The sequence below is a fragment of the Chiloscyllium plagiosum genome, chromosome 32 (genome assembly GCF_004010195.1).
Source record: "Chiloscyllium plagiosum isolate BGI_BamShark_2017 chromosome 32, ASM401019v2, whole genome shotgun sequence".
NCBI classification, from domain to species: Eukaryota; Metazoa; Chordata; class Chondrichthyes; order Orectolobiformes; family Hemiscylliidae; genus Chiloscyllium; species Chiloscyllium plagiosum.
The window spans coordinates 27,009,222-27,064,734 of NC_057741.1; the positions used below are offsets into that span (position 1 = coordinate 27,009,222).

The 55,513-nt window shown below is 40.0% G+C and overlaps 2 protein-coding genes across 2 annotated transcripts in view; one reads left to right on the top strand and one right to left on the bottom strand.

Moving 5' to 3' along the window:
- The window catches only part of hgsnat (heparan-alpha-glucosaminide N-acetyltransferase), a 42,589-nt gene extending 32,452 nt beyond the window's left edge, over positions 1-10,137 (top strand). The window contains exons 15-19 of the mRNA XM_043673955.1: positions 879-965; positions 1,547-1,624; positions 1,714-1,784; positions 3,286-3,398; positions 6,404-10,137. Coding sequence (XP_043529890.1) covers positions 879-965; positions 1,547-1,624; positions 1,714-1,784; positions 3,286-3,398; positions 6,404-6,585 — 531 coding nt within the window. The 3' untranslated portion in view covers positions 6,586-10,137. The remainder of the gene's footprint in view (positions 1-878; positions 966-1,546; positions 1,625-1,713; positions 1,785-3,285; positions 3,399-6,403) is intronic.
- A 12,384-nt stretch (positions 10,138-22,521) lies between these two features.
- On the bottom strand, positions 22,522-54,985 carry LOC122539452 (SWI/SNF-related matrix-associated actin-dependent regulator of chromatin subfamily A member 5). The gene is made up of 24 exons (XM_043674301.1): positions 54,798-54,985; positions 51,073-51,156; positions 49,266-49,432; positions 45,703-45,803; positions 44,451-44,551; positions 44,012-44,191; positions 42,675-42,830; positions 41,605-41,736; positions 40,027-40,095; positions 37,148-37,257; positions 35,428-35,654; positions 33,380-33,501; positions 32,938-33,090; positions 32,047-32,179; positions 31,382-31,530; positions 30,348-30,467; positions 30,148-30,258; positions 28,889-29,002; positions 27,991-28,113; positions 26,045-26,177; positions 25,760-25,878; positions 25,395-25,607; positions 25,133-25,243; positions 22,522-22,843 (listed from the first exon to the last, which is right to left on the bottom strand). Exons 1-24 carry the CDS (start codon positions 54,927-54,929, stop codon positions 22,778-22,780), a joined length of 3,126 nt encoding a protein of 1,041 aa, XP_043530236.1. The 5' UTR covers positions 54,930-54,985; the 3' UTR covers positions 22,522-22,777.
- Positions 54,986-55,513: the final 528 nt, after the last annotated feature.

Genomic DNA, 55,513 nt, shown 5'->3' on the forward strand with positions numbered 1-55,513 from the left:
CATAGTAGACGAGGTGGGAGGATATGCAGGAAAATCTCTGCTGGATGTGAAAAGATCCTATGGGGCCTTGGACGGAGATGAGTGGGAGGTCTGGGCACCCAAGTAGATTTGTAGCAGCAAATACCTTGAGATTATTCAAAGTACACAGTAGAAAAAATGTTATGAAAGAAGAATCATTCAAGGGGTTAAGAGACCTCTGCTCATGTTTAGTTGTCTCATACAGTCTATCTGAAGCTAATATGTGGAGTCATACAAAGCTGATTTTTGATCTTTATGCGTACAAACGTAACACGCAAATCTCCTTGCAAATGTGGAGGTGCCTGTCTTGGACTGGGGTGGACAAAGTTAAAAAAAATCTCTCAAAGCCAGGTTATAGTTCAACAGGTTTATTTGGAAGTACAAGTTTTTGGAGGGCTGCGTCTTTGTCAGACGCTACCTGATGAAGAAGCAGCGCTCTGAAAGGTTGTACTTGCAAATAAACCTTTTGGACTATAACCTGGTGTTGTGAGATTTTTAACTTTCTCATTGAAAATGGCCACAAAGAATTGAGTTCTCAGAAGAACATCAGAATGTGATAAAATAACAATCTATTTCAACACTGAGTTTTAAAAACAAATTTCACATAAAGAAATGCTTGTTCTCATTTTTTGGGTCGATTCTCTTTGAGTTGGAGTTTCTTGAAACCTAGGAGAAAGTGAGGACTTCCTGAAGAAGGGCTAATGCCCGAAACGTCGATTCTCCTGCTCCTCGGATGCTGCCTGGCCTGCTGTGTTTTTCCAGCATCACATTTTTCAACTCTTTCTTGAAACCTGTTCCATCTGCTTTAAAATATTTTTGATTGAGCTGCAATAAATTGTATTTTATTTTTATTTCTTAAGATACTTTATCACACGACGGTGCCATTTGATCCAGAGAACCTGCTGGGATTAATCAATTCAATTGTGATGGCATTTCTGGGATTACAGGTAAAAGTTGCTGAGTAACCGTGAGGGTCTTTTGAAAGTCCATAACCATAATACAAGTTGTCTTGAAATGTGAATACACTGCACCCACTTATCCAACTTCTTCGTGATGTGTTTCTATGCTGTCTGTACTGTCTGAGCAAATTAGAGGAACATTTGGAATGTGTTGTATTCTTTCAGGTTGAAGGTTGAGGAAAAAAGCTCTTCCCAGTTCATGCAATCTCGATACATGGATTGATTTTTGTGACCGAGTGTTACTCGGTAACTAGCAGAGTTGACTTTACTAACAAGTCACATACTGATCAAATGGATTTTTTTCCTTTCTTTCTTGTGATACTGATTTGCTCAGACTTGGCATGCACCTTAAATGCTGATTTATGTTGATGTAAAGTACCTTTTCATTTTGGGCATCCAAAACTTGTCAAATGATACTGAAATATGCTTGGAAGTAAATAGCCAGAAGGCTGAGTACAGAAGCCAGGAGATGCATCCACCTGATTGCCTATTTCAATGTGTTCTGAACCTCAATTACAACTTTGTATGAAACAAGAAATAGCACCATGTGTTCTTTCTCCCCCCTACAGGCTGGGAAGATTTTCATTATTTATAAAGGTCAAAATAAACAGATTATGCTACGATTTTTCACTTGGAGCACACTGCTGGTGAGTGAGGTTTTACTGGATTATGTAAAGATCATCCTGGTGAAATGTTCCTTGTTTGTCTAATCCATTGATTTGCTTGTTGACTCTAGGGTATTATTTCAGCCATCCTGACAAAATGTTCGAAAGACCATGGCTTCATTCCAGTCAACAAGAATTTATGGTGCGTATGCCCTCCACGAAATGAGGTGGTGATTTAGTACAGCACCACAGTCAACCAGAAATATTGCAGATATTCCACTAGCCCCATGAAACCTGGCCTGCATGAAAGTGTGTTTTGCAGAACTAATGCAGCGTTCTCTCAGATAAATGGCTCTTATGTACCAATTATAACTGTGAGTTATCTCCTTCTGGAATGAGAAATTCATTCCCAGCATCATGAGGAGTTCAGGGGTCTGAGCGGTGGGCTACGTCTGTAGAGGTTTTTTCTTGTAAAACGGTCGTAGAGTAAGTTATTACAAGTTGTGACACAGTGCTATCCAGTGTTCCTTTCGCTGCCATTATTGTTAACATGTGAACACCTGAGTTAATAAGCAGAAGCTGTATAATAGCTCAGTTAAACAATTGTTTCAAACTAAACTATAGGTCAGCTATTGTGGTGGGAGATGTGTAAGAAGAGTGGAATAGGAATTGAGTTTCCAACTCTGGCAGCAATGCTGGCCGTGAAGGTTCTTTCTACTGCAATAGTATGGTAGATTATGTTATAGAACACCATGAGTAAAGCAGGAAGTGATACAAAGCTGCAGACATAGTAAGGCAAGGGATTTTTACGAGGATCAGAATTATAAAATTCAGTCACGGAGTGGCCGGAGAGGAAGACGGTTGAGATTTTCGGAAGGAGAAGTTGCGAGCAAGGGTTCTGAATAAACTGGAAACTTGTGCTATGGAACTCTGGCAATCAGCAAAAGGTTCAGGTGGACAATGGTACAGATGCAGTTGAGTATTTCATTGTCAATGAGGGTGAGCTTAGGATGGAGTTGGAGAATAATGTTGAAGTAAGTGGGTGGTTGGACTTGGAGAGGGATAAAGTCACTGAGGCTTTGGTTTTGAAATTGAGGGACAGAGAGTGGTTTTCGTTAGTTCAGAGTCTAAGCAGGCATAGAAACTAAGCCTGAGATGTCCAAGAAAGGGGTAAACTTGATAAAGTGTGGGACAGAGTTTCAGGTGAAAAATGAGGCTAGTAAATTGTGCTGTTAATCTCCTACCTCTTGCATAATTTACTATTGATACCATAGCAAATGTGTGGAGTCCAAGATGCTAATAGGATAAAGCTTATGGATGATGTTGCAGAGTTAAATGTGCAAATTGTGGGCACCCAGCCAAATGTTTCTAAACTTAATGTTTTGCATTTTGAATTTGCTTGACTATCAATGTTACACAAGGCTGGAGGGGGACCAGTTGAGTTACAGCAATTCTCTCCCCAATGGTAACCTTTTTTGAGGTCATGATGAAACAGTTTTTCAGCATAGACTTGTCATATATCTTTTTTTGAGCCAAGTTGTGTTTTCACCTGATCATCAAATCCATTGCCTTTTAGTTCTGGTTTTAGGAAGATAGAACTAAGGAAATTGTTCCGATTAGCTTAAGATTTTCAGGAAGTAAGCTGTGTTTACTCCAATGCTTTCTGCCACTTCTAACCTTCCCTGTTTATCTTCCATGGGCAGGTCCATCTCTTATGTTACAACACTCAGTTGTTTTGCTTATATTCTTCTCTTGCTGATCTATTTTCTGGTGGATATAAAGAAACATTGGACGGGAGCTCCCTTTTTTTATCCAGGTATGGAAAATTCCAGTATCCCTTTATCAGTTTTTCCTTCTCACTGTGTTATTGACTTGCTCTCTTCCACTCTGGAAAATTACCTTCAATTAGGGAATAATGTGTTGTTCACATATATCAGCTCAATAGAGATGAGAAGAGGTTGCTGTAGAGATGGCACCTGCAGTGTGTAATAGCAACAATGTCATCTTATACCATGCACCAGCACTCAGATGAGATTTTCTCTCTCTCTCCTGTGAGTGTTCATACTTTTTGTTTGCCATAGATACTGTTTTCATGCAAATCCATGTTTTTCCATATTTGAGAGAGATTGTAGAGTTTGATGTTGCATTGACCAATTGGTATGTTTTGCCTTCCAACTTCATGTGGTTCTCTTCTCGAGGGGTAGCTGAAAACTGATGAGAAACGATATTAAGAGTAGTACTTGTGCCAAGAATTCTCGCGCTGGTTTTACCTCTCTACCTTCTATTTGAGATGAAGACACAAATGATATTTGTGCCTGAACCCCGGCTTGAATGACCATCTGGGCAAGCAAGTCATGTGTAGTTTCTCGAGTCACGTTGCCTGGTGCATTTGTTTCCATAATGGAAATGCATGGTTATAGAGTCATACAGTCATAGAGATTACAACATGGAAACAGACCCTTCGGTCCAACCCGTCCATGCCAACCAGATATCCCAACCAAATCTAGTCCCACCTGCCAGCACCTGGCCCATATCCCTCCAAACCCTTCCTATTCGTATACCCATCCAAATGTCTTTTAAATGTTGCAATTGTACCAGCCTCCACCACTTCCTCTGGCAGCTCATTCCATACATGTACCACCCTTTCTGTGAAAAGGTTGCCCCTTAGGTCTCTTATATCTTTCCCCTGCCACCCTAAACCTATGCCCTCTAGTTCTGGACTCCCCTGACCCCAGGGAAAAGACTTTGTCTATTTATCCTATCCATGCCCCTCATAATTTTGTAAACCTCTTTGAGGTCACCTCTCAGCCTCCGATGCTCCAGGGAAAACAGCCCGAGCCTGTTCAGCCTCTCCCTATAAATCCTCCAACCCTGGCAACGTCCTTGTAAATCTTTTCTGAACCCTTTCAGGTTTCACAACATCTTTCCGATAGGTAGGAGACCAGAATTGCACGCAATATTCCAGTGGCCTAACCAATGTCCTGTACAGCCGCAACATAACCTCCCAATTCCTGTACTCAATACTCTGACCAATAAAGGAAAGCATACCAAATGCCTTCTTCACTATCCTATCTACCTGCGACTCCACTTTCAAGGAGCTATGAACCTGCACTCCCAGACCTCTTTGTTCAGCAACACTCTCTAGGACCTTACCATTAAAGTGTGTAAGTACTGCTAAGATTTGCTTTCCCAAAATGCAGCACCTCGCTTTTATCTGAGTTAAACTTTATCTGCCACTTCTCAGCCCATTGGCCCATCTGGTCCAGATCCTGTTGTTATTGAGGTAACCTTCTTTGCTGTCCACTGCACCTCCAATTTTGGTTTCATCTGCAAACTTACTAACTGTACCTCTTATGCTCGCACCCAAATCATTTATGTAAATGAAAAAAAGTAGAGAACCCAGCACCGATACTTGTGGCACTCCACTGGTCACATAGGCCTCCAGGCTGAAAAACAACCCTCCACCACCACTCTCTGTCTTCTACCTTTGAGCCAGTTCTGTATCCAAATGACTAGTTCTCCCTTTATTCCGTGAGACCTAACCTCGGTAACCAGTCTCCAATGGGGAGCCTTGTTGAACACCTTACGGAAGTCCATATAGATCACATCTACCGCTCTGCCCTCATCAATCCTCTTTGTTACTTCTTCAAAAAACTCAATCAAGTTTGTGAGACATGATTTCCTACGCACAAAGCCATGTTGACTATCCCTAGTCATCCTTGCCTTTCCAAATACATGTACACCCTGTCCCTCAGGATTCCCTCCAACAACTTGCCCACTACCGATGTCAGGCTCACTGGTCTATAGTTCCCTGGCTTGTACTTACTGCCTTCTTAGAGTGGCACCACATTAGCCAACCTCCAGTCTTCTGGCACCTCACCTGTGAATTTCGATGATACAAATATCTCAGCAATCACTTCTCTAGCTTCCCACTGAGTTCTCGGATACACCTGATCAGGTCCTGGAGATTTATCCACCTTTATGCGTTTCAAGACATCCAGCACTTCCTCCTCTGTAATCTGGACATTTTGCAAGGTGTCAACATCTATTTCCCTACAGTCTATATCTTCCATATCCTTTTCCACAGTAAATGCTGATGCAAAATACTCATTTAGTATCTTTCCCATTTTCTGCACCTCCACGCAAAGGCCGCCTTGCTGATCTTTGAAGGACCCTACTCTCTCCCTGGTTATCCTTTTGTCCTTAATGTATTTGTAAAAACCCTTTAGATGCTCCTTAATTCTATTTGCCAAAGCTATCTCATGTCCACTTTTTGCACTCCTGATTTCCCTCTTAAGTATACTCCTACTGCCTTTATACTCTTCTAAGGATTCACTCGATCTATCCTGTCTATACCTTACATATGCTTCCTTCTTTTTCTTAACCAAACCCTCAATTTCTTTAGTCGTCCAGCATTCCCTGTACCCACCAGCCTTTCCTTTCACCCTGACAGGAATATACTTTCTCTGGATTCTCATTATCTCAGGTTGATTCAGAAAATAGGGGAAAATGTCTCTTCCAAAATATTACAGTTTTGGAAGATGATGGGCAGGGGTAGGAGTTAACAACAGATATTGGGTTGTTTCATAGCCTCCTAATTCGCTAGGTTAATATGAATCCCCATTTGAATTGTTATTGCTTCTCAGCTCAACACGCAATGCGTGGTATTACTTGTCTGATCAGGATTCTTTGTAGGTGGATTGGCCAGACTTGGTGGCAGCAGTTTGATCCAGCCATAATTAAATATTCTTATGATGTGGACAGTTTGGGTAGAATTCAAGTGACCACTGACATACTGTTTTGTTTTCTCTAACTCTTCAGGGATGAACTCTATTCTGCTGTACGTTGGACATGAGGTGTTTGAACAATATTTTCCCTTCAAATGGAAAATGCTCAATGACCATTCACATGGCGAACACTTGGCCCAGAATCTCCTTGCGACCACCACTTGGGTTTTTATTTCTTATGTTCTTTACAAAAAGAAGATATTTTGGAAAATTTAATCAGGGATCAATCATTTTTTGGCAAATTCATGAAGTGGAGGAGTATATTTTTCTATATATGTATGAATAAATGGACAAGATGTGTTTGCATTTTGTACTGACAGTGGAAACACATGTCTGTCAGCTTTTAAGTTGTATAATGGCCAGTAAACTGATGATTGTATGACCAATTTCTGTTAATCCTTGACCAGGCCTACATATTGTAAATTTTCACACAACCGATATGTGCCATTGCTGCCAACTGGAATATTTTTGGACTTGCATAAGTGATGCTCTGATCAAAGCATTAACACACAAGCACTCTGCTCCTATATCCCTGTGCTATGCCAATATCCTCGATCTTTATATATACTCAATATTCTACCCTGTTCAACACTTCATCACTTATCTTTTAGTTTTGTTTGCTCATCAATTGCATAATCCAGGTTTGAAACTTCACCAAAGCAAGCTGGTCAAACTGAGTTTCTATTGGTAACATGAACACAACACATTGATTGGGTTTCTCTTGTTTACTTCTGTGTAGCTGACCTACTGATGAAGTTATAACAGTAGAATTCTAATCATTTGAACTACTCTGGAAGCAAGAAAGAGTTGACTAACTTCAAGCTAACAAATTGGGATGTGTGCTTCTATCGAGACAAAGCTTACAAACTTCATTTCTTTTGCTTAATAGTGCTATGTTCTTGAAGAGCCCAGTGTGAAATGTTGTATGATCAGTCAAGAATGGGAAAGTGTACTATTTGAAAATCTCACTAAAGTGTAATCATTAATGTCTTGCATTATTTTAGGTTAGGCAATGCAAAACTTTTGATCTGATATTTGAAAAAACAGGGCATTGAAAAACAAATAATTAAATAACTTTATATTTAGCTTCCAATATGTGTTAACTGGGAAATGAAATTCAAATGTGTTTGACTTGTTTTAAAAATCACCTACCAATTCTACATAATCATGCTAAACAAAATTCTCATTTGTGCTGTATTGCAGTTTGACCAATCAGTTTTCATTGTCTTCACTTTAAAAAAAGTATTGCTGAAAAGTAAGGCACTTTGTCAAAGCTATTTATTTTGCAAGTATCAGAACAATGTGCATGAAGTACCAATGTAAAGGGAGTATATGTGAAGTGTTTATCCTGCATGAGACTGCAGATGAGTTGGGAGAGGCATTGTCAAGGAAAATGTACACTGTTAATCATTAACTGTAATCTGTCAGAGCTTTGTTTAACTATTAAATCAGGCAGATTGACTGGGCAGGCATTGCACTGTGGCATGAACAAGAGAATGTCTGTCATCTATGTTATTGCATTGAAACAGGAAAGCTGTGTATGAAATCTTTGAGCAGAAAAAGGCACTATATGTTAATATTTGCAGTTCGCCCATACATGCAAGCGCACCACCCTGCTTGCCCAACTGACCATCTCAGATTGGTTGTCTGTGCAATTCTTTGCACACACAGGATTGTTTAGCAAATGCTATTAAATTGAGGAATCACATCCAGTGTTGGACATTGTTGTGAGCTTTGAAAGTGTGGGCCAGTATTAGATGGAATTCAATGATTGAACACCATTTGTTAAATAATACTGAGTGTGGTTAGACTCTGTGTGGTGCACTAACATGTACTACAAGCTACATATATACTACAACACAGCCTTATTCTTTGCAGACAGAACATGTCCGCACTGCACCTGTTTAAATGCAACAAAATAGGTGGCAGCCTTTTTCTGGTTTGGTTAAAGCACTGCCCTAAGAAATAAGTCAATCTGCCTGGTTTAAAATGTAACTAAACTTGGCTGTTAAGTACTGGTTGTCATTAACTGATGCATTATTGATGGCAATGCCTCTACCAATCGGAGTCCATTTGTCAAACTCTCGGCACACTCCCCTCATGCAGCATAAATGTCAGTTTTCCATTTCAATTGGGATTGTTGCAAGTTGCCCTCATGAATGAAAGTGTAAAGATTTGACAAATTGCCTCTTTTTAACGATATTCAAGTTCTGTACTACTAATCTGCCAATATCAAGCTTTATTTTAACAGCACTGGATTTCTTCACTTGACAATTGTTCTACCTAGTTTATACTAGTTTCTCTCAGCCTTTCCTTGCATTCAATTGTTGACTTACTGTTTCAAAATTTGTCAACAAACTAATTTGTTGAAGTGACCAGAATATCTATTTGCACCATCTTGTGATGCAGGTCAGTAAAACACTAGACAAAGTAGCATAGCATTGTGCCATATTCACTTGAGATTTTGATTTTGAAAAGGATATATTTCCTACAGATCCATGTAAAGAGTAGGTGATTGAGCATAAAGAGCATGGATGGGAAAGCTCTTCCTTTCCTCCCAATTCATTACCTGATGTAATTGATGGTCCACTCACAAGTTATGAAAATAGCAAGAGAAATTGAAGTGTATCTTTGCAGAAGGTAACAAGTTTGAGAATGTTACAATCAAGAGTTTCACTGTCCAGTGCTGTACTTGACCTGCAGCTTGATATTTATACCAGGTGTCTGAAATGTGCAAGTGCTCCCTGCAATCCCCAATCTCTAGCCATTGGCATAAAATTTATCAAATGAAAGTAGACGATTACTGAATGCAGTCAAAGATTTCCAATTCCAACCATTTTCAGGACTGGCTTTACAGTGTACACAAGCCTGGGTGTAATATCAGTTTTTAGCCGGAACTTTCAAATTTGAAATTGGGTTGAGATTTCTGAAATCTGGTTCACCCTTTAATGTTGGAGAATGTTCACTGCTAACTTGAAATGATTTGTTTGTATTTCTGTACTTAAATGCTTTTAACTTGTACTGACTATTAGTTTGGTAGTCATCTAAAGCACGTGTCACTTTTCAGATAACTCATTGGGAACTGTTAATGTCAGTATATTTCAAGCTTATGGAAGTTATGAACAAACTTATTAGCTGCTCAGTGGTTTGATAAAAATTGTATGCTGAAGATTTGCCACGAACTGTGATATTTCTAAAATGTCCCAAACCTGCTGCTTTAGTTGGTCGACCTCTGGATGAAGCATGGTGCATTTTACTTTGGTAGACCTGTGCTACCAGCTTCAGTCCTGGAAAGCTGCCTACAGCACCTGAAGACCATGCCCACCAGACACTTGCATTGCTCACCGTTGGCCAGCTCTTCATGTCAGCAAAGTATTGATGGACTGTTATGTTCTCTGGAGTTTATTTACCTTCCTGATTACACATTATTGGATCTGAATTATTTGCTCCGACAAAAGGAACATGTAATGTTTTTAAAATATTTGTTTAACAATCAAATGTAAAGTTTTTGTACTCAACGATCTTTTTTTATACCCCCGTTTGATTGCTATCACTCGCTTTAGTTTAAATGGGATTTTATTTGAATAAAGGGATTTTAGATTTCTCTCCAAGATGTAAATCATTGGGTTTCAGTCACTGTAATGGAGGTTTATGCTGTTATAGCTCTATTTAATTATTATCTGTATGTTAGTGCAATGCTGTATGATTCACAGTCATGTATTGATATATCCCATTATTACTAAGAATAAAACTATATGGTTATCTCAATGAATGTCTTTACTTCAATCCTTGCAAATGCAGCTTCAGTTATTCCCTTTCTAGCACTAGTTTTCCTGCTGATTTTATCCACTGTCATTTAGTTATACCTTGTCTTTAACGTGGAGACACAAAATTCATACAATATACTCTATATCTAACACAAAGTAACTTCATTATTCTTCTGGGGAAGATTCAGTTGTATTCAGTTTTGAGTGTTTAACTTTTAAAATTAAAATATGTGGAAGAAAAGTGAACCTGGTTAGGGTTTTGAAAGTGAATGCTTTTGGGTGGTTGGAATGATGCAGTGAAGTAACCACATAGGATCTTGAGCTCAACTTTGAAGAAGAGTTTTGAAAGGGCTTGAAATTTTAAATCTCTTTTTCTGCACAAATGCTGAATTATTAAGCATTTTCTGTTCTTTGAGTGGGTTTATCTAACATGGGAGTAGAAATATGCAATGCTAAGGGCAAAGAGGTATACAGAGGCTAAGATGAAAGGAAGATTGAAGAACAGTGGATTTTTTTTTTATTCTCTGCGGACTTTCATGGCTGAACTGCCTTTTTTGAATTGCTGCAGTAATGTGTATTATGTATTGTTACAACCTGGACATCAAATCTCTCTGTTAATTAAAACCAAACACCCAGAAAAGCACACCTTGCCTCGTAATCTGTTAAAAGTTGAGTGACCGAGAACTCTTAATTTCCACTAATTAAAGAAAAAGTAACAATTTATTTTCCTAACTCTAGTAGTGAACATTAAACAAAAACTATTCACAAAATCCAAGCCCCCCTTTCTTAACTACTTACTATCTGACCCCAATTCTACAAAAAATTCTGTTCTAATACCACCATTATTAAACATTACATTAACTTAATCTCAAGCTGACGACAGTCTTTGTCTTCTCTGCAGTCTTCAATCTTCCATCTGATCTCCCCGAGTCGACGTCTTTCTTTTTGCGACAAGAATGTTTTATATGAAAAGATACTTTTGATAGAGAGTGCTTTCTTATTTCTCTGAGAGCAAGATGTTAAGTGGACAGTTAGCCCAACAGCAGTTACTCTGCTGTTCAATGGCAGTTGCTGTCACTTTAATTTTCAAATGCCAGGTTTATATACCCCCCCATGACACATTAAATTCTAATAATTTGATTAGTTTCCAGGTGTCAAAACAAAATTCAAATTCCATTGGCTTCTGGTATCCTGGGATAATTTTAAACTAATTGGTTAAATTTGAATTGTTGGGGATTCAAGATGGCGGCAATCTAGGAAGATCACATTGCAGAACTGTGCATCACAATGCAAGCGGGTCCTACCCAGACCACCGTGATATCCTGGGACTCTGGAAAGGTCATGGAGTCCCAGGAAATTGTTAAAATTCAACTTACCTTGGTTTTTGCCGTCCAGGGATGCTGAAGAAGGGAGGAGGAGCATGCAGGAACATTGGACTCTATTTCTTACCAGGCCCTGGTGAAGGAGCTCATGAAATCTCGTGAGATGTTGGGTAAGCAGATAGAGATCGGGGCCAGCTTCTCCTCTATCATGCTGCAGAAGCATGAACAGCAGCTCGGAGACCTGGAAAAGAGGACAGATGAGGTTGAACACAGGGTCACAGTGGTGGAAGCTGATACCAGTTCCTCCAACGATAGGATCCAAACCCTGGAGATGCAGATCTGTAATTTGCTTGATCAAGTTGATGACCTCGAGAACAGGGACAGGAGAAAAAGTATTCAGATCGTCTGTCTGCCAGAGAGTAAGGAAGGTGAGCAGCCGGTGGAATTTATTGAGGACTGGTTGCCAAAATTCCTTAATTTGGAGGCTGGAATGAGAGGCTATAAGATTGAGGGGGCTCACTGGGTCACTGCATGGAGGTCGGGTCTGGATCAACATCCTTGTTCTATCTTGGTGCGCTTTCATCTTTATAGAGATAAAGAGAGAACCATGGAAGCTTCCAGAATCCAAGGGAAGGGTCCGAAGACCGTAGTTTACGAGGGCTCTAAGATCATGTTCTTCCAGGACTTCTCAGTGGCAGTGATCCAGAAAATACAATGATGGCGTCAGGAGAAGACTCGAGGAGCTCAGGATCCAGTACTCTGAGGTATCCGGCAGTGCTTTGGATTCACATTAGATGGATCCGTGCATCTCTTTGACACATCGGAGAAGGCAAGAGACTTTGTGGACAAATTAACCTAATCTGAACAATTTAGTATGTACAACTAGTAGTGTTGTTTGGGTATGTATCTGTTTTTTCTTTTTTAAAAAAAGAGAGGAAGTCCAGTCAGGATTTTCTTTTCCTTTTTTATTGGTAATAATCTGGTCTAAACTATGTTTGGCGGTGGTTGAAATGTGCACTTTCAATTTCGAAATTATACCAAAGCATGGGTGGGCTACTTACCCTTTTTTTTTCAACATTTCTTTATTTACATTTTAAGAAACAACAAACACATACCCAAACAACACTACTAGTTGTACATCCTAAATTGTTCAGATTAGGTTAATTTGTCCACAAAGTCTCTTGCCTTGTCCGACATGTCAAAGAGATGTTAGATCCATCTAAGGTGATCCGAAGCACCGCCGGATACCTCAGAGAGTACTGGATCCCAAGCTCTTTCAGTCTTTTCCTGAAGCCATCATAATATTTTCTGGATCACCGCTGCTGAGAAGTCCTGGAAGATGATCTTAGAGCCCTTGTAAACTAGGGCCATTGGATCCTTCCCCTGGACTCTGGAAGCTTCCACGATTACCTCCTTATCTCTATAGTGATGAAACCGCACCAAGATAGGACAAGGAGTTGATCCAAACCTGATCTCCGCCGGTGTGCTCTCTCAATCTTCAAGCCTCTCATGGCAGCCTCCAGGTTAAGGAATTTTGGCAGCCAATCCTCAATAAATTCCACAGGCCGCTCACCTTCGTTACCCTCAGGCAGACCGATGATCCAAATATTTTTCTCCTGCCCCTGTTCTCAAGATCATCCACTTGGTTGCACAAACTATGGACCTGCATCTTCAGGGCTTGGATCCTACCCTTGGAGGAACTGGCATCAGCTTCCACCACTGTGACTCTGTGTTCAACCTCATCCATCCCCTATTCCAGGTCTCCCAGCTGTTGTTCATGCTTCTGCTGCATGATAAAGATTGGGGCCAGCTTCTCCTCTATCTGCTTACCCAGCATCTCGCGAGATTTCGTGAACTCGTTCATCAGGGCTTGGTAGGAAATAGAGTCTGAGGATCCTGCAGGCTGGGCCGTGGGCCCGCCTTGGACACTCCTCCTCCCTTCTTCAGCATCTTTGGACGGCAAGAAATGCAGGTGAGTTAACTTCTGACAGTTTCCTGGGACTCCATGACCTTTCTACAGTCCCAGGATATCGCGATGGTCTGGGATGGGCGGGTTAAAGGTTCATCCCATTTGTGGTACGGAGCTCTGCAACATGATCCTCCTACATCGCCGCCCCAGCCTGATCTTAGACAGGGGAACACTAAACCTCTGTTCATCTATTCCGCAAATCATCACCCGCTCAGGTAACACATCAGAAAAAGTGCAAATACTTGCATTGCTTGCTATTAAGAGACTGACCATATCTGTTAAAATTATAACTTCTTTCCCTTCTCCCCTGTTTTTCGAGTAAACTTTACCCACAGAGGTGAAGTCTTTATAGAGATTGGGCACTAACTCAATACCCAGCCCCTGTCAAGGCTGTGCACTCTCCTGCAGCTCCTTGACTTTTCTTGGTGCTTCGTTTACGACTTTCACTAATCCCACTGGTTTAGCCTCCCTTACCACATAGTGCCTTTTTTCAATGACCAGCACTGTGACTTTACACATCGCTCCTTATGGCAGTGAAGACACCTTTTCCCAGTGCCTTTCTTAAACCACCGACACTGTAGTTTTGTTTACCACTCCAGTACAGTGAAAATACTCGAGTCCTTTCGCTTCCTTTCCACCCTCTTGGGTTTCTTTTTTCACCTGTGGTAAACTATTCCCAGTGTGCTTTACTCTTTGTTTTATAATGAAAGATGTCACCTTCTCCCAAATTTTATCCCTCAGGGGATGAAATCCCTGTCGGAAGCTAAATTTCACCTTCTGCACCATTGCATATTCATCTGCCATCTCTCCTGCTTTTCTCACTTCTTGAACTTTCTGTTCATCCACATAAGTTATCATCATCTCTGGAAATGAGTTTTTAAACTCCTCCAGCAGTATAATTTCTCTTAGAGCCCCAAGTCTGTCAATTTTTAAGGCCTGCACCCATCTATCAAAATTGCCATGTTTAATTCTTTCGAATCAATCTAAGTCTGACCTGGTTTCTTCTTTGTTTCTGAACCACTATCTATACGCTTCTGGTGCCAATTCATAATCACTCAAAATAGCCTGTTAGACATTTGCATAATCTCTTGATTACCCCACTAGCTCTGCCTACCAGCCTACCTGAACACGCATTACCCAGAAGTTCTCTGGTCACTCCATCTGCCTTGCCAAATTTTTCAAATGAAATCAAGGAGGCTTCAACATTTTTCTCATTGAAATGAGGTAATGTTTTAACATTTTGTAGACACCCCTACTTTCTCCCTTCATCTCCATCCTGCTAGCTTGACTTTCCTGACCGGTAGTCAAAAACATTTGACTATTATTCAAGTATAGGGGCAGCACACTGGTTCAGTGATTAGCACTGCTGCCTCACAGCACCAGGGTCCCTGGTTCAATTCCAACCACAGTTGTCTGTGCGGAGTTTGCACATTCGCCCAGTGTCTGCGTGGGGATTCCTCCGGGTGCTCCGGTTTCCTCTCTCAGTCCAAAGATGTGCAGGTCAAGTGAATTGGCCATGTTAAATTGCCCATAGTGTTAGGTGCATTAGTCAGAGGGAAATGGGTCTGGGTGGGTTACTCTTCGGAGGGTCGGTGTGGACTGGTTGGGCTGAAGGGCCTGTTGCCACACTGTAGGGAATCTAGTCTAATTCACAACTTCTGAAGTTCAAATTCTCTCTCCCTTTCTCTTTCTTAATTTTCTTTTTGCTCAGTTAAGAACCTACTCACAAAATTCAAGCCCCCCCTTTTCTTAACTACTTACCTTCTGATCCCAACTCTACAAAAAATGCTGTTCCAATACCACCATTATTAAACATTACATTAACTTAATCTCAAGCTGACAGTCTTTGTCTTCTCTGCGGTCTTCAACCTTCTGTCTGATCTCCCTGGGTCATCATCTTTCATTTTACTGCAAGTATGTTTTACATGAAAAGATACCTTTGATAAAGTGTTTTTCTTTGAGAGCAAGATGTTAGATGGGCAGTTGCTCTCACTGTAATTTTCAAAATGCTAGGTGTATATACCCATGACACATTAAGTTCTTATGATTTGAATGGTTTCCAGGTATCAAAACAATAAAATTCAAATTCCATTGGTTTCTGGTATTCTGAGCATAATTTAAACGAATTGGTTAAATTTGAATTGTCAACTCAGCGACGGAAACTCAGGTATCTATTGACAGCCAATTGTTACATGTATCTATTTTGGAACAGCCTGTCTCCCTGCCTTTCCATTCAGGCAGCTGAGCCTGCACTTTAAGTTTACTTGAAAAGTCAGACCACACTAGCACGTTGGCTCAGTGGTTAGCACTGCTACCTCAGGTTCAATTCCAGCCTCGGGCGACTACCTGTGAGGAGTTTGCACATTCTCCCTGCGTCTGTGTGGGTTTCCTCCAGGTGCTCTGGTTTCCTCCCACAGTCAGGCGAATTGGCCATGTTAAATTGCCCATAGTGTTAGGTGCATTAGGCAGAGGGAAATGGGTCTAGGTGGGTTACTCTTCGGAGGGTCGGTGTGGAGTAGTTGGGCTGCAGGGCCTGTTTCCATGCTGTATTTCAACTTCCTATCAGTATGCCATGATGCAGTTGGAGGTTCTAGAAATTTAACCCAGCAAGTTTTTTCAAAAAGCAATATTTGTCCATGTCAGGATGGTGATTGGCTTGGGAAGACCTGCAAGTATTTCAGATTGTGCTTCAAGAAAGTAATGTTCATGAGGTCAAAAGGTGCAATCTGGTGAATTTCTGCAATGGATCTTGTAGATGGTAGACTGCTGTTATTGAGCACTGGTTGAGGAGATACTGAACATTTGTGTTGTGTTATACCTGCACACATTCAAGTAGTGGGGTATTACAGATTTAGGGGCATTAGTTGAGTTACTCACTGCAATATTTCTAGCTCCTGACTCCACTCTGAGTACCAGAAGTGCTTACGGCTAGTCCAGTTTAGTTTCTGGTCAATGGTAACCCCGAGGATATTGGTAGCGGGGAGTTTGGTTTCAGTGTGGTAAATAAGTTGTCAAGAATGGTTAGATTCCCTCTTGTTCAAAATGGTCATGGGTCTGATATTTATAACATAAATGTTACTTCAGTTGTCATCCCAAAATATATTATCTAGATCTTGTTGCATTTGGACATGAACTGCTTTAGAATGTGAATCATGATGAAGGAAGGCTACTGATGAACTCTCTGGTGTCAAGATGACAGACCTCCACCAACCACAACTGCCTTTGGTGCAAAGTACGCCTCTAACCAGCATCGATTTCTCAGAGGAAGTCGTGGACGCTTTACAATTGCAACTTTTGAAAGACATCTGGATGGGTATATGAATTAGGAAGGGTCGGGTGCTGGCAGGTGGGACTAGATTGGGGTGGGATATCTGGTCAACATGGATGGGTTGGACTGAAGGGTCTGTTTCCATGCTGTACGTCTCTATGACTCTAATTATCATGGACTCAAGTATTTAAAAAGGTGAGAAGTGATATTTCTCTGGGATTCAGTCTCTGTAATAGGAGTTTTTGCCCTATTTCTCAACTTTGTTTTGGTGTCATGTTAAGATTAGTGAACGGGGGATCAAAAGTGTCGGTGATCTGAGAAGATCGCACTGCAGAGCCTCGCATTGCAGCAGGAACAGGACGGTCCTTTAACCCGCCCAACCCAGGTCATCGGGATTTCTTGGGGCATTGGAAAGATTGTGGAGTTCCAAGAAACATCTAAAAATTGACTTACCTGTATTTTCAGCTGTCCAGAAATGCTTAAAAAGGGAGGAGGAGCATCTGAGGCCAGGTCTGCAGCTCAGCCTGCAGCAGCCTTGGAGCCGATTGCTCTCCAGGACCTGGTGAACCAGCTTGGGAAGACTCGCGAGATGTTAGGGAAACAGATTGAAGAAAAGCTGGTTCCAGTCTCTCTCATGCTGCAGAAGCATGAGCAGCAGCTGGGGACCTGGAGAAGAGGACGAATGAGGTGGAGCACAGGGTCACAGTGCCTGATGCCAGTTCATTCAAGGATGAGATCCAAGCCCTGAAGATGCAGGTTCATAATTTGCGTGACCAAGTGGATGATCTTGAAAACAGGGGCATCAGTCTGCCTGAGGGTAAGGAAAGTGATCGGCCTGTGGAATTTGTTGAAGATTGGCTTCCGAAATTCCTTGATTTGGAGGCTGACATGAGAGGATTGAAGATAGAGAGGGCTCACTGGGTCGCAGCGCGGAGGTCGGGTCTGGGTCGACACCCTCGTCCTCTCCTGGTGCGGTTCCATCATTACTGGGATAAGGAGAGAGTCATGGAGGCTTCCAGACTCCAGGGGAAGGATCAAAAGGCCCTAATTTACGAGGGGTTTAAGATCATGTTTTTTCAGGACTTCTAAGTGGCGGTGATCCAGAAATGAAAATCGTATCATGGTGTCAAGAGAAGACTGAGGGAGCTTGGGATTCAGTACTCTGAGATATCCGGCAGTACTTCGGATCACCTTAGATGGATCTACGCATCTCTTTGACACATCGGAGAAGGCAAGAGACTTTGTGGACAAACTAACCTAATTTAAACAATTGTAGTATGTATAAATATTGTTGCTTGGGTATGCGTTTATCATTCTGTAAAAGAAATGGAGGAAATCCGGTTAGAGCTTTGTTTTTTTCCTCTATTGATAGTAATTTGGTACAAACTATGTCTGGCAGTGGTTAAGATGTACATTTTAAATTTCTAAGTTAGGACATAGGATGGGTGGGGTATTTATTTCTCCCTTTTTTTATTCATATTGATATTCTATGAGGTGTTTATTCTTTTTAGCTTGTGCTTGCGATGGTGGCTCTAGCTGGGAAAAGTGAAGGTAGTTGAGATGGTTCAATGCCTATTTATGGGCCGTTCGGGATGGGTAGTTGCCCCCTCCGGGCAGGGGTGAGTCCCCCTACTCAGCGCTGTTGGTGCTTTAAATGTTGGTTTGTTTTCTGGTTTTTGTTGGTTTTTATTTTTAATAATTTCGTATGTTTGTTAAATGTAGTGGTTTTAGTTTATGTAGTTTTTGTATTTGGTGGACCATGCGACACTAAGGCTCAGCAATTTGTGGTTCAGGTTCCTCCTCTCTGGAATTTAAATGTAATTGCAGAAGATTATGGCTAATGATTTGATTAAATTGGTGTACCTGGAATATCAAGGGAAGTCACTCACCAATTAAAAGGAAGAAGGTACTCTTGAGTCTTAGAAAGGAGGTGGATATTGCTTTGTTACAGGAGACACATTTGGATGACAAGGAGCATCTGAAATTACAGCAGAATGGCTTTGACCAAGTTTATTTTTCATCATTTAATACCATAAGTAGGGAAGTGGCTATATTAGTTAGGAAAAATCTCCCATTTAAATTGTTGGAATGTGTTAAAGACACATACGGGAGGTTTGTAATTTTTAAAGCCTTGATAAATGGGGAAGAATATGGCGTTTTAAATGTTTATTGTCCTCCAGCTCATCCTCTTAAATTCTTGGTAGATGCTTTTTATAAACTGATAAGTCTCAAGTCTTGGCATATCATTATAGGGGGAGATTTTAACTGTCTCATGGACCCCACAGTAGACAGGTTGCCTGAAGGTTCCTCAATACCCTCTGCACAAACTAAACAGTTATTGGGTCTGTGTGGGGAATTAGGGTTGGTGGACGTCTGGAGGCGTCTCCTCCCTATAGGTAGGGATTTCACATTTTTCTCCAATCCGTACAGATGTTGCACAAGGATTGATTTTTTTCTGACCCCTGTGTTAACTCTGGATCTGGTGGCATCTTGTATGATTGGTCATGTTGCCATCTCTGATCATGTGCAAGTGTACCTTATGGTTAAGATTAAGGATGTTACAGTGGATTCAAGGTACTGGCGAATGGACCCCTTTATTCTCAGTAGGTTTGTGGAGTACTTCTCTAGGGAATTTCGGGCATTCCGAGACATCAACATAGGTTCGGTTGATAGCTCATCTGTTCTCTGGGAAACTGCCAAAGCTTATGCCAGAAGGTTAGTTATATTCCACCAGTAGGAAGTGGCAGAAGGGTGAGCAACAACGTCTCCTTGAAGCATAGTTGAAGGCAGCCGAGAAGGCCTATTTTGACAGACCCTCGTTGGTCAAACTACAGAGGATTACGGCACTGCAATCTGCACTAAATTCCGTGCTCACGCAGACGGCAAAGAAGGAGCTGGCTTTTGCAAAGCAAAAGTTATACGAGCATGGTGACAAGCCAGGCAAATACTTAGCATAGCTTGCCAGAAAGAGGAGTGCCCCACAAACCATTACAGCGATTAGGGAGGGGTCTGGGAACCTAACATGTGATTCTAATGTGGCGTTCCAGAGATTCTGCTCTAAGTTATATCAATCTGAGAATTGTAAGGAGGGGCAGGCCAATATGGAATCCTTTTTTAGAGACCTGAAGCTCCCGGGTGTGACTCCGAACAACAGTCCTTTCTCAATGCCCCATTATCAGAGCAAGAAGTGCAGGAAGCTGTGAGGCAGCTTCAGAGTGGAAAGGCACCCGATCCTGATGGATTTCCCAGTGAATTCTATAAGGAATTTATATGTATACTGTCAGGCCCGATGCTGAATATGTATAATGATTCATACAATCATGATTATCGCCCATGTCTGAGAGAGGCTAATATTTCACATCCTTAAAAAAAGGAAGGATCTGGAAGACTATGCTTCATACAGGCCCATCTCGCTCTTAAATGTGGACTTTAAGATCCTCTCTAAGGCTCTCGCGTTAAGGCTGGAGACTGTATTACCCACTATTATTAAAGAGGATCAGATGGTCTTCATAAAGGGTCGCAGATCCTCCAATAATGTTAGGAGGCTGCTTAACATAATTCAAGCAGTCAATACAGGGATTGGTGATTTCTTTAGATGCAGAGAAGGCATTTGACCGAGTTGAGTGGCCATACCTTTTCTATACTCTAGATTGGTTTGGTCTGGGTGAAGTTTTCATAAGATGGGTCAAGGTTCTCTACAGTGTACCTCTCGCTGCGGTCATTACCAACGGGGTACAATCAAGCAATTTTAATATTTCTAGGGGCAGCCGGCAGGGCTGTCCCCTTTCACCATTACTTTTTATGTTGGTGATTGAACCGTTGGCAGGGGCCATTCGTGGGGATCCCAATATATCAGCTCCAGAAATGGGGTCAAAATTACATAAAATCTCGTTGTATGCAGACGCCGTTCTAATTTTCTTGACAAATCCAGCAGTTTCAGTGCCTCGCCTGATACAATGCATTCACGCGTTTGGCACTTTTTCAGGGTATAAGATTAATTTTGCTAGATCAGAGGCTATGCCTATGGGTGGTCTTACGAAAGAGTTGGCTCTTGAGAGTGACTATAGATTCCCATTTAGGTGGTCACAGGGGGGTTTTGTGTATTTGGGCATATTCATTACTCCAGTTCTGGATTGGCTGTTCAAAGCCAATTTTACTCAATCATGTGGAAAAATTAACAAGATCTTCAAAGATGGGAAGCACTTCCAGTCTCGTGGTTGGGTCGGATAGCGCTTATTAAGATGAATATTCTCCATCGTTTGCTATACCCTATATGGATGCTCCCCCTGATTCTCAATAGACAGTCGAGATTGAACGGCTGGTTCAGCTCCTTTATCTGGCACCGTAAACGGCCCCTCATTAAATTAGCCAAATTGCAGTTGCCTCACAGATTGGGGGGGTGGGAGTAGTAGACCTTCTGGCCATTAAAAATTACCAATTAAGCTCACTTTTGATTGGGTGAAAGAGGTGGGGACCCTCTTTCAATATGGCTAGATATCAAAGCCTCCCAGGCAAGGTGCCTTCTTATAAGTTTGCTGCTTTTGGACAAAGTGAGGACAGTTAGGGAATATTGCCATAACCCAATAGTCATCAATACTGTTAAAGCATGGAGGGCAATTCAGCAGAGGGAAGTTAATATTGGCAAAACATCTTTGTTTACACCTTTGTGCCACCTCAGAGGAGTCTGATCGACTCTGCAAGATGTGGGAAAGAGAGCTGGGTGTTGAAGTTTCTTCAGAGGCATGGGAGGATATTTGGGAGAATGCAAGGAAGATATCAATTTGCAATAGGACCCATGCTTTACAGTTGACAATTCTCCACAGGGTCCACTTGGCCCCAGACTATTTGTCAAAATTTAAACCAAGGGTATCTTCAGCATGTCCCAAGTGCAAGGTCTGCATGAGCACTCTTACCCATTGTCTTTGGTCTTGCGATAGGCTTCAAATATATTGGAGTGCTGTGGCAGGTGCAATGGAGAGGATTTTGGGTGTAGGGGTGGAGAAGGAGCCTATTTCTCTCCTTTTAGGCCCACCCATTGTATTTCCCGCAGACGCGCATAAGAAAAAAAACTTTTCAATATTCTTACGTTCTGTGCGAGGAAGAATATCTTGCTAGGTTGGATATCCGAAAACTCCCCAGGCCTGTCGGGTTGGCGGAAGATTGTTATAGAACATATTCCCCTGGATTTTCTCACAAATATGGTACACCACAAAATTGAGAATATTTACAAGACATGGCAACCCTTGTTGAAATACCACACAGATTTATCTGCCACACTAACAAGGGCTTTTATATAGCCGTAACGATTGTGTTTCATGAGTCGAATATCCAGGGAGGAGGAACTGTGAACGTATGAGTGTTTTGTTTGGCTGCGCTGAGTTATTACTATTTATTTGTTTGTTGTTATTTATTTAGTTAAATAGCTAGTTTAGGTTTTTTTAAATTTTATATTTCTCTATATATGTTTATACATTTGTACAGGAGGGTGGGTTGGGGAATTTTTTTATTATTTGGGTTTATTTTTGTACTATTCTTGTACTGTTTTGAATTGCATTGTTTTGTATTTGTAATATTTAAAAATCTATTTTTCTTAATAAAAATATATTTTAAAAAAAGATTAGTGCACAAAAAATTTCAAAAAACAAGTTTGTTTTTTTTGAAGAATATCTACAGCCTTGAAGTTAAGTGACCAGCACCCAGCTTAACCATCTGAAAGAACTAAATCTGTCAAGCAAGTTTTTATTCTGAGATTACCATCAGTTTGGAGCAGTTGAACCATGTTTTCCCCTAGTTTAAAGGAGAAAAAACAAATTCCAGAAACAGAACAAAGTTGTATTTGGCTCATTTATAAAACAAGTGTAGAAATAATCCATGGATTTTAATGGAAGCCATTTTATTACATGGTAGAAAAAAATATTCAGCACAGCTGTTTAAAATTCAATAAACTCTAGACTACATTAATTCCTACTATTCCAGTGGGAATGATGCTGTAATACCACATACGAGATTGCTATCAAAGCTTTATACATCCTCAGTAGAACTGAAATACATTAACTATGCAGACATGATGAGCATAGACAATTCAAAGTTTTAGCTTCTTTTTTCGGCCACGCCCATCCGGTGCTCCATCCGATTTACGTTTCTGTGCCTGAAACAAAGGCATTAAAACAGCTCTGAATATTCGAAGTTGTATGCTTAATTGTATGTATATAACACATTTAGTTTAAAATATTTAAGTGATAAACAATAGATATGAAAATAGGGACAAAAAAATCACGACCCTGTGTATTGGACACCCTAGGTTTCAGAAGGACATGGTATTGCAATCATATTACAGAAATTGGAGTACAGACACTTGTGCTAACACTCTAGGCACTCAAAGTTTAAAATCTTGACATACTTTGAGAATTTAAAAACAAAACATACAAATCAACCAATAATATAAAATTCTCGGAATGTGGTCAAAAGCATGACAGGCTTAATCTTAACGGAAGGAAACCTACCTCATTCTCACATCATTGTGGTCATGATGAGGCATCACTGCCATCACTGCTTTCTGTACTCAGGCAATTATATCAAAGAGTAAAGATGGACAAAAACCAAGCATATAGTTTTATTTTTATAATTTAAAAGTTGAGAATTTTCCTCAATTAAGGATGATACTCTTTACATGATATCAAACTCACTCTTCTATTGCTAATTGGATATGGTAGTGCACCAACAGATCAATTAGGGCTGAATCAGGTCATACAAAGCCACGCTTAATAAAGCTAAGACAAAAACTGTCTTGCAGAACTACTGTCAACCAGTAACTTCATTTTATTCTTGCATTTAGACTAATCAGTCTAACCAGTCCAAGCCAGCATTTTCTCACCATACAGCCCTGTAAACAGGTTTACCAACACCTTTCCTACATCCCTTTTCAAAGCCTGTTCAATTTTACTAGCTGATTTTGGGAAAAAAAGAATTGAGTCAGATGTCATTTTAGCAACATAGTAGGCCATCAGCCCTTCAAGCCTACTCTACCATTCAATGAGATCAAGCCTGATCTGTTGCCCAACTCCATACACCTGCCTTTGGCCCATATCCCTTAAAAGAAAATCTCATTTAAACTTAACTGAGGCATCACTGCCATTTGTGGAATACTTCGAAACATCTTGCAGGTAGAAGTGCTTCCTGTTATCTCTCCTGAACAGCCCAAACCCTAATTCTCAGACTGCCTCTTATTTTTAGAATCTCCAACTGATGGGAAGAGTTTATCTTTATCCACCTGTCTTTCCCAGTTAATATCTTGGAAGACTTTGATCAAAACATATCTTAACCTTCTAAATGCTAAAGAAAACAAGCCTAATTTGTACAATCTCTCCATATAACTCCTGACGTCCAAGTATAAATCTTCGAAACCTTCATTTTATTCTCTCCAAGGCCAATATATCCTTTGTAAGGTATGGTACCCAGAACTGCTCACAGTGGGATAACTAATGAGCTTTGTATAATTGCAGAATAGTTTTTGCGTCTTTGTACTATTGGGAGGCAATTATCACTAGACTTATCAATCGAGAAAACTCAGCCCACTTTCTGGGGACCAGAGTTCAAATCCTGCCATGGCAGAAGGAGGAATTTGAATTCAAATAAATGAAAGTAAAAATCTGGAATTAAGAATCTACTGATGACTAGGAAGCCATTGCCAATTGTTGGGAAAACTCCACATGGCTCATTAATGTTCCTTGGGAGTGGGGGTGTGTGGAATCTGCCACCTTCGCCTGGTTTGGCCTATATGTGACTCCAGATCCACAGCAATATGGTTGATTCTCAACTGCCCTCTGAAATAGCTTAGTAAAGCCACTCAATTCAAGGGCAGCTAGGGATGGGTAATATATGCTGGCCAGCCAGCAATGCCCACAAGTACATATATATTTTTTCAAAAGTCCTCTAGGTATAAAGGTCAGCATTGAATTCATTTTTTTGACTGAAGAGTCCCTACAGTATTGGAGCAGACCATTCAGCCCATCAAGTCCACACTGACACCCCCCCAAAAGACCATTCCATCCAGACCCATTCCCCTACATTCTTCCTGCAAGCCTGCATTTCCCATGGCTAATCCATCTAGCCTGCACAGCTTGATCTCTGGGAGGAAACTGGAGCGTCCAGAGGAACAACATGCAGAAATGAGGAGAATGTGCAAATTCCATACAGTCAGGCACTGCGCCAATCCTGTTCTGTTTCAGTTAATGACATTTTAAAGATCTATACACCTATATATGCACAAATATTCAACCTAATGTTGCCCCTTCTGAAGGAGAGTATGCAATACCACCAGAGCAAAGCAAAGCAATCTCTGCAAGATAGCCCTGCTGCAACTTCAGAGAGAGAGTGTGGGGGGAGAGAAAAAGTACAACTGAAGACTATATCTCATAGTATAAATGAAGAATATTACCGATGTAGTTTTTGGTCCACGCTTTTTCCTTTCTGCTTTCTCTTTTTCTTCAAGTTCCAAGTTTTCTCTTTCTATTAGAGTGATTAAAGTATTACATCGTCTTTGCAACTCCTAAAAGTAAAGCAACAAATGCAGGTAGTTCTTTTTAATGCGACAGAATGTTGATCGAATATTTAGATATAAACAAACTATGACTTTGACTAGAAGTTGGAGCAAATTTTTTAATAGGAAAATCTAGTTAGCCAAGTTGCAAGCTAGTTACCATAGCAGTTCTTGATTTAAGGAACCAGTCAAATCTGAATTGTGGAGAGTTTCGAATGCATTGTCTAAGCTCATCGTAAACATTTTCTTTGTCGAACCCCAGCTTGTGTAACATGCAGATCAGAAATCTGTCTTCTTCTTCTGTATAATTCTTCCCTTTATTTGTACCATATGCTATTCTCAGTTGGTGGAAAGGTGCTTTGTAACGTCCAATCTATTGAAGGACAGAGGAGTATTACTGTAGTAAAACAGCACAGCTACACAGCAAATGTGTGAAATTGTTAATATGCATAATGTTTGACTATTAATTCCATTAAGTGTACTTCTATTTCTATAAATGGAAACTGAAACATAACTGAACATTACCTTTGTGTCCAGTGCTTTCTTAATACTGATCCTCCTTTGGATTCTAGCTTCTCCCCTTTCTATTTGTGCCATAATCTTCTCAATGTCTTGGAGCTCATTGCATCTTTCCCAGAACACAGCTTAAAGAAACAGTAGTCAGTAAGTCAATCTATAGTAACAGGGCCATCCATAATAAAGTGGTGCAGGTGATAAGAACAACCAGAATAAAACAAATGGATACTTTGCAAAACAAGGTGATCAGAAAATGGCAGGCATAATCTTTCAATTGAAAGCTGAAAATCTTACCAGAATATTCAATCACTTCTTCAGGAACTTTCCCCTCTACTTCACGGGCAATATTTTCAATGTCATCACGACCCCACTTCTCATTTGCTTTGATGAACTGATTAAAGTCTCTTTTTGTCCAGCTGGTAAATCCCTGTCAAACATTACATTTGCTGTAAAATAGACAACTGCACAACACAGCAGCAACCAAAAGAAGATGGCAGAAAACTGTATATTCTACACAACTTAGTAAAAGAGCACACAGAGTTTGTTTCTTTTTAAAAATTAATCTTTTTTGTGATGGATATGAAAATTGCATTTCTGAAGCACTGGTATCCTCTAGTTATCCAAGAACAGCTTCAACAAATTTGAAAGAAATTATGTAGAATCTGTTTTACTGATGTTAACTAAAGAATAAATACTGGCAAGGTACCAGAAGAACTCCTCTTCTCCTTAAATATTGCCAAGGGATCACTGACTTCTGACAGGGTGGCATGGTGGCTCAGTGGTTAGCACTGCTGCCTCACAGCACCAGGGCCTCAAGCGACTGTCTGTGTGGAGTTTGTACATTCTCTCTATGTCTGCGTGGGTTCCGTCCAGGTGCTCCAGTTTCCTCCCACAGTCCAAAGATGTGCAGGTTTGGTGAACTGGCCATGCTAAATTGCCCATAGTGTTCAAGGATGTGTAGATTAGGTGCATTAATTAGGGGTAAATGTAGCGTAATAGGCTAGGGGAATGGGGTTCTGGGTGGTTACTCTGGGAGGGAGGGGCGTTGTGGTTTTGGGCCAAATAGCCTGTTTCGACACTGTAGGGATCTATGATTCTATGAGGAGTCTATTTAGCATCTTAACCACAAGATAGCACCTCCAATAAACTGGATTCTCTACTCAAGCAAAGTTAACTCAGGAGCAAAATACATCAAGGATACCCTCCTTCCATAATGAAAAAGTGTCAAATTCTTACTTTTACAATTAAACAGAATTGAAACGCAGAGATGAATATACATGCGAATATTGTCACAATGGGCATGTACTAAAACATTAATTTTTAAAAATATCCAGAGAAGTAATACATAATCACTGCTTTGGAGTTTCACCAAACAGGAAACCATTAACTTGAAATGGAGTGAAGCCTCACTTCCATAAAAACCAGGTAAAATTATCAGATACTAATGAATTCTAACAAAAGCCAAACTGACCTGAAATATTAAACTTATTTTTCTCACTGACACTGTCTGACCATCTGATGTGCTTCCCACATTCTCAATTTCTATTTCTGTATCTGATATATTTGATATGGTTAAAGCAAATGATCCCATATTTACCAAGATTTTGTTAATATCACATAGAATGTACAGCGCAAAATAGGTCATTCCAACCCTTCTCCACCAGCATTACAATCTGCTACAGAGGAACTTCGATTATCCGAATATCGGATTATCTGGCAAGATTGTAAGGTCCCGATACTTGGCTAAACAACGTTATCCGGCATTCGATTATCCGGAATTTAATTAACCAAACAAAGTACACCCAGTCTGTGCCCTTTGGACAATCAAGGTTCTTCTGTACTTCTTTCTTCCACATGGGTTTATCCAGCCTAAACACATTAGTACCAAAACTGCGCCTGTAGTACAGTGCCATGTAGTAACACAAAAATGCTTCTTCTGAACTTTCTACTGAAATTAACATCTCATAATTGTGGCCCCTCCCAAAGGTGGAATTCTAATCCATTTTATCAAATCCTCTCAGAATGTGAAAGGCCTCCAGCATTTTCAGTTTACTTTCATCAAAGAAGAAACAAGTTCTAAACCTGTTCAATCATACTTGATAAAATACAAGAACTGAGAACTCCTGTGGCTTCATAAACTTCTTATAGTAACACAGGCCATAACCATACAGTTGTATTGTTAGGCTTCATTTGCAAAGTTCTGCTGGAGATTGCACAACACTCAGAAATAGCAATGTTACCTGCGTTAACAGTTTCTCCTTTTCTTCAAGCTCATCATCATTCAGAGGTTCAGCCTCATCAATTTTGCACTGTTCTCCTTTCTGTACTTGAGCTGAGTTTGGTAGATCAGGATTACGTGGCACCTAGAGTGAAATTCATACTTTTTATTTGATGCACTGCTTCAATGTTGCCTCATCCTTAGCTAACAAGTCAATTCAATAACATTAAGACGACACTGTTGGATATTCACTAGATAAAGACCAAATAACTACCAGTGGTCAATGTTTCAACATCAAATTCATCTCGCCTCTTAAAAAGTGCACTGTTGACTAGAAAATTCAGAAATGCAACACTGAAATAGGCCATGCAGCATTTACATTTTTGCAAACCGCTCCAAATGCATTCGCCCATCATGTTCTTATCCCTTATCTTAAATCTAGCTATCCAATCTAGCGTTCAATATTCACATTTCCTGTCTCAACCATTTACCCCAGAAGTAAATGTCATAGCTTCAAATCCTTCTTTCCCCCAAATCTCATGAAAACTATTACAGCTGAATATCTTTTATTATTGTTATTATATTCTTCACAAATAAACGATCAGCACACAAAGTGCTTGGGGGGGGGGGAAATTAGAGGAAACAATGTGGAAGAGGAGAGGGAGCCAAAAAGATCAGACACATCAGCTCAATATCATGCACCTCCCAGTGGCCCTTTATAGAAATGCAGTGGATATTATTGGTTCAAAAACACACATGCAAATAAAAACAGATAGTTTTTCAGTAGCTAGTGTCTTGGTGTTAGAGGTCAATGACTACTATCTTCACTCTTAAGTTTGGGTGTTATTATTAGTACAAAATCTGGAGACTTAGTTCTAGCTAGTTCACAAATACAGACTTTCAGACAACGAACACTTCACCTTGTAACCAATGGTTTTTCTGTAATACAGGATTTCTTTCTCTAGTAGTTCAAACAGCCGAGGGGGAAAGAATTGGAAGTCCTGAATATTGGGCTGTTTTGGTGGACGAGGAGCCTAGGAAAATATAAAGCACAAAGCTAAACATTTACAAGCAAGAAAATATCAGATCCACATGAGAACATAAAATATGCAATAGGTTTCTGTTCACCTTCATTCATGGCTCAGTGGCTAGCTCTGCTGCCTCACAGTGCCAGGGACCCAGTTTTGATTCTACCCTCGCGCAACTGTCTGTATGGATTTTGCGCACTCTCCCCATGTCTGTGGCGTTTCCTCCGGATGCTCTGGCTTCCCCCCGCAGACCAAAGACATGCAGGTTAGGTGCATTGGCAATGTTAAATTGCCCAGCGTCCAGGGATCTATTGGCTAGGTGGGTTAGCCATGGGAAATGCAGGGTACAGTGGAGAGGGCGGATCTGGGTAGGGTGCTCTTCAGGAGGGTTGACGTGGACTTTATGAGCTATATGGCCTGCTTACACACTAAGGATTCTATAATTCTTAATTTAACCAACCTGCATCTGAATTTGAAGAATGCTTTAGATGTTACTTCTTTCAAATAAAAACTTTAATAAGTCCAGTTGATTTTCCCTTAATGTTTTAAAGCTCAGAATCTGATTATAGAATATACAATATTCCCTCAGGTGGGGGTGATGGCCTAGTGGTATTATCACTAAACTATTAATCCAGTGACCCTGCTATTGATCAGGGGACCCAGGTTCAAATTCCACCATGGCAGCTGGATGAGTTTGGATTCAATTAAAAATCTGGAATTGAGATTCTAATGGTGATCATGAAACCAATGTCAATTGTCAGAAAACCTCACCTGGTTCACTAATGTTTTTCAGGGAAGGAAATCTACCATCATTAACTGTTCTGGACTACAGCAATGTGGTTGACTCATAACTGCCCTCTGGGCATTTAGGGATTGCAGCAGGTGCTGGCCTAGCCAGCAATGACCATATCTCATGAATCATTTTTCTTTTAAAAATTCAGGTCAAGATTTTGAAAAGCCTGTGTACTTTGTTCAACAGCATGCTAGTATAAGATAGTGTACACACTGATTCTTCTGAATAACCTTCAACAATTGCCAAAATACAAGTATTGTAAAATTCTTTTAGTTGAGATGGTATTAAAGTCCCACCTGGTTACTAAATGTTGAGAGAATGAAAGCATCTCATTGGAAAGACTTGATCCAAAACTTACTTTAGGCGCTTTGGGCTCACTGACACGAAGAGCCTCTCGAAAATAGGCATCAACTGCGTAGTTTGCTTTACGTTCTCGTTTGGGGGGTTCAATCCATTCAGTTAGAGCCAACTGTGGATAAAGCAATAATTTAGTAATCTGGTTTTAGAAATTAGGAAGTATATGCATCAATGTAAATATCCAGCTGCAACCAAACTTACCTTTTGCTTCTCTCTATAGTCCTCGCCCTCAAAGTTGTACACACTGACCTCTGTCTCCATAGTGAAGTTTCTAAGTGAACCTTCACCCATATGTGAAAGCTTTTCAGTCAGCTCAGCTGTCTGTAGATAAAACAGAAAAACGTGGATGAGAATTTGAATGGTGACTGTTAATTGGTACAACTTCACAAGATATTGTCCTTGTACATTTCAGGGAGGGGGGGGGTGCTAATGAAAATCCAACATCCAGAAGAACTCATGCATTTAAAATTCATAAGTTTACAATGTTGGAACAATGAGCATTAATAGCTCCAGTGGGCGTACGAGTCGAGTCTCAGCTTGTGTTTCATACATGGCATTGAATCATAACCAACACGAAGGTGGGAATAGCATCATATTTAGATTGTCTAAATAATATAATTTTAATTTGGCTTTTAGCAGACTATTACATTGAAAGCTATTTCCAAGAAATGTGATTATAAAAACTACAAAATTATTTGCTGAGTAGAAAATACATTAATGTAAAAGGTCCATGATAACCATTTCAAACTATACATTTGTACTTTAGTAGCTGCCAGCTAAAAATTTTGCATTAGCGTAGAAAAACTGATGTAAAGCTCCCAACTTCACTGAGATTTGTGAATTAATTAGATTTACTTTGCAAAAAAAAAAAATTGTTTTTAAACAACTTACCACAAACGTAACAACTAAGACAATCACCTTGCTAAAACACATCAAACTTAAGGTGAATTTAAAAGTCTCTCCAAATGCTTAAACTCAAGTTCACCTCTGTTGACCCAACATCAATGGTACAAATGGTGAATAAGACTGCGCAAAACTGTCACACTACAATCCCTTCAATGTAATTAACTTTTGATCCTAAGTTTGAAGAAATTTATCAAGTTCCAGATTAAGGGATACCTACTGTACTCATACCACCAGCTTTGTAACAGCAGTAGTGAACAAGTGACCAGGAAATAGCAGCACTGAATGAGCTAAACAAGGCGTTTTGCCCGCTCTGGTATTGTTATTTTTACCTTTCTTTCTCCCCTTTCTAATATAGCATCAATATCTTCATCTGTAATGTCGCTCTCTTTAGAAGCGAACACATGGGTAGCACCGTGACGAATCATCTGCAGCATTTCATCTTTCCCCAGTTTGTTGAGATTCTGATCGACCAACCTTCCTAAAAGAATTCAGTTCCACAATTAAAACAGATACAAGGATATAAAAATAAAGCAGAAACTACTGAATTCAGCTGTGGGATATATATGAATTGACCATTCATACTCTATTGCATAGTAAAGAAGTTTCATGCATATTTTTGTTTAGGAGATTGTGAAATTGAATTAAGACTATTTCACAAAAAAGTAGGAACTTGTGCCAGATGGCTACTTCAGTTTCCTTTGGGTGGTAGGTAGGTCAGTCATTATTTGTATAAAAAAAAGAACAAAATGGAGCGTAAATCTTCTCATAACGCAAGTTCGACTTTGAAATGTTTTGAACAGCAGTGACATAATATCCAATCACAAATTTTCTATCAGTGCTATACCTCTGAGAATCAGAGCGCGAGATGAAATTGCAGAGAGCAAGCCATGGTTGATTTGCATTTCATCTAAATGCAGTATCTCTAAGCATTGAAATATATAACTGGACAAGTGTTCGACCCTTCCCTGTTCAATTTTCGTCCCAAAATACTCACCTTGCTGAATTACAATAGAGTCCAGTCTAAGTTTCATTTCAGCACGTTCTACTATCCTTTCCTCTACAGTGTTGTCTGTTATAAATCTGAAGACTCTGACTACTTTTGTTTGACCAATTCTGTGGGCTCGATCCTTATAAAGAAAGGTTACATGTTAGCAGAGTCACAGAACCATTCAATAACTCTATTTCTATGTATACAGTTGTAAAAATATCAATGTACTTTATGGCAGACAGCCTCTTATTATAGAAACTAACAAAAACCCAACAATCTGAATAAACAAATTCTCTTAGTAGGGGTAGTAGATAAAACAAATTTTCCAGAATATTCCTTGATCGTTAAAAAAAAGTACATTTCCTACAATTTTTAATTCTCTCCATTTACCCAGTTATCATTAGGAATTGATTTGCAGAGGAAAGCCAGGTCAAAATTTTCACTTATTAAAGCATCTGATAGGTAGGTCTCAAGCCAAAAGGAGCATTTAGTAGTTTGTCAGATCATTTCAGACCGTAAGAAGAGTCAGCCACTATGCTTATGTAGTGTGAAAGGACATTGGTGAATCATTTGGACAACTGGCGGCCAAGTCCCCTTACTGTTGCTGCCAGCCAGGAATTTTTAATTAATTTAAACTTCATAATTTGAATGGGACTGAAATGCCCCAAACAGACTTTTTCCGCACAAGGAGAACCCAAAGCACTCAAATGAAATCTGTGGATTACTTGTTCTATGGAAAACAGAACACATATTATTGCAATTACATCAAGACAGTACCATAACCTAAAATGCTACTTTATTAGTATACTCAGATGTAAAATGGAAACATGTAAGTTACATACGATATCCAGATCAACAGCATGACTTTCAGTATATAAATTTTGCTCAGTAACCTACCATAGCTTGCAGGTCAACCTGAGGATTCCAGTCAGAATCATACAGAATTACTACATCTGCTGTAGCTAGATTTATACCAAGACCACCAGCACGTGTACTTAACATGAAGATAAACTTTGAGCTCCCAGGAGTATTAAAAGCAGAAATAGAATCCTGAAGGAAATAAAGACAAAGTTTAAAGCAGAAATGTACAAATGATCAAGACCAAATTGTTCTGCAAGCTGCTGTAAATTTCCATTTTCAAAAAAGCTAGATTCAAAGTGAAAACTCATGCTCCTTGTCTGAAAAGCTAGTCAGTTTTGAAATCCAAACATGGAATAATTACATTAGACAATGCAACTCTGATTAACAGACTCCATCCCCACCCACTCCAATTTAGAAGTGGGAACTTTCTGAACATCAAAATTGGTTCAATTTTAAAAGCACAGGGTAAGAAACATACTTGTCTCTCCTCATGTGGAGTTTGTCCATCTAGTCTACAATACTCATAGTTTCTCCACATACAATAATCTTCCAAGATATCCAGCACCCTGGTCATTTGGCTGAAAATCAACACACGAGAACCTATGAAATTGAAGATCATATGTCAGAGTAATATACTGATCAATAGTTAAGATGGCAATGCAGGTATGAAACGCTTCAAAATTGTACTTTTTCTAAAGTGCAAAATGAAAATCAAATCTCTTCAACAGTGAGAAAATGCACAGGTTAATTTAGTAAGTCAGTCACAAACAGGAATCAAATTAACACAGATATCAGTTTATAATTCACGCAACGTGAACTACCCATGATCTTTGACCTCAAATCAGAAGGGGTTTAAATTCTAGCTGGATTTTAGATGCTGCAGTTTGAGCATCAAAAACAAAGCCCAATTTAAGAAAAACACATAATTACTTTATTCACCAATATGTTAATCCCATATTTAATGGCATTAGATCAGTCAGCTTTTTAGGAAACCTCCAGGCCTCAATGACGCGCAACAGGACAATCATCCCAAGCTTACAAAATTTCCTAATTTCATTCTCTGGTTAAATGTTTACTTCTAAATTAAACAGATTGCTTACTTAAATCTCACCTACATTTTTCATCATTTTAAATCTGTTTTCTTCTTAAACCTCTGTTCCTCCAGCAAATAAAACCATGCCGCTACTCAAACCTTCTTGAACAGTTTCTTTTGAACTATTTTCAATGCATTTAAATTTGTTGCAAAAAAAGTGACTAAAACTGGATGCAATTCACAAAGTTTTTAAACCTGTACAAACACACAGTGGATGCTGGAAATCTGAAATAGAAATGAATACTGCAAATACTCAGCAAATCTAGCAACGTGGAGAGAGGTTTAAAGTCATACAGGTCTTTCTACTATAGCAACATTTTATTAACACGCATTCGCTGTAACATGGCTGATGAGTTGGGGACACTGTTTCTAAAGCGCAAACTTTTAAAATGTGTGTTGGCTGTAATGCTATTACATCTCAAACACTTTAAGCACTGTTTCTAAAGCACAATTTTTCTACAATGAGGTATTGCACAAAAACGCAACATTGCGTTATAGAAGAACTACCCGTTTCTTCTGTTTCTCTCTTCTACAAATATTGCAAGACCAACAGATTATTTCCAGCCCTGTTTTCACTTCATTACAATCTGTGGTGATTTTTAATCCAAAACATCAGTGTGCAATTTGCCACCACAGTAATCGTTCACAAATGATTTGCAGTCATTGCCTGCTTTTATCCTCTCAGACTAACAACAATAGGCCCCTTTTCATTTCTTGCAATTCATCCCAGAACGGTTCATTTTTGAACTTGCAGTCTGCATCACTGGTGTTCCGAAGCCTGACAAAAATGTTGTCATATAATTTGGAATACACAAAATGACCAGGGTAGACAGGTGATCCCAAGTAGTTTACACTACACTGGGTGTCTTGATAAATGGAGCTACTTTTTTCTCCTGACCTCAAGAGCCTAAATTAATTTGGTCTTTCATTCAAGTTTGGGTGATCCACATGCACTTCGAGTGATCAATTAAACTTGAATCCAATCACAAAGCCTTGCAAAATTGTCACCTTTAATGCCAATCCAATTCTCAAATCATTCAGATTTACACTCCATATCTTTATTACTACATTAACGTGAATTTTATTGAATACATTTTCAAAATTCAATTAACAGCTGAGGTATCCTTGCATTTTAGTTTAGCCAACTCAAGCAACCTTCTTTTCAGGTGCTATTGAGTCTAAAATCATCTTCAATAAATACCTGCATTGGTAATTAATTTGTAATCCTTTTCTGTTAATTTCTGTTCCATAATGCTTTGTCAATTGTAAATTTTTGCTTTATGCCTCTGGCATATTGGAACCGTATTTGTCACCTCCAGTCCCAAAACTCTATAGTACCTTAGCCTGAATGGCTCTTTGCTAGACAGTTTTACCACTGCAGAAAGATGGAAAGACAAAGGGAAACAGAAGCCTTGAACGGAGCTGCAGCTGACCTTGTTCCTTCACTTTTGGCAGCAGTTTGTCCAATACCACCATTTTTCCACTGTTAACTACTAAGTGAGTGTCAGTAGTGTAAGGTGGGCCAGGCTCAGCTCCATCAAACAGATAGGGGTGGTTGCAGCACTTGCGTAGTTGCATCAGTATATTCAATAAACGCATTTTGTCCATTTTCCCTGAGGAATTCAGGATGTCAATATCCTTCATTAATATCCTGGTGTACCTGTGAGCAAGCCAGAATTAAAACTTGTTAGACATACTTGGAGATAAACTACTTTGTGTAACTTAGCAGAAACCATGATTATAATCAAACACTATTGCATTATTCTAAAGAAAAAAGCCTAGAAACATCACCTCACTGGCATTTAAAGAGGATGCGCCATCTAGACTCACAAGTAAACCCATATCCAGCGACTAATACCCATTCAATGCAAAAGGTCTTTGCTCTTTGACAGGAAGTACGATCCATTAACCACTGGTGATAGAGGAATCTGATGGCCAGGGTCTTACATGAGTAAGAAAATCTCTCTTTACATGCCAGGAAAGGTGCATTTTTTAGATTTTTTTTAGATTACTTACAGTGTGGAAACAGGCCCTTCAGCCCAACAAGTCCACACCGACCCGCCGAAGCGCAACCCACCCAGACCCATTCCCCAACATTTTACCCCTTCACCTAACACTACGGGCAATTTAGCATGGCCAATTCATCTAACCTGCATGTTTTTGGACTGTGGGAGGAAACCGGAGCACCCGGAGGAAACCCACGCAGATACGGGAATAATGTGCAAACTCCACACAGTCAGTCGCCAGAGGCGGGAATTGAACCCAGGTCTCTGGCACTGTGAGGCAGCAGTGCTAACCACTGTGTCGCCCACCATTTAAGAGATAGATACAGCAAAAAAAGCCAGTGTGAAATACCTTGAGACAAAGTAGCATAGAAACAAGCCCTCTGGATTAATAATTCAATGCCTGGGTATGACACACAATCATCCCTCCACCTTTACGTAACCCAAATTAACATATCCTTTTATTCCTCTCCCTTGTGTTTAAATGACCTTCCCTAAAATGCATCCATACTATCCATCTCAACTGCTCCCTGCAATATACAAATCACTTTCCCACTTTTTGAAGTTTTTTCTAAATTTCTATTAGTTTTTTGGCAGCTCTCTAGTGAGCCATGTAAACAGTCTATTTTTAAAGAGCATTACTGACTTCTTGATCTATTAGACAGATATTGTTAATATGAATTTTGAGCAAATACCCCAGTGGTATTTCATCAGGTTTCAGGAGATTTATACTCAGCCAAGAGGATATCCTTTCTTTCAAAAATAAAAAATTAGGTACAAAATAAAAGATGTGAAAAAAACCTAATGAGACTAACAAAGTTTTAAAGTACTGCAATAGCAACACATGAACAGCAACAGTCCAGTAGAGATTTGGTGAAAATCCAATTTTCTTTGAATTATATCAATACGCATTCAAGCGACTGAGACATGTTAGATTGTCAAGCACAAAGCCATACAGGTCAGAAGGAAGCAAGCATTCATAGCAACAAGTCAACATTTGATAGCATAGTGCCTTGGGTAAATCAATTTTTTTTAAATTCTTCAAATGCTCTAACTGATGTTAGAGTGCAGTCCAAGTTCATTAAACTATTGCAAGATTACACCTCACTAAACAATGTGACATACTAATATTCACATATGGTATACTCACCACTCCCTCTGCATTTTGCTAAGGCCTACATACATTTTGACCTCCTTTTTTGGTGGTAGGCTCTTCTCTACCTCAGCTTTAATACGTCGGAGGAGGAAAGGCCGCAATACCTAAATCAGGTTAGAATACACGCTGCTTACACACTGGTGGTGCTCATGGAAGTTAAGCAAAAGAATGCAGCCATCAAAAGATATATTTTGTGGACTGAAGCAGAGGTTAAAAAATCCAAGTACTGAACATCTACAGAGACACAGCAAAATTCATATTAAACATACTAATACACAGGTTAGATATGATTACCATTCCTGTGAGATCACAGGATCTGAAGCAGAGCAAATCCATATTCTCTGATGCGCAGACTTGATGTCAATAACAGTTGGAATTAAATAAATCTTAAATTGTTAAGTCACAAAATCAGATTGTTAACAGCTTTATTTTGTTGCATAATTGACCTCAAATCCCACATCAAAAGAATCAAGTAAACTCAAATAGATATTCTTCATTCTTAAACAACTTGCATCTTTTAAAAGCAGCAAAATGTCTACAGGTTCAACACATGAGCTAACAAAACCTGGTGCCAAATACCCAAAGAGACAGTTGATCAACATCTTGATCAAAAGAGTTTTTATGCAGGTGTCTTAAAAGAGGGCAGAGGTAAAGTGATTGAAGAGAGATCCCCTTTCAAGGGTACAGAGATTAGAGAGTTATAAGGACTTAAGGATAAGGGAGGGTTAAGGTTACTGAAGGATTTGAAAAATGAGAATATTAATTAAGGTATTACCAAGCAAAAAGGAGGTCAGTGAGCATGGGGCAGGCGGAGCTTGATGCACACTAACAGTTTTCAATGAGATCAAGCTTATCTGGTGCAAAATGGAAGTAGAGTTTTGTGACAAACAGTAATGGGTAAAAAGAAAGTAGTGGCTTTGGTAGACAAGAGAACATGATTTTGTAATTCCGCTCACAATCAATTAGGATGTGATGGTTAGAATCGGTCTGGTTAAGCCTCAAAGTGACCAGACCCGGGAGCAACTGAATGGTTAGAGAATAAAATTTGCAGTGTCAACAGAAAACAAGGCAAATGTAAGCAACATTGAACCCCTTTCCCAAATCCCACATTTTGGCTACTGAAAGAGTAAATACAGCATGCAGAGAAGCATTCACAATAGTCACCAATCAAGTTATTTTATTTTCCTTGTATCTCCACAGAAGAGAAAATAAATCCTGACATCTGAAACTAGATATTTTCAAATCAACCTATTCAGAGATGTTGTTACACACCTTTGGAGCAGGTGAGTCTTGAAGCTGGGCCTCTGTCTCAGGAGTTAAGGACACTATTACTGACCATTTGAAACTAAGTACAGGTCATTCTGCTATAATGCACATTTTGTTAAACATTAATTTTGGTGTAACATGATTGATAAATTGGGATACTTTCTAAAATGCAAACTATTAAAATTTGTGTTGGCTGTAACATGATTACATCGCCAACATGAAGTGCTGCTTCAAAAGTTTGATTTTTCTACAATGTGGGTTGCACAAGAATGCAACCATTGAGTTATAGAAGAACTACCTGTATCCTTCCTGATTAGTAATCAATTCTGGAAATCTAACAATTAAAATGCACTTATTTGGGTAATTCTGTCAAGATCAGAAATCAAACTAGGCCATGGAGATGATAATGGGTCTCATTATGAAGTTTGGTTGAGGGGTTCAATAGATGGAGACTGAACAAAATAGATTGATCAGTAAATGAAATAATAAAAAAAAAATTTCCTTTACCACATTTAATCCTGAAGTGATTCAGATCTGGGTAGAATGTCTACTCCACCCTTAACATCCATAAAAACAGCATATATCAGCCAAAAAGCAATTATCTATTTGCACTTACACCAATTTTGAAATTGCCTATTATGACACTTTAAATGCCATTCTTATTTCGGGCACTGGTTAACGTGTACTGAACAAAAGAACAAGTATGTAACACCTTGCTAATGTTAGTGAGCTTCAAATCAGAATCATATAGAATAGAAATAGACCCTTCAATCGAACCATGACTTAAACACTTCTTATCCCCTCCAAGTAGTTGGACTGAAATGGGAAAGCATCAGGAAGAAGATCCAAGACTCAAAACCCATTCTTGCTGCTTTTTAATAAAGCCAATTCATTGTAACAATATACAGATTATGGATAAATTGCATTTGCATGATTGTGCTAGCAAGTTGCGTTGACTGTATTAATTTTATTCTTCTATTAAATTCATTAGGCAAATTAATTTGCATTCTGTACAATAATTCCATTTAACAATGCAAGGATCAGATATCACATTTTGTTGAATAAATTAATTCTAAAATCTTACTGTTACTTAAAAATAGCCTTATTCCCATTCATAGTACACTACATAATTATAGAGTCGGAGACGTACAGCACGGAAACAGACCCTTTGGTCCAACCCGTCCAAGCTGACCAGATATCCTAAATTAATCTAGTCCCATTTGCAGCACTTGGCCCATATCACTCCAAACCCTTCCTATTCATATACCCATCCAGATGCCTTTTATATGTTGCAATTGTACCAGCCTCCACCACTTCTTCTGGCAGCTCATTCCATGCATGCACCACCCTCTGCGTGAATAAGTTGCCCCTTAAGTCCCTTTTAAATTTTTCCCCCTCACATTAAACCTATGCCCTCTAATTCTGGACTTCCCCAGGGAAAATACCTTGTCTATCCATGCCCCTCATGGATTTTATAAATCTCTATAAGGTCACCTGTCAGCCTCCGATGCCCATTAGAATAATTATTTTGAAAATAATGAAAATGGGGCTTAAATAATACTCACTCTTTAATATTCACCAGCAACAAACTGAAGGAATAGACTTACCATATGCAACCTTTCAACGAGCTTTTGATCTCCAAAACAATTATTTGTGTCAAACCAAGAATCAAAGTCCTGCAAAAAACAAAGAGCAAGCTTTGGTGCTTCTAATCTGTTAAACTTTATTATGCTTGTTGATTCAATTAATCTCAAAATGCAATAATCTCAAACATAAAATTGGTTATTATTAATACGAGAATAGCAACAAATAAAAGTAGCATCCAAATTAGGTTGTTCAACTTTTACAGTTCACTTAGTTCTGGTAGGCAGGCAAGTGTTCTGACAAGGAAAGCATTCAAACTTTATTCCTTAGATTGTCTGTTATCTCTGGATGCGACAATTCCGATGCTCTCAGTGTGTGTCTCCCAAGTTCCATAAACAAGCTAATTTAAAACTCTGCTACTCGTACCCTAACTTGCACCAAGACTGGTCTACCAACCACCCCTATGAGCACTGATCTAAATTGGCACCCATCTGGCAACACCCCAGGTTCAAAATTCTCAACTTGTTTTTCTAAATCTTTCACAGTCTCTTAGAGACTCTCCTCATGGCAAGCCTCCTCAATCCCTACAGCACTGCCTCCATTTGCCAAGATCTGTGCTACTCCAGTTTTGATCTCTTGAACTGATTTTAGTTGCTCCATTATTAATAGTGCATCTCCAAACTCAGAAATCCCTTCCTAAACTGCTCCGTGCTGAAATATCTATCACTGACCGAGCCTTTACTAAAGGATTTCAACAGTTCTACATAATTCAGAATCAAAATTTTGCACGATAACACCAGTAAAATGGTTTAGGACATTTTAGTAGAATAACAATGCTATATATTCTTGCAAAACGTAAGAGTGAATGGCAACACTGTGCTCCTGTGACAATGTGACTTTCCAGTGAACAATGGAGACATGGAGAGAAGGAAAGGAAGTAAAGAGGGCATTTTCCTAATACTGCTTATTCCTCAGGTCCTTGCAGAGCTGCAAGAAGAAAAGATCAAGGTAGATGAAATACTCTGAACAGCCACAGCAAGATTCAAACAAGTAAAATGGTCACTTAGGCATGGACTGAGGTTCAAATGTAACTTTATTACAATACCAATTTTACAATAAGGTTAATTATTTAAGACAGGAATAAGACAGGTAGCTGTTGAAAGGTTAATTAAACCTGGTTTTATTTAACCAACTTGCTCTTAATGTAATTTTTATTCATGACACAAGATGGCAGAGTAGTTCAAGTGGTCAACCGAGGAAACACAAAACAGATTCAACATGCTTCGATGTTGCTGAAATACGGACTGTTAAAAAATATAACAGCAGAGTCTGGCAAGGACCAGATACTACCAGTTTGACTTTATACCTATTTTTTTCTGTAGTGGTGAATATGATCCTCTGGGAATTTGGAACTGGTTATCTAGCTTTGTGCAATGCAAGGTATCCCATCTCTCAATACCTCTCAATTGAGACAGAGAGCTTAACCTTACATTAAAAGGGGAAAAAAAACTGTAGAATTCCTTGTACAAAATCGTTCCAGTTAGAGTCCTGACCCTTAAATTAATATAGCAGTCACTTAAATTTACTTTCCTTGTACTTACAGCAGATGAATTGAAGACATCTGGGAGAAGGAAATTAAGAAGAGCCCAAAGTTCATGTAGATTATTCTGAAGTGGTGTACCCGTGAGTAACAGTCTATTTGTTGTTTTGAATTCTCTCACTATCTCAGACAGCTGCAAATTTAGCATATTAAAAACATTACTGTAAAAGCTAACTACAAATTTAAATAATACCATCATGCTGATTCAAAATAAGTTCAAAATACCATTGAACTATTTGGATGAGTTCATGAACTAACATACTGAAAATCAAATGCCATGCCTTTGGAAGTTGAAATAAATTACAATTAGCTTTATTGTCACATGTACTCAAATGAGTACAGTGAAAAGTTTATATGCCGCTATTTAATGTGTCATCTTAGGTACAAAGGTACCTAGATACAATTTCTTTAGTTAGAAATTGAAATAGAAAATAGAAATAAAAATAAATCCAGTGATACTACAGCAATACTGCAAATGGTCATCGAAACCTTGAAAACAGAAAGCACAGTATAGACATTTCTTAAGAAAAAAAATCAGTGGAGGATCTACTTCAAATCACAGTAACAATGAGCACGGAAATGAAAGGTGGTTAAAACATCTACAAAAAAAAGAAACGCCATGAACACAAGAAGAATGATGGTGCAGTGGTACTTTACATAACAACTAAACCAGAGGCCCAGGTTAATGATATGGGGTCAAGGGTTCAAACCTCAGGCTGGAAAATGATGCAATTTAAATACAATCAATAGATCTAGAAAGAAAGAAAGCCAGTCACAGTAATAGTGACATGAAACAATCAATGACTGTTGCAAAAATCTTACCATGAAAGAATCAAGAAAAATTAAAGTTTGAAAAAGCAGGACTAATCTTTGATTTGAAATTCAAAGATTGCCACTCCTCCCTTTACTCGTTTCATAGCTCAGGGAACACTCAGCAAATTTTGGAGTCCAACAATAATTCATTGAGCGATATTGTTCCCAGAAACCCAGGAGGAGGGACGAAAGAAAAAAAAGTGAGCAAGCACGTGAGAGCGCAAAAAAGCAACATTGATGGAGGAAAGATAAACTTACCTTAGACTTTTCATTTTTGATCCTGTGGGCTTCATCTATAACCAAATACCTCCAATTAAACTTTTTGAAAACAGATTTCTCCCGGATCAGCATTTCATAAGATGTCACACAAACATCCCATTCTCCAGGGAGGAGGACATCTCTGATGAAGGCAGCCTGATAATGTAAAAGTGAGTCAGGGTTCAACTGCCTGAACATCAGGTAGTTATTTTTCAGCAACACAAATACAGTGAAAACCACTCTTGTGGAAATTAATTAGCCAAATTTAATGGTAACAAAATATCACGTTATTAAAAAATAGTATTATAGTCCCTTAATATGACAGGGAGAATAAATTACAATGTATTTGGGCATATTTTCTCTCAAGATTGAGGCGAATTTATGATTTTATATATGCGAAAAAGCAGGTTACCATAGCTAGTCAGAACTGCGAGCGCTAACAATGGTAACAGATTAACTTTTGTTGGGCAAACACATTTTGAGGGACGCAAACACAAGTAAATGCAATACAGTATCAAAAAAACAAAAGATATAATCAATGTTGAAGAATAATATCCCTAAGCAAGATTTCAATGGAAGTTTTCAAATTTTGTATTAAAATTATGATCCAGATTTAAATGTCCTTCAGTTCTTGAAGTTTTATTACAGAGTGTTTGGTTAGACGTAACAAAAAAGTGTTTAGCTACTTATTTGGGGATTCAAGAAAAAATGTAAAGTATGCTGAAAATGGCCTGTATTGAATTTAAAAAAAAGACTGGAAAAATCTTTTCCCTGCTCAAATGTACTGACTTTTTTGCTATTGTCTGACAGATACTTCATAACTTTCAATTCCTTGCCCAAGTAGTTATCCTTTTCTGGTCTTCAAAGGTTCTAGCAGGCCATCTAATTTACATTCAACAAGTGTGGCAGGATAGGAGAATAGTAACCAGCTCTATGAATCCTGGGTATTTTTTTCTAATGTGGTGCTGGAAAAACACAGCAGGCGAGGCAGCATCTGAGGAGCAGGAGAATCGACGTTTCGGGCATAAACCCTTCTTCAGATTCCTGAAGGGCTTATGCCCAAAACGTCGATTCTCCTGCTCCTCTGATGTTGCCTAGCCTGCTGTGTTTTTCCAGCACTACATTTTTCAACTCTGGTACTCCAGCATCTGCAGTCCTCAGTTTCTCCTATTTTTTTCTAATGCAGGGCACCAAGGTATTTGCACATTAAGGTCTTCAAAAACACACCAGCTGATCCATCTGCCATTGCACAACATATTTCCACAATGGGCAATGCACTCAACAATTAAACTCCAGGCATTTGTTGTATTTTCCAGAATGTAAATCTCATTTCTTACCCTTTGATCCTTGTCACCTATTAGACAAATGGCACGAAGAGTCGGTATCCACCTCTTGAATTCAAGCATCCAGTTGTGCAGTGTAGATTTAGGGACTAGAACCATGTGAGGTCCAGGAATGTTTCTGTAATGTTTCATGTACCCAAGAAGAGCAATAGTTTGCAAAGTCTTCCCAAGACCCTGTTGAATGAAGTACAGAATTAAGCCTGTTGTAAGCCATCAGTGCTTTTCAATCAGAGTTGCCCTGAAGTGTTTCTGAACATCATACTGAAATTAAGCATTCGGCCCATCAAGCATATTGTGTCTTTTATAAGATCCTGATTAATCTTAACTTCTTTTCCTGGCCTTGGCTTTACATCTCTTAGCAATCAGATGCCCCCCTTAATCTCAAACACCTAAAATGACCAACTTATTTTCCTACAATCCAATATATACATACCATCTCATCTGCCAAGATTCCATTGATGCCATTCTCATATAGAGAAATCAACCAATTCAGGCCACGTATCTGGTAGTCTCTGAGCTTTCCTCCTTTAATATCTGTGGAAGAGATCCCAAACATTTAGAGCCTGAAACTAATGTAAAGGTTTGTAGAGAACATATCTTAAGTGGATATGAAGCCATTGCATGACCAAAAAGAAAAGTAGTTTGTATCTGGAACCATTTAACTAAAAGCACCGTGACAGTTTGAGACAACAAAAAACAAGCAGCTCAATCAAACTGGTTACAGGGTCTCAATGTTTGCATTCAGACACAGACTCCAAATCAAAGATGGCATATTTCACAGACTACAAGTGCTCTACAGCAGCCAATTAAACAAGGCCAAATAATATAGAGACAAACAGTCAAACAAAGTACAAAACTTCATTTAGATAGGTAAATTTAGGATTGGGGGTTAATAACGGTGGCCAGGGAGGGGATGATGTTAAGGAAAATCTGTTTACTGAACTATGGGTAGTAGTAAACAATTATTTATTGTTACTGCAGGGATTTTTTTCGATAATTATGCTCGCCATTTCATAGGATAAAGGAAGTGATCATATCTGATGCTCACAGAAAGCAGTGCAAGTTAAAATGCCTGCAATCAGTATAATTATTTGATTTTCTTCATGAACACAATAGTGCATTTCAACATGGCCTGGACTTAGATAAAGACTTCATCCTTTTATTGGCTGTTAGGTCCCATGAAAAATAAATGGAAGCTGTTTCAACTTGGCTCCCTGTGAGCACTGGTTTAGAGCACAGAGCTATACAACATGTCAAAGGACAATGTAATGATGCAGCTATTTTATACCTGCATCAAGACAGTCTTTCAGCATACCTAGCATTTCAACTGTGCTGAACTTGACACCAAAATGCACAAAACTGACAACATCCAGTTGAGATTTAGAAGACATTAAAACATAAGTTAGGCTAAACTGAGACAGCGTACCCATTGTCATTCACACTGTTCTATTTTAGGCTATTAAGTACAGCAAATTAAGTTGGGAGATCAAGAGATGTTGTTTATAAAACCTAAATAACAGCAGTCCCAAATGATCGACAAGTATAGATTTGATTATTTTAATAAATTGAATACTGTAAATCAATGAATGGTGACTAAAAGTATGAAAGCAATTGGAAAAACGTAGTGAAAAGTCTGAACTACATTAACTCATGTATGAAATAATGAATAAAATGGCTTTACATACATGATGGGGATTCTTCAAACCTTGTGCAGACATTGGTTGTCTTGCTGTTTTCTGACAGTAATTCTTCATCCTCTTCCTGTTCTGTACGGCGATGCCGATAGCTAAGGATTAAAAGTGAATTGTTTTGTGCAATGAGCTACTATTATTTGCCAACATGATCTAAGTATTACGATAGCTAATTTCAAAACCAGTCAGAATAAACAACAGAGTTGTGCATTAACTCTGTAATTAGGTTTAGCACATGTGATGTGTTACAGAACTAAAACTCAAAACCTGCAATTGCAGGTGGCCAGTTTTAATTTAAAGCCAACCTCAAATCTCCGTTCTAAATCTATTATTCAAATACTTGTATCCTTCCAAGGCCATTATGTACAGGGTATATTAGCACTTCTATTTTTAAAATGTTAAATACAGTGGATCATTCAACTCGCACTTGTGACAAATTTAAGAAAGCGAAAGTGAGGACTGCAGATGCTGGAGATCAGAGTCAAGATTAGAGTGGCGCTGGAAAAACACAGCAGGTCAGACAGCATCAGAGGAGCAGGAAAATCGACATTTCGGGCAGGAGCCCTTCATCAGGAGGGCGCCTGCCCGAAACATCAATTTTCCTGCTCTTCCGATGCTGCCTGACTTGTTGCGCCTTTCCAGCACCACTCTAATCTTGAAAAATTTAAGAACCCTAGGTTTTCAATGCAAAGTTAGCAGAAACTCAATCAATGCTTAAAATTACATGATGTTATATATTAGTGACAATGATATTATTTCAATCCCACAGAGTATCTGGTACCTATTCAGACATTCAGTTAGATCATACTTAATCTAGACCACAACTCTCTTTATTTGCTATTGCTTCGCATCACTTGATACCATAGCCAAATACAACTATTGATCTCAGTTCAGAAAATTGAAGGGCTATGGTGGAATTCCATAATCCCATCCATAAAATGAAACCCCTCGGTCTGAATTCACCCAGAAGAAATTGTTCTCCATACTGAACATACTAAATTCCCCAGACATATTAAATGCCTCAAATAGGTCACCCTGCAACCCTTTAAATGCAAAGGGATGTAAAACAAATCTATGGAACCTGTTTCTACAGCTTAACACGAAGCCCAGGTAAAATCACGATGCATCTGTACAGTAACCCTTCACAAGGCCAATATAACTTTTTTTTTTAGTCTGGTGCACAGAAATAAACAGCATTCTATGGGGGCTTGACGAAGGCTCTTTTCAATTTCAAACCTTTTGAGGTAAGTTCAGCTTTCTTTTACGCCACAATTTGTATACATACAGAGCTAAATTCTATTTGCTCTTGCAGAAAATGCTCTCCATGCAGCCAGAGTATCACTTGAGAGGTGAAATGTTGGAAGTTGTTGACAAAGCCAAACTTGTCCCAGCATTTCTCATTTTTATCAAATAGTATTGGTAGAAGGCCATAAAGGTGGCATGGTGGCTCAGTGGTTAGCACTGCTGCCTCACAGCACTAGGGTCCCAGGTTCGATTCCAGCTTCGGCGACTGTCTGTATGGAGTTTGCACATTGTCTGTGTGGGTTTCCTCTGGGTGCTCCAGTTTCCTCCCACAGTCCAAAGGTGTGCAGTTCAGGTGAATTGGCCATGCTAAATTGCCCATTGTGTTAGGTGCAGTAGTCAGAGGGTAATGGGTCTGGGTGGGTTACTCTTCAGAGGTCGGTGTTGACTGGTTGGGCCTGTTTGCACACTGTAGGGAATCTAATCTAAAAAAAAGCTTGCACACATTTACCATGAGGATGATGAACTTTTAAATGATCAGCCACCTCCATCAAAATGGGATTTTGGAATCTCTGGTGTCGGGAACCTAGAGTGTTTAGGTTAGACCAAGCAAAAGCAGATTTATCGTAAGTGCATTTCAGAGCTGATGTGCCCTTTGGATATGGTCCCAACAGTGGTGAGGGTCAGGGATTTTGCCTGAGATTTGGCCATGGTGGATGCCAAGTGAATTGTCATGGACAGAGATGGTGGGTGGGGTTGGCATAGCTTACATGGTTACCAGTTGGCACAGAAGTAGTAAAGGGCCATGGGAATGATTTGTGGCACATGAGGTAACAATAAATGAGGGGCTGCAGGATATGGACAGAGGCATGCACAGGGCCACCTGCTGAGATAGTTGTATCATCCATACTCACAGGTGAGATGCCGGAAGACTGGAAGTTGGCTAAAGTGGTGCCACTATTTAATAAATGTGGTAAGGACAAGCCAGGGAACTATAGACGAGCGAGCCTGCCATCAGCAGTGGGCAAGTTGTTGGGGGGAGTCCTGAGGGACAGGATGTACATGTATTTGGAAAGGACCGATTAGGGATAGTCAACATGGCTTTGTGCGTAGGAAATCATGTCTCATAAACTTGATTGAGTTTTTTGGAAAAGTAACAGAGGATTGATGAGAGCAGAGCAGTAGACATGATCTTTATGGACTTCAGCAAGATATTTGACAAGGTTCCCCATGGGAGACTGGTTAACAAGATTAGATCTCATGGAATACATGGAAACTAGCCATTTGGATATAGAACTGGATCGAAAGTAGAAGTCAGAGGGTGGTGGTGGAGGGTTGTTTTTTCAGAATAGAGGCCTGTGACCAGTGGATTGCCGCAAGGATTGATGTGTGTGTGTGTTGGGGGGGGGCTCCAGAATTCGAGGGCATAGGTTTAGGGTGAGAGAGAAAAGATATAAAACAGAACTAAGGGGTAACTTTTTCACGCAGAGGGCAGTACGTGTATGGAATGTGTTGCCAAAGGACTTCGTGGAGGCGAGTACAATTGCAACATTTAAAACACATCTGGATGGGTATATGAATAGGGAGGGTTTGGAGGGATATGGTCCGGATGCTGGCAGGTAGAACTAGACTGGGTTGGGATATCTGGTTGGCATGGACGAATTGGACTGAAGGGTCTGTTTCTGTGCTATACATCTCTATGACAAGCCGTAAGAATGGGTAATGGCATAAGGTACTATCGATAGCATATGGAGTGTGCAAGAGTGAAGGGAAGTGAGTAGAAGAAATGTTTTATTTGTTTCTTGAACCTTCATCAGTGCTAGAGCTTTGAGACAGGTTTTCCACCGAGGTCATTTGAGAAACTGGAAGCATCTTAGGATGTAATTGGGCATCTGGTCCAATGCAACAGCAGATCCACAATCACAACTAAAGTTGAAGATCAGTGACCATTTTTAAAAGGTCAGGTTCACAGAGCTGAACTTCCCCCACTTATGTGCACCTAACAAGGGAACAAAAAAATCAGGAGCTCAAACTTGTCTTATTTAGAGCCAAAGTCTCTCAGTTCCCCAAATCGTCTATGTCACTTTACAACTTCAGTATACAATTCCCACAGTTTACCGTAGCTCCTAAGTTTGTCTCACATGAAAACGTTGACCAAGAAATAGAGTTGCATCCAAGGTGTTGAAAGGCCCCAAATTCTCAGGAAGAAATAAAAAACTGTCATGAACTATTAACACTCCTTTGGCTTTGTAACACGAGGAATGTGAAATCACACATCAAGAATTCAAAAGCACATTGCCTGTAATATATCTTACTCTCCAACCGACAGAAGTGTCTGTTTCTCATCTTTCTTTATGCGAGGACGCCCAGGTTTCATCTTTAAAGGTGAGGTCGGAGTCTTCTGTGCAGCAGGTTGGATAAAGTGGGCAAAAAGCTCAGTCTGTTGCAGCAGATAATCAAATCTATTTGCCCTATCTGCTTTCTGTAAAGCAAAAAAATGGTCGAGTGAGGAATAATGAAAAGTAACATCACTGTGAACAAGCGTTTTTCAATTTATCTACAGTGAATAGAAAGTTTTCCTTAAAAGGGAGGCGCAGAGTTAATATTAATATAAGCTAATAGATGTTTTTGGAAAGTTCAGCTTTTCTTAGTAAAATGATTTGCATTCTCCTAGGTTTGTTTTTGCAAACTGGACCATCATATAACATTTGAGCAAAGGGGAGGCACGGAAAGAAGAAAAAAAATAGTTTTCTATTGCGTTATTTAATAATTCGGATCATAATCATCAAGTCTGCATTGTGATATTAAATTCAACAATGTTCTCTTCAAACATGATCTACGTTCCGAAAAGCCAAAAGTCTGTATAAATTATATTTAGTTTGTCTTTACTTAAAAAAGCTGCATAGAATCATATTTTAAATCTGTATTATGGCCATTGCCCTTCACTGAACACAACATATGCCTAACAGATATGTTTCTTTTGAACCACAACAGTATTACCGACAAGCTCAATACACACAGCAACTTTTAAATAGGTCAGCCTTGAATTTAGCAGGTTTCTCACTATGGAACGGTTGAAAGTACAGGTTAGTGCAATGTTTTGCAAAGTGAAACTAGAAGCTACTAGAGAAAAATAAAGAGCTCAGTGGTTAACGTCTGATAGCGAATACTAATCATTTAACCTCTACTGTCCCAAAAATAGTTGCTTAATCATTAATAAGTTCTATTCGATATCATTTCTAAAGGTTTGCTGACATTACCATTCTCCTAAACTTGCCCACTATTTGCTCAGAGGATACAGCAATACAAAACCAAGAGTGTGTTGAAGATTATGGCGGCTTCAAAGACAAAATCAAATGCAACTGCGGAACTGAAAAAATAAAAGAGTGGATTGCTTCTTCCATGAACCACAAGCCCTAGGGAATATGTATACAGTTGAACAACATTAAAAGATGATCACTGGTTCGAACAGGTAGAAACTCTGCTTACCTCACAAAAACAAGGATCAGTTTTGCTATGTTCATAGGATGGTGGTGGTGTTTACATACATCTACTGCCCATATTCTTTCAGATATTTCAGGTCAGTGCTATTAAAGGAGGTTTAGCAACTTACTGCAATGCATCATGAAAATGCTTTACATTGTAGCATCTGTGCATTGGTGGTGATTGAAACAATAATCAAGCGGGCAGCAGTGCACTTGGTGATGTTGAGCTCCTTGAGTGTTATTGGAGCTGTGTTCATTCTGGCAAGTGGAAGCATTCTATCATCACTCCTGATTTGTGTCTTGCAAATGATAGAAAAGGCTTTGGGGAGTTTGGAGGCAAGTTACTCACTGTAGGATCCCCGATCTCTGACTTGCTGTAACCGTTATTGTAATTATATATCCAATTAAGTTTCTGGTCAATTGTAACCATCATCTACACAAGTTAATCAAGGTGTCTTTCCATGTGTGATGGTTCTGCAATTAATTCCTGAAGAAGGGCCTATGCCCGCAACGTCGATTCTCCTGTTCCCTGGATGCTGCCTGACCTGCTGCGCTTTTCCAGCAACTCATTTTCAGCTCTGCAATTAATGTGGACAAATAAAAGTAATTAAACAAATATTTCCTTTATTGTATTTACCATTTTCTCTTCATAGGCAGGATCCTCCTCTTTAACTTCAGGTTTAGGCATTTTGAATATAAATGCTGCATCACCACTATCCATCTAGTAGCAGGGAAAACAAAAAGATAAAAAGGTTTAAAAGAAAATGAAACTTGAAACATACAGAATTATTCAACCTAAACACTACATTCTGAATGTCAACCCTCATGATATTTTAGGAATAATAAGTAAAACAAAAAGGCACCACCGAAGCAGATGTGGAAGCAGAGTTGTATTAAACATTTTAGAAACATTTCTAAAGTAATTTGGGAGCATACATACATTTTAAAATTGAAAACGTAGCTGACAGGTTTGAAAATAAATGTCAAGATAAAGCAGTGTTTTGCCATTGATAACTCAATACTCTATCTTGCCAAATTCTTGATGCCACATTTTTGAGTTAAAGGAAAAAAAGCAACAACTTTCACAAGCATAGCTCATTTTGTAATCACGGGTTGTCACAAATGACATTACAACCAAAAACATTCTATTCCCTACAGTGTGGAAACAGGCCCTTCAGCCCAATAAGTCCACACCGACCCTCTGAAGAATAACCCACCCAGACCCATTTCCCTCCGACTAATGCACCTAACACTATAGGCAATTTAGAATGGCCGATTCAACTGACTTGCACATCTTTGGACTGTGGGAGGAAACCCACGCAGACACGGGGAGATTGTGCAAACTCCACACAGTCATCCAAGGTTGAAATTGAACCTTGGTGCCTGATGCTGTGAGACAGCAGTGCTAACCGCTGAGCCACTGTGCTGCCCCACATAAATTTTGTGCATATAAATTCTTGCATAAACAGCAAAGCAATTATTGACTCCATTTTAATGGTGTTAATAGAGAGGCAAACATTGGCCCGTGCTTCTTCAAAATACTTAGCTGGGACCATCTAATGTCAACACAGAGGCAGCGTCATACAGAATGGACTCCTCTGTCCAACCAGTCCATGCTGACCATGTTCCCAAACTAAACTGGTCCCATCTGCCCGCCACTTTCTCTGACAGTTCATTCCACACACAAACCACTGTAAAAAAAAAACTGCCTCATGTGTTTTTTAAATCTTAAACCTGAAAAACACACCCCTAGTTTTGAACTCCCCCACCTTAGGGAAAAGACCCTTGTCATTTACTTTATCCATACCCCTCATGATTTATTAACCGCAATCAAGTCACTCCTCAACCTCCTATGCTTCAGTGGAAAAGTTCCACCCTACTGTTAAATCTCAAACCCTCCATTCCTGGCAGCATCCTTTCTGAACCTCTCCAGTTTAATATCAGCCTTCCTATCCAGCTTGCTTGAAAGGTAGCAAATTTGACGATGCAATATTAGGGATGATTTCTGTTGTCAATGCTCTGTGCTAATTGAACCACTTTCTGACTTAGAACCAAGAATACCAAGTTATGGCTCACGTGAAATAGGAAATTAATAACAGCTCATAAGGGCTCAACTTATCTTTCTGGATAACTGCTATAGCTAGTTAGGTCCAAAATTACATATGTAAGTCATACATGGAAGCACAGAGATGACAAATGTAGTGCAACTTGCTCAGGCCTGCATACATGTTATGCCATGCATCAGCCCCTCTTGAGACTAAATAGCTCCAGCCATTTCCTCATACAGAGCAGCCTCTCATGATACCATCCTTGTGGGTTTTTTTTCAATCATCACTTCCAGTGCCTACATTGCTTTTCATAAAACAGAGGCCAGAATTGTATCGCGTATTGAGAGGTAGATTAATCATCAATTTTTAATTTGACATGATAACATAAAACTTCCAAAGCACTTCACAGGAACGTTATCATATACTGCTGACAATGAGCCACAAATAGAAATATTAGGATCAATGCAATCTACAGGTGAGTTTAAAGGGTGTAAAATTTTTAGGGAGAATATTTCAGAGGCTCCTGTTTAGGCAGCATAATTAAAATGAGAAATGTGCAAGAAGCCAGAAATGGAGGAGCAAAGTGACCTGGCAGGATTGCAGGCAATTACAAAGAAAGGATTGGGTGAAGTAATGATGGATTTATAAACAAAGATGAAGATATTAAAATAGACATGTTGCTAGATTAGGGTTCAGCAAACACAGAGTGACAGGTAGCTAGATTGGTGCCAATACAGATAGAATTTTGAATAATCTTAAGTTTATGAAGTTTGGATAATGAGAGAGTGCCCATAACATTGGAATAGTTATAACATCAACGAAGGATTCAGCAACACATGAGCAAGTCAGGGTGAAAGATGGCCAATCCTACTGAAATGGAAGTGGAATACTTTAGTGATGGCATGAATGCGCAGTCAGAGGGTCAAAAGGTTGTAAATCCTCTGGTTCACTCTCAGAAAGCGACCATGAAAAGGAAGCATCAGGTGGCTAGGGAACAGAATTCACAATGGGGTCTAAATACCATTGCTTTCAGTCTTTCAAGTCTTGAGATGGGGAGAAATGTATGCTCAGCCAGTATGAAATGTCAGGTAAGCCATCAAGAAATTGATCAAAGTGCGAAGTTTACAATTTTAAAATGGTCTCACTAATGTGCACTTTTATTTATAATGATGGATCCCAGAGATCCCTTTATTGCATATTTTGTTCGAGAATTGAAAGAAAATTTAAAAGGTTGCACAAAGAGCAACTCCTCATATTTGAAATTCACATGCCAATAAGCAAATTTGCCAGTATATTAAGGTAGTTGTGTATTTTGTCATCATACAAAGCACTAATTTTAGACTGGCCGAGGCACCAACGTCTCTTTAATGGGACAGCACCAGGTTATAATCCAACAGGTTTATTTGGAAATACTTGCTTTCGGAGCACTGCTCCTTCATCAACTACAATAACCTGGCGTTGTGCGATTTTTAACTTTATCCACTCCAATCCAACACCGGCACCTCCACATCATGTCTTTCATGGGAGGTGGAGGTTTGAGGGTGGGCTAATACTGGGTAAGGCCAACGAGGGACAGAAAGGATTATGCTGACAAACGCATGTGAAAGGACAGTGGGATAGGTGCAAAGGGCATGTCTGAAAAAGAGAGAAAAACAGGGGTTAAACAAAGATGGGGTTTGGACGAGGTGTGTGAGAGTGTAGGGTTAAACAGGACACGGGGGGGGGGGGGGGGTTGGAGTGTGTGTTGGGGGAGGGTATGCGTTGGGTTGGGTGGAAGATGTCAGCGCGGGGTAGGGGTGCCTGGAGGGTGTATGCTTGAGAGGAAGTGAAGCGAATGAATGGAGGAGGACCATTAAGATTCACTGATCCTTTCCTCCCAACCCCACACCACCCGCGTTTCCAGAGACCCTCAAGAGTTTCTCCTGTGTGTTCGAGTCGAGGATGCTGGAGTGGGGGGTTTCCTCCCGAGAGTATCTGGAAAAGGTGGGGGAAGAGAATCAGACAAAGAGAGAGAGAGAGGGGATAGTGAGGCGGACTGAGCATGCGCGGGTGCCGTCAGCGCCGGCCAGAGTCTGCTCCATCCCCCTCCCACCGAAGTTACCGGCGACCGGGGGGGGAGGAGGAGGAGATACCACATACTCGCCATCACCACCCGTTACCGGGGTCAGATAGGAGCACGGCGGTGAACCGGGACGGAGCGAGGTTGTTTACACGACGGGGAGTTGATGAAGCCGAACACGAGGCGGGTAACCGGCCGCCCTCGCGGTGGGGTAAACCGCTCTGTGTGTGTGTGCCTCTCTCTCTCCTCACTCACCTGTCCCGGGCCCGGAGCCTGCATCTGGGGTTCGGCCGCCATCGCCCCCGGCTTCGCGCTCGCCTCGTCCGTCTGCCCCTCGGCCGGGTTCAGGTTCAAGTTGGCGCTCGGCCTCTCCTCGGTCTCCGACATGTTTCCCTTTTCCCCCGCCCCCCGCGGAATGAATTGATAACGCCTCACCGGAGCCGACCCCCTCCACCCTCACGCCGCTTCCCCTCCCTTACTCCTCCGGCTTTTCTTCACTCCCCCCTCAGCCGGCTCCGATCTTCCGCTCAACCGCCTCCTCCGCCGCCGCCGCCGCCCGGCTCTCGCGAGAACTCCCCGGCCAAATCCCGCCAGGCCTGGCCCCGCCTCCCCCCAGGCTCCGCACGCGCGAGAATTTACCCGGATTGTTACTTTTGGTTTGAAACTGTTGCTAAGTAACAATCCGGCGGCGGGGAATGGAGTGAGCAGGACGCTGGATGTAGGGAGGGAGGAGTCTGCAGGGCAGTGAAGAGGGTGCAGAGAGAGGGAGGGAGGAAAGAAAGAGTCCAGGGAAGAGAGGGAGGGTTCGGGAAGACAGGACGGTCCTGGGGAGGGTTCGGGGTGCAGGAAGGCGAGGGAGGGTTCCCGGAAGCAGGAGGGTTCAGGGAGGCAGGGCAGTGCAGGGAGGGAGGGTTCGGGGAGGCAGGAGGATGCAGGGTGGTGAGGAAGGGTGCAGGTAGTCAGAAAGGTGC

Excerpts from the sequence above, each read along its gene's own strand:
- LOC122539452 (XM_043674301.1), bottom strand. The coding sequence starts at position 54,929 with ATGTCGGAGACCGAGGAGAGGCCGAGCGCCAACTTGAACCTGAACCCG. Across the intron at positions 40,096-41,604 it reads ATGTCTTCAATTCATCTGCT|GACTTTGATTCTTGGTTTGA; the intron begins GTAAGTACAAGG and ends TGTTTTTTGCAG. Across the intron at positions 30,468-31,381 it reads TAGAAAGGGGAGAAAGAAAG|ACAGCTGAGCTGACTGAAAA; the intron begins GTAAAAATAACA and ends TTTTATCTACAG.